The sequence below is a fragment of the Budorcas taxicolor genome, chromosome 4, assembly GCF_023091745.1.
Source record: "Budorcas taxicolor isolate Tak-1 chromosome 4, Takin1.1, whole genome shotgun sequence".
Classification (NCBI taxonomy): Eukaryota; Metazoa; Chordata; class Mammalia; order Artiodactyla; family Bovidae; genus Budorcas; species Budorcas taxicolor.
In genome coordinates, this window is record NC_068913.1 from 70,720,739 (window position 1) to 70,787,982 (window position 67,244).

Genomic DNA, 67,244 nt, shown 5'->3' on the forward strand with positions numbered 1-67,244 from the left:
CAGACTGCAAAACTGAGGAGCCCAGCTGCCCAGGTGTCCATCTGCCCAGCCAGATGCAGTGTGTTCTCACCGCATCTGTGTTGTAGAGCCGTTGCACCTTGCTCCATCTTCTTCTCCTTGCCCAGACTGCCTCATTTCTATGGAGAACCTGGTGCCTTTCAGGACCCTGGGAGAATAAACCCCACTATGAGTGCCGTCTATTACATTAGCTCTCCCAGCTGCACCAGTACCTCTCCCTAACGTGGAGGTGGGCAGAAAGACAGGAAGATTCTGGGCAGGCCTCCTCCTCAGAGATGCCAATTACAGCTTCTCTGTTGGCAGTTTCACCTGTTTAAAGCAAGGTCTTCTCCTCGGTCCCTCATGGCTGACTGCTTTAGCTGGATCTAAGTTTTCCCTTCTGCTCGACTGATTGTGGCACACATCATCTGAGAATTACTAGGGAGGAGGACCAGCCTCAGGATACTTTCCAATGAGACAGAAGGACAAAGCTTGTGTAGGTGTCACATTTCTATGTGTGAATCCTGGGACTTCCTGGATCCACTCTTAGACGTTCCAGGCGCTCTGGGGTGGGGTCTGAGGGGACAGTGATGATGCTGAGAGTTGCCCTTGATAGGAAGACCCTGTCTTATGCTCATTCCAGGGCTGTCAGAAATGGCCTCCTCCCTCCTTTTGCCTGCCAGGTTGCCTTCTCCAAACTCAGCTATGTCCAACTCTTTGTGACCCCATGGACTATACAGTCCATGGAATTCTCCAGGCCAGAATACTGGAGTGGGTAGCCTTTTCCCTTCTCCCGGGGATCTTCTCAACCCAGGGATCAAACCCAGGTCTCCTATATTGCAGGCGGATTCTTTACCAGCTGAGCCACAAGGGAAGCTCAAGAATACTGGAGTGGGTAGCCTATCCCTTCTCCAGCCAATCTTCCTGACCCAGGGATCAAACCAGGGTCTCCTGCATTGCAGGCAGATTTTTTATCAACTGAGCTATCAGGGAAGCCCAGCTTACTATACTCCAGGGTTTAAACACTTTCTGATTCTCACAGGAGGGTTTAGGGAACCCTGTTCTTTGGCTTTGTGTTACCCTACCCCCCCCCTCAAAAAAAATGAAAGTAACTAGAAACAGTGGATGATACCATCATAGGCAAATGCTTTGAAGCCCTTTACCAAGGTGTTAGCCAGCCCTGTCACACACTGAAGTGCATCTTCTTCCCTGAAGTGCAGCCCCAAAGGAGTATAAGAGGTATGGTTCTTTCTGCCTTCTCTTCATACCTCTTAGCTGGGTGTATCTTATTCCTGAGGTAGACAATCCCTTAGGTTTTATTGAAACGGATACAGACCATTAGAGCAGCAGTGAGTGGAGTGAGGTTTAGGGAGAAGGACTGCTGCTGATATAACCAGCCTTAACTTTAGGGAATGAAAAACTGAGTCTTGGATCCCGTAGAAAATGAACTTAGGATCCAAGGGCCTGAAACAATCTGGGTCCCATGCAAGCTCTACCAGCTGATGTGTGTGCTTGGAACAGAGCTGACCCTTCACTCCCCTGCACCTACATGAACAATTCAGACAGCCCCCCTCCCAGCCCACTTGGCTAAGTCAGCACTAGACCCATGGCTGGATCCCACAGCCCCAGCTAGCCCGGTTTGCTCTGCTCCCAGCTCAGACCTGCGGGGATGTCTATTCCTCTGGGTGACAAATGAGTCTGTTTGCTCTCAGTGACATCAAATTACTTTGCACCAGCCAAGGGTCCCATGACCCGACATAACCCCACATTAGGTCCTAGAAATGTAAAGAAATATGGCCTTTTTAAAAGTGACTGAGAGCACGTAATTGCTAGCAGGCTCGAGAGATTGTCCCAAGTATGGCTCAAGTCCTATGACGGGGCAGCGGAGACCAGCCAGAATTCCTTGCTTGGGCTCCCTATGGTCAGAAGGTTATGCCCACATTTAACGCTGGACTCTAATCAGTTTTAGAAAGCTCAGATTATTTTTATGAAGTTAAAGAAATTCCAGGGAGACTTGCAACCTAAGCATCTTTTCCATACCAGTGGCTAGCGAGGTGGGGTGTGTGTCGGGGGTGGGGGGGCCGGGGGTGTTGAGGGAAGTCAGGCTTCTGCAGAGAGCCGGTTTCTGTGGAGCTTTAAAAACACGGGCCTGACTTGGGCGGCCATGGCTTGGCTTTTTGATGAGAATTATGGTTTCCTTGGAGAAGGAAATGGCGATCTACTCCAGTATTCTTGCCTGGGGAATCCCATGGACAGAGTCTGAGCCTGGTGGGCTGCTGTCCGTGGGGTTGCAAAGAGTCGGACATGACTTAGCGACTGAACACACAGACACACATGGCTTCCCTACTTTTTCTTTTGCACCCTCCCATCTCCCCTTTCCTCTGTCTCCTGGCTTTGCTGCAGTATCTTTCTTCCCTTCTCCCTCTTCCTCTGAATCTTCCCATTTCCGCAGTCTCCACCCTGACCCTGGCCGGAACCTTAACCCCCATGGTGAACTCCATCCTAAAATCAGGAGACCAGGGAGCCCTGAAGGAGCTGCCCAGAGACCTGGCAGGGACTGATCTTGCTGATGACCTTCAGGCTGCAGAAAAGGGACTCAATGCCAGGGTCCCCAGGGGCTTCTGCTAGCTGTAGTTGGGGTTGTCAGAAAGGTATATAAAAATCTGTGCACATAATTTCTTCTCTTGTTTAATTCACACATCCCTAATGAGTTTAGCCAAATAGTTCTTTTCTCATATAATAAGGAGTTGTTTTAGCATACATTAACATTTTAGCATCTATTATTAGCATAAAAATATCCCCGAGTAAAAGTGTCCCAGATATTTAACAACCCCTAAAAAACACTAAGGAGCCATAAACACTCCAAATGCAAAATAACCCAATACTCTGCCACAGAAAGAGTGACTGATATCCACTGAGACAAGCAGGATTAGAATTTATTAAGTAACTGGTTGGTGCAGGATTTTCAGATTCAACAGTTTGCTAGTTTCCATTTTTACCTTCTTGCTTTTTAAAATTGCCAACTCTTTAGATTAAATCATGTTTCAGAGGAGGATCATGTGCATTGTCAATTAGACCACCAAATTAAAACAAACCAAGCTACGACACCATTAGCACTTCTTTTAAAAAAATATTTTACTGTTGAGATTTTTTAAAAATACACAGAATTGAATTTCTTCTTGAAAACTGTGGTTACTGCGATGATATATCAACCCAGAAAACCTTTCCCTTAATCATTAGAAATCGTTCTTTGCTTTCTAGAAGGGGAGGAGGTGTGTTGAAATGAGAAATGGTTATTTGCCCAATGAGAAGGAAATATACGTCAATTTAGGACATAGAAAGGACAGAGGCATGGTTTTCATCTCTCCCCCAAATCCTGATGCAGCAGTAGAAATCTTCAATTAAAGGATGACATGCTTATGGAAAAGGGTAACATAAGTGTCTACATACGTATTTTTGATGAAGAGACATAAAAATTCAGGCGAGATGCCCCACAAGCCACACTCCTTCTTTATCTAAATTTTTCTCTGGTGGACCCTCAAGTTCTTTCTAGATTGTAATCAGAACAATTCAAGTTCAAACACACTGACCTCTTACCCTCAGACATAGGAAGGATTCCTTTTGTTAAGTAATTTTGTTGAACCTTGAAATTTATTTTCAGAATCCTATGTTGGGAGTGGAATGATGTGATGTCAGGGATTTACTTTAAAATACTCCAGGAAAAAGAAAAGAGTGGAAGTGAACAGTGAAACATGAAAGGCAAAATGATAATAGGGGTTGAAACTAAGAGTTGGGTATATAGGGGTTCATTGTACTTTTCTCTGTGTTTGGAAAATTCCATACTAAAAAGGTTTTTTTTTGATGTGTTAGGCAAAGGTGGAAAAATTATCCCTGCCAGGGGGCTCAAATAAAAACGTAGTCCACCGGGTAGCACCTGGAGTTATCCTTTTAATCTTCGTTTTTCAAGAATGGTAAACGACCTTGCTCCCTTTTTCATTTCTCCGGAATCAGCCGGCCATCCCCACGCTTTCTTTCCGGCAATCTCCCTTTCTCAACCCATAAACTGAGTATCCAAAGCCGAGGTTTGGGGCTGATTAATGGAGCTTCCGTACTCAGCTCCTCTGAACAGAGTGTAAATACCCATAAAAACTAATATCAAAAGTTTTTATTGAGCTGCTTCGTTTCCCTGAGCGTTGGGCCGAGCGGGGCCAGAGCGACGGGACAAAGGAGCGGTGGCTGAGCCACAAGAAATGTCGGCGTTTTTGGTTGGCTTGGCGCGGCCCCCAGAGCCTGCCGGAGTTTCTGGGGAGAACATCCAAACCAGGTAAATGCCAATCGGGGGTTTGCCTTCCCCTGGGGACAGGTGTATTTGGAAAACGGCGGCGGGTAAAGGAATGGTGAGGGGATGGAAAAATCAGCAAGGGTAGGGAGACGCCAGCCACCCCGAAATATGTCACCAGACTGGTCGGACAGGGTGAACTATTCTTCCTCAGGACTTGGTAGGATACCTGCGTTTCACCCACAGGACATTGGATGTCCGTGTTCACTGATGCGTGAATCTGTGAGTGCCTTATGAGGCACACGCATCCTTATGATTACAGCATATACCTTGTCTGTAAAAGTCTGATCACACCTCTCTGTTCTGAGTTCCCCTTTCTCGTGGCTGTGCTAGTGAGTTTCATCCCTTAGTTGCTCGATGCGTTAAGAATTTGCATCCCGGGTCGGGGACCTGGGAGTCTTTGGGGAGAAGCGAACTCCCGCGGGCCCAGGCCGCGTGGCCGCTGGTCGTCTGCACCGGTTTCTCGGCGAGAAAGCTGGGGGCTCCGTGGGGCCAGGTTTACTGTCCAAGCCCCTGTTTCCTTCAAACGTTCGAATGTCTTCAGTGTATTTGTTGACATAATGAATCCACAGCCCCCCACCCCCCCGCGAGAGCCGATTTCCTGTTTTGTTGTGGGGCCTGAGTGAGCTTCGAGCGATGAAGGGGGTGGGGGTCGGCGGGTGGGACTTCTCTTGGGCTGTGTTAAGGCCGTACGGACAGCGTCGGGACGGAGATCTCTCGCCTTTCACTCCCGCCGCAACCTCCCGGGATTCCTCGGCCGTTCTGCGCTCTCCCAGCGGCCCGGCGGGGTGACGGCGAGCTCACTCCCCTGGTGGCGTGGGTCCCGGAGTCCGCCAGCTAGCTGAGGACGGCGCGAAGACGCTTCCTGCCTGCGAGGAGCGCTTCTCCGGGTTCCCTCTGCTTCTAGAGCAGGCTTCGGTCCTTTAAGGGGAGGCTGAGTTTCCAGGTCCAGTCAAGAGCCGGGCAGCGGCGGCAGCGTCGGGGGCAGGCAGCACTCAACCTCATCGTCACCCAGGCCACCGCCACTGGGCGGAATCACCCATCCATCCTGAGCCCGAAGGCGGCCGGTCTCAGAGGCGGGAACTCCACTTTCACTCCCAAGTTTGCACCAAACTTGCAGAGTCTGGGCGCCGCTGGCTGGCTGGCGCTGTGCAGAGGGTCCTCAAGGGAGCCTGGGAGACTTGGGACTAATTGTTCTAAAACGGGGATGGCGCCCCTCTCCCTGCTCAGGGACTTTCTGTGAGAACTAGAAAGGGCAGTGCGGGAAGTGGGGTCCTTCCTGACGCTCTGGGCACTGGTGGCCTTGAAGGTCTGGTTCCGGAAAGAACCCACCAGGCACAGCTGCTGCCTCCAAACCCTTACTTCCCTCAAAATTCACAGGATGAGGTTATTTTTCAAGACAAAGTAGGGGTCTTTGTGGATCTTCTTAGACCTTGCACACCCTCCCATTTTCACCATGTTAGCGTTTGGTCACCACAATGCCAAGTGACTTCCCACAGCCAGACACTGTTCCTATCACCTTGGGCCTTGTGCTGCCTTATTCATGTGTCAAATACAAAACACACACACACACACACACACACACACACAAAAACCTAAAGCTTGAGCAAGTGACTCAGGACATGCCATTTCTCTGCCTACTGGCCAGCATTGGCCCAAATTTCTTGAAAACCCACACTTTCTCCTTAAGGAAGAGTTCAGCTTCCACAAAACCCACCATGAACAAAGCTGTCCCTCACCTGCATCCGAAAAAGTCCAGTTGACTACAGTTTTGGAAGTGCTGTCCTGTTCAAGTGTTTTTCCTTTTCTCTGTCTCTCTCTTAGCTAGCCTCAGCTCCTCAGCCCTTTCCCCTTCTCTGGGTCTTTCTTCCTTTGCCATTATCTCTAAGCCCCTATCCCTTGTGCCCTGGGAGAGAGAGGGTTAAGATCTTCTGCAAATGCAGCTCGTAAAGCTGCTTGGATACATTAGAAACACATGAATATCCTGAAATACAAAGTGTCTTTAAAACCAACCCAGGAATGTTTATCCTAATGCTGGATGGATGCAGAGAAATAGTGCCAGAGAGCAGTGCTGACAGGCTCCTCGGAGTTAAAGTGAGAGCAGGTAAATTTCATTTGCTAGTGAAAATCAAACTCTATTAATACCTGGGTTTCCCTTTGTCCTCTTCTCTTCCAACCCTGGGAACCCAGGGCTTCATGGCCCAGGCTGGCAGCGAGTCCCCCCCACCCCCATCACCCCATCACACCTCCCCCAGAATAACACCCAGCCAAGGTATTTTTCTTCAGCTCCAGAGCAACCAAAATCCCTCAGGGCACCCCAGCCTGCCCTAGAAGGTCTGAAGCCATGTCTGCCAAGGGGCTGGTAAGAGAAAGGATATGGCAACTTCTGGAACAAAAGCTGCTGGCCTCTGATCTTGCCATTGCTGCCCACTGAGGGCCCCTCTAAAGGAAACCAGGGAGCACGGGGCAAAACCCACCTCCACTCTACCGCCTTCTTGCTCAATGGGCCATGAATCTGCTGTTTCCAGAACCCAGTGGGTGCCTTGGCTTCCCAGCCTAGCCTACAAAGGGTCTGAGGATAAAACTGTCATTGCCAAGATTCAAGTTGAGGCATCTCCCTGCAATCCCACAGGAATTCCTGAGCCTGGTAGACCCTCCCCCGCAAAAAAAGCAGAGGGACAGTTATGAAGGTCTGGGCCAAGAGCTGGGCAGGCAAGAGAGTCTTGACCTTGCCATTGGAAAGAGTCTGTGCTTGCCTGCCAGAAGGCTCTCCAGTTCTTCACTGCCCTCCGACCTTTCCTCTTCCAGCAAGCTGGTTTGGTGGCTGCCTGGAAGACTAAGAGGCTAAGAAACAATACTGGGAACTTATAATGCATCTCTCAGGTCCCTCAGCAATGGACAAGAAGATGGAGAGAAAGAGGTTTTCTTCAAAGTAAGGAGAAATTCTGGAAAACCAAAATTATTTACAGAGCTAATCCAAATTCTGTAAACCATCTCCACTAGATATAACTCAATATCTAATGGGAGCTGCAGACTTTTAAAAACAGTGAAGGCATGCCAGGACATCACTAAGTTGTCTGGTAGAAAAATCACTTCATGTAGATTGAGATCTAAGACAAGAAGGAAACAGGCAGGCTGCCTCCCCGTAAGTAATCACATCTCAAGAGTTTTCAAAAGTTGATACAGATATTTAGAAAAAAAAATATCCCCATAACCTGATCACTAAAGATCCACCTCAAAGCGCAATAAATAATTCAGGCCTGCCTGAAGCCCTTCCTTAGCGGGGTCACCAAGCTTGGGTAGCAAAACCTAATTCAAGATGCAACCCAAAGTCTTCCCCTCAGTGCCGTCCCTCCCAGACAAACCTGCTTGGGGCTCCTCAGCAGAAAAAATGAAATCCTGTCTCACCATTTTTGGTGAGGAGGGACCCAGTTGGCTTTGGCAGTCTGTGGAGCTGGGACCCTTCCTCTGCATTCAGAGCTTGGTCTCCGGCGAATTGGGGAGAGTGAGGGAAGAATGTGGAGCTGGCCTTGGCCGCGGTGTGCACCGGCAGGCAGCTGCGCCATGCCATGGCCAGAGGTGAGCTGGCACAGGCGCCGGCTGGTGGGGGCTCTCAGAGCAGTGTTTCCGTTTTTCTGGGTCTGGCTAGAAGACAGAAGAGGCACGAAGCTCCGGCCAAGAGCAGGGCGGAGGCAGAGAAGAAGAGTCTGTAAACACTGCCCCCAAAACTACGAGAAGGCAGTTTAAAAAAAAAAAAAAAAAACCTGGGTAACTAAACGGAACCAGAAACAGGAGGAATTCTAAAGGAAAAAGGAATCAAGAGTGAGAGGAGGTGGGCGGTATTCCTTTAGAAGCTGCCGGAGTCTCCAGGCTTGCAGGGCAGTTCTCACCATGGCTAGACTGCAACTTTCAACTTGACCTTGGCCTCCAGCCGTGTCTGACCTGTATGTAAAACAGCCCTCAAGTCCTTGGGAACTGGGGCCTCAAACCCTACCCTGTCTCTTAGTCATCAAGAGTTTTACAATGCCACTTGGAGGAAGGAAGGGGGGTGAACGGCCCAGAAAGTAACACAAAAATCAAGTCCCTACAGGGGCTGGTTCTTTAGGCTGCAAATGGCCAAGTCAGGGAGGAGGTAAACTGGGGGCAAATCAATATTTACCCGGAGCTACTAAAAAGGCAGGAGGGAAAGGGCACACTGGGTATGTATATGGCAGGGGGGGGGCGTCATAGAAGGTTTTATTGGGCAACACTTACATTGGTCCGGACAAACCCAGGATCAGGGTGGATAAAAGCCGGAGCTCAGCCTCCTTGGTTCGGACACTTCAGGAAGACCAGAAACTTTAGAGAACAGGCTGGAGTGGGGACGTTCACAGTGCCTTGAGCTTAGGGCTGAGTCTGCAAGCTGAAACAGGAGGCAGGTCCAAGCCTGGCTGTTCACCAGTCTGCCTGGGATGGGAGTCCAGCACTCTTCCCAACCCTCATGTCCGGATAGAATGCACCCACTTTCACTTTGAATGCAAGTCCCCTTTCTGGGCATCTGAGCAACTCACAACATTCACAATCGGAGATGGAAGTATATGATCCCGAAGGCACAGGACCCCAGAATTCCTCACCAAAATGTGGTGGCCGCTTGGCTCTTCCAGCATCAACACCCAACCGTGCTCTCAGGAAAGGGCTGCATTCCCCAGGCACAGAGGGCAAAAGGCTTCTTCAGCTGGGTCATGGACAGAGGAGGGCCAGGCATCCTCTCTGCCGGCTGGAGACAGGGCTCTTCCCCAGTCCTACCTGGGGAAGGTGGGGAGGGAGGTGTGAAATGGCCCCTAAGAGTCTCTTTCTCTTGTCCCAAAACAGAGTGTGATATAGAGAGTGCCCAGGTGCCTGGAGAGTCAGCTCCGGCCCAGGCTCTGTGAAGCCTCATTAAACCCCAGAAGAGAGTCCCAACTCAGCACCCAGCTGGGGCTTGTTCCTCTTAAACTCCTTCCGAGACAGGCCAGACTGGCCGGAGACAAGGGAGCACGGAAAAACGATGCTCAGAAATCGGTCTCTCCATCTCAAAGCTTCTGGAGGAAGAAGAGTTGCTACTGGGACAAAGTGAGGAACAAAGTCTGTATATAAATGTGTGAGTGTGACACCAAAGTACACTTGGTTGTGTATGCGCTTATGTCCGTGTGTCATTGTGATGGGTCATCCGGAGCCTGTGGGCCTAAAGGCGAGTCTAGGAGATTGCCCACCAACACTGTGGACAGAGAAGGGGAGAAAGCTTCTACATGCAGTCCGAGCTTTCCAGTGGAATGTCCTGGGACTCATGAGCCAGGCGCATCCGCAAACGCCCCGCCACGGCTCCCCGGAAAGAGCCAAATCGCGACGCTGTCGAAGCCGACAGCCGAAAGCGCAAGTGTCGGTGCAGGCGTCTCGCTGCAGAAAGGGGCGCGGATACCTGTAAAGAAAACGGCGCAACAGGCCCCAGGAAACACCCAGCCTGGTCTGCGCCGCGCTACTTAACCGTCCCCAGATGCCCGCAGATTTACCTGACCTGTCCCCACCGCCTCTGGTTGTCACCCAACATCTCGCCCCGTCTCCTCCCCACCATACGCCGCTCCGAGCCCCACTGGGAGAGGGGAAGGGAAAGCGAACTGCGAGGAAGTCGCCGATGCCTCTCCTCCCCGCCCGCCATGTCCTCCGCCCCCACCCTACCGCACCCCCCGCCTCTCCCCGGGTGAATGGTGCGCGGCCGCGCGGCGGGCGCTGGCGCTGGGGACGGCGCGGGCGGCGGTGGGGACGGCGAGTGTACAGGGCAGAGCCGGGCTTGGAGCCGCCCGCTTTGCATACGCCGTGGGCGGAGCGGGAGGAAGGGGGGGGGGCCGGGCCAATGGGCGGCCGCCTGGCGCGACCCCGCGGGGCGCGATCCGCCCCCCTCGCTCGGGCCCCGGCCCCGCGCCGCGCGCTCTTCACTTCTTGGGGGCTTTTTAAAACAGCGCCACTGGGGTCTTCTCCATGCGGCTCGTGCTATGACAGCCTCCGTGCTCCTCCACCCCCGCTGGATCGAGCCCACCGTCATGTTTCTCTACGACAACGGCGGCGGCCTGGTGGCCGACGAGCTCAACAAGAACATGGAAGGGGCGGCGGCGGCGGCGGCGGCGGCGGCAGCGGCGGCGGCGGCTGGGGCCGGGGGCGGGGGCTTCCCCCACCCGGCGGCTGCGGCCGCGGGGGGCAACTTCTCGGTGGCGGCGGCGGCCGCGGCGGCGGCGGCGGCCGCGGCCAACCAGTGCCGCAACCTGATGGCGCACCCGGCGCCCCTGGCGCCCGGCGCCGCGGCCGCCTACAGCAGCGCGCCCGGGGAGGCGCCCCCGTCGGCCGCCGCCGCCGCTGCCGCCGCCGCCGCCGCTGCAGCGGCGGCGGCGGCGGCGTCGTCCTCAGGAGGACCGGGCCCCGCGGGCCCAGCAGGCGCCGAGGCCGCCAAGCAGTGCAGTCCCTGCTCGGCGGCGGCGCAGAGCTCGTCGGGGCCCGCAGCGCTGCCCTACGGCTATTTCGGCAGCGGCTACTATCCTTGCGCGCGCATGGGCCCGCACCCCAACGCCATCAAGTCGTGCGCGCAGCCCGCCTCGGCCGCCGCCGCCGCTGCCTTCGCGGACAAGTACATGGACACCGCCGGCCCCGCGGCCGAGGAGTTCAGCTCCCGCGCTAAGGAGTTCGCCTTCTACCACCAGGGCTACGCACCCGGGCCTTACCACCACCACCAGCCCGTGCCTGGCTACCTGGATATGCCGGTGGTGCCGGGCCTCGGGGGCCCCGGCGAGTCGCGCCACGAGCCCCTGGGTCTTCCCATGGAAAGCTACCAGCCCTGGGCGCTGCCCAACGGCTGGAACGGCCAAATGTACTGCCCCAAAGAGCAGGCGCAGCCTCCCCACCTCTGGAAGTCCACTCTGCCCGGTAAATGGCGCCCCCTTCTCAGCCCCGGTCCTCCGGTTCCGCCCCAGCTTCTCCTCCGCTCGCTCCTGGGTCACCCTCGTGCCCCTCTGCTCTCTCCCTGGCCTGTCCTAGTGGTGCTGCACCCCTAGGAGCCCGACCCTGGCAGGCTGGCTCTGCCCTCACTGCCCTGGAGTTGGGCTGGTCCTGGCTCTCCCTGGGTGAGGGATGGCTGGGAAGAAGCTCGTGCGGACCCTCGCTGGCTTCCTTCGCCTTGTGCGCTCCGCCCTCGCCAGCCCCTGACATGGACTTTAAGGATGGGAAATTGACCTGGAAATGGTTTATCAAATTGCCCGTATTCATTCTCTCAAAAGTGTCTTCAGTGTAGAAGCATCAAGTGTTGGGGCTTTGGCGATATAGAAAGGAATCAGGAATGGAAGTATTGTCCCCTTAGCCTGGAGGCTAAGATTTGAGCCGCTGGGCCAGGAGATCAAGCGAAGCCCCGCCGCTGTGCGGGCAGAGTGGCCCAGGCTGGGGTAGTAATTGGATCTCGGCGATTTCATTTCAGTACAGAACTTCCCACCCTCCCCACTGACCCTCCAGGTTTTGGCAGAAGGGCTGGATTGTACAGCGGGTGGCAAAGGGCAGCCGGGCACTGCAAGGCGGTGGCTCAGAGAGAGCTGTCGCCTGTGTCCTGGCCTGGATCCGATGCCTCTTTAACTTGCCTTCTTCCCTATCTTCCAGACGTGGTCTCGCATCCCTCAGACGCCAGCTCCTACAGGCGGGGGAGGAAGAAGCGCGTCCCTTACACCAAAGTGCAATTAAAAGAACTCGAACGGGAATACGCTACAAACAAATTCATTACCAAGGACAAACGGAGGCGGATATCAGCCACGACGAATCTCTCGGAGCGACAGGTTACAATCTGGTTCCAGAATAGGAGGGTCAAAGAGAAAAAAGTTATCAACAAACTCAAGACCACTAGTTAATGGATTAAAAGTGGAGCTAGAGAGCAACTTGAAGAAATTCTTCAGAACTCGTTGCTTTGCCCAGATAATGGTTATAATGCTAATAATAATTGAAGAACGGGAAAGAGAAAGAGAGAGACACTGGCATTTTGCTTTTCTAAGGGGGATCTCTTTCTCCTGTGGAATCTACAACTCTTTTAAAACTTAAAGAAATGGTAAAGACTGCCAGTTCTCCCACCAACTCCGACAGACCATTAAATGACAAACTCTAGAGTCAAACATCAGCCCCCCAAATACGCAATTTCAGATAAGTTTACCCTTTTACTGAAATCTTGTAAGTATTTATGTGACCGTTCTATTTTAGGACACTATGTTATGTGATAATGATCAATGATCGGAAAGTTGGTTACAAATGCAAGAGGCTGTTGTAAACATCTGCTTGTCTTCTGGGTCACCATTACCATCCCCTTTGCATGTTAAGTGACTGCTCAGGTAAATCTTAGTGAAATTCCTACCGTTGTTGTATATTCTGCAAAACACGTCATGTATAGATTTAGAAAGGAAAGGAGAAGAAGGTACTGAAATAATGATCTTGGACTATTTACTATGAAGGGGCAAAGGGAGAGAAAGCTCTTCCGAGGATCGTTTGTCTTGGGAGTAAATACAACCATCGGAGTGAGCCTTTGAGGCCATAGGAGAACCCCGGGTTGGGAATGTCCTTCTGATAATAATTTTTAATTGCTTATGACAAGGTTTTTTTTTGTGGCATTTGGACAATATTTTCTGCCCCAATATAATCTACTTTTCAAAGGATTTGATACGTTTAAAAATATTTAAAGCATCAGATAATTCACATAATTCACTTTATGTCAGATCTTCTGAGAGGTCCCACCCTAACATGGTGGCCTTTGGTTTGAATACAATTAATTTTTCACGTAAATTGATATTTCCCAATATTTACAAACATTGGCTAGAGAAATATTTTGTTTTTATTTTTAGAAAACTCAAAACGGAAATCCATTCCCCCTGAAACATTTAGATGTTTACATTCTATATTCTTGATCTGTTAAGGGATTAGTATTTTTTCCTTGTTTATTGTGTTATGAGACTGCATTAGAAACTTTAGGGGTTCATCTTCACAGCACATTTTTAATCAAACAGTTATTTCAACCAGCACATTCATTTTGTTCATATTCACTATAAAATGCTATCTTGTAAATAAAGACATTCAGCACACTGTGAAAATGTATTTGTGCACCTGCTTTTCAAATATTTCTACTAAAAATAATAGTTTTTAAAAAGCCTTAGACCTGTAGATAGTTGATATAGTGGTATTAATTATGTTAATAAAATAGACACTGTCATTAAAATCTGAAGAAAATAGTCATTATTTTTCTATGCTAAACATGCACTTCACAGAAAGAAAAGGAGCCGGTGGTTTGTCCTATACAAACCAAGGACCATTCTTTTCTATTATTATTCAGCTTTTTTTTTGCTACAAATTTTTTAAGCAAAGGGAGAAATCCCTCACAACTAAAATCCTCAAAATTTAGATAAGTGCTCTAAGAAGGTTAAAGTGTCAGGTATTCTGTAAAGAAGAGAAAAGAAAGGAGGAGGACATAGTATAAATCCCCAGGCTCCCTGTGGAAAATGAAAACCAGTTGTTTAGTATCAGTGATGCCCAGGCTGTCGTATTTTAAAATCTGCTGTTGGGTCTGCATGTGTCTGAAAGGGCAGGTTATGATATTTGTTGAAATGACAGGACTAGGAAAGGCCTTAAACCTTGACCTTGATGAAAAAAGACAATTTGTGACCTTGACTTTTGACAGCTCATGAATTGGCCTCAGCTGGATTAGTAGATCAAGGGCGCCACCTTGCGTTGACAAGCTTCCTTGTAATTCTTCAGCTTCAAGGGAATCAAAAGGTCTTACCTCCTTGACTCCTTGTTTTAGAGATTTAGTATTCATTTCTTTGGCACCAGATGGAGCAAATTTGAATATATGTAAGTTATACATGTGCCTGTATATATGTGAATATATATCATATGTGTATACATGTATACATTTGCATATTACTGCTTGTGTGTGCTTGTATATATATTTGTAGAATCTGTACAGAGTATCATTAATTACTGATGACCTAAGATGGTGTAATTTAAGGTGATTTGAGTGTTGAGGTCCAAAATGTACCTTACATGATGAAGTTTTGCTCCTTTTCTTTAATGGCCAAGTTTGATTTGTATTCATAGCAGCTTCCCCTGCATCAGGTTTCTGCAGATCTGCTTTAAAGCTGTCCATTTTTGTTACAGTCTAAGAGGTGTTCTTAAATAACCTTTCTTTCTTGGCCCTCAGCCTCCAAGGTGGTCTACCATCCTAACTAGAGCTGTAAGGGATCTATACAGTAAATAAAAAGTTTCAGATGCCTTGCTAACTCTAGAGCTCTAGAGTTACATCTCAGAAATTCAAAGAAACTCACCTCTTAAGAGGTCAGTATGGAGAGCTTAAAGATCTCATATCTATAAAATGACCATAATATGGATGCAGAAGGAGAGTTATCCTGGATAGCTCTGAGTCGAGTGCTGTGCCTGGGTGGTGTGCAATCTTATAGTGATGTTTTCTAAGCTGCCATTTGATTTATGGAAGAAATATATACATTTAATATTAACAACCACCATCAAAACTATACTGGCAATAACAATCATATGTACTACTTATTGACCCCTAATGACACATTGGATGATGTGTTTAGAGTCATAACTAATACATATGTATGTTTCTATATTTAATATACACATAAGGTGATGTTTTTGTCAAAAACATGCTATGCTGTGCATATATGCATTGAAATGTTGGTGGAACCAAGATCTTTAGGATGCAAAATTTTGAAATGAGGTGAATTTTATCTTTATGTTAAGACGAAAGTAATTGTGAACCGAGTAATCTTATTCATCATTTTATGGAAAATAATATCAGTTGATAACAAACTAGGCTGACGCTGACAGAAACTTCTCCAACCTGAAGACTTAGAACTCCTTTATAGATGGAAAATTATAGAAAGAATCTCTAAAGCTGTCTAAAAACAGCATGGTCTTGAAACATACACATGGAATGGTCTTGTGAAGTGCAATCAAGTTTTGCTGCCCTGAGGATTTTCACTCCACTTGTGGAAACAAATGAAAATGGTGCTTCAAATCAACCTCCCCACATCTTGTTCTACAGCACTCCATTTCTAAATGAGCTGCCACCAAGCCAGAGTAACAACTTTCTCCCAAAATGTTTAAAGTGGTGGAAAATCCCCTCAAAGCTGGATCAAACTGTGTGTTTACGAACAGCTCCAAAGGGGACTCTTCTGTTGATGGGGGATATTTTTCTTTAGATCTAAGAAATATTCTGAGCCTCAGGCCTAGGAAGAAGGCCAACAGCAGCTCTGCAGCAGGAATACCACCCTTTTCACAAGCCATCGCCACTGCAGGAACTCTGGGTAAAGTAGTTTTCTTTTTTTTTCCTCCCTTCAGTTTTTGAAATTAATGACAGAAGATATTTCAGAGGTTGTTTTTCTCTTTCTCTCTCTTCTGAAACAGTTATTGATAATGTTGATTTTACCTTTTATTTAAAATTCTCATGGATCTACCAGATAACCTGAAGTAAGCATGGAGTGTGATGGTTCCCTAATACCCAAATACCAGTTAATCTAAACCTTTAGAAAATAGACATCCAGGAGGATGCCAGCCGCCATATAGGAATAATGCCAGACACTGGGATAGCGTTGTTGAATCCCTGATTCAAGCATATTTTTTTTCCCCAAAAGGGATACACTTTCAGAGTAAGAAATTATAATATGGAAACAACTAGACACCATTTCCATCTATCAAATTAACAATGATTTTTAATCCTGTAATGGACTGTCATGTTACCATTTTTTAAAATTGTAAATATGGGACTTTAAAAAACTACTCTTTCCATCTGCTCTTAATACTGTCAAATTTATTAAGGTATTTTAAGTGGATGATTGTAAAATGCCACTTTGCATTTCACTACTATTTATGCCTGATACAGAGCTTAAGCCATCTATTTAAACTGGTGGGGGTTTTTTGTTTTTTGTTTTTAACAGAAAACTAAAATTTTCAAGAAAGGGTGAGAAAATTATTCTTTTTAAAAATTCAACCTATTTGAGATATTTTCTTAAAACTTCGCGAGGCAGCGAAATTCAGCTGAGGAGGATAACATATGTGTGCAGGTAGCTAATGACACATTTCACCGTATATGTGCGGATTACATCCTGCTGAGTGTGTTTGGAGGGTTTGGTGAGGATGCGGGTTCTCGCTCCCCTCTGCGAATTCCCGAGTTTCTTTCGTTGCGGAGACGGAGACTGCCCGGGACTGCTAAGCGCCAGACCGGGTGGGTTCAGAGGCGCCCTTCCGGATTTGCGAACTTCTATGGAGGAGACGCTAGGGGCTCGCTGATTTATGCGCATTCCTTTAAAGTTGATCGAATGCGTGTCAGTAGCCCAAGACCTGGAGAATCAGAGAAATGTGCAGCGAGTTGCTCACATCCCATTTTTCATAAGCAGAGATGTAACGTTATCCAAGAGGCCTGGGGAGATTTATGCTTCGGTTTAGGGCACGCACACAATAATTAAGTTCTCATCGGCCAGGCCGCCGTGTAAATAACAGCCGGCTTCATTCTTTATGAAAATACCCACTTACTGATCGGCTGTTTCAATCCTAGCGCATCTACCTAGCTCCCGACCAATGTCTGAAAGGTGTTTGCTATTTTTAATTTGATTTTCAAGGGAAGGAAAAAAAAAGAGGCTGGCACAGAAAAACTCCGTGGAAGCAGCCAAGGCCTCGCCACAGCTGATTTCATTTCTGCCTGGCTCCGTCGCGCCGCCGAAGAGCTGGATCCACCGGGAAGCGGTCATCACGGCGAGGCCTTGGGGATGTGCGAACCTTGGCGGGCAGTCGCGCAGCGGCGCGGGGGGCCGCCCCCTACCCCTCCCTCGGTGCAGGGACCGAGGACTCGCGGGAGAGGCGCCGCAGCGGACCCGGGAAGCCACCCGATGCCGCGCCCCTCGTGGGCCGAGGAGGCTCAGAATCCTCCGCGCGTCGCTAAGAACACTCTCCTCAAAATGGAGGCGCAAAGCTTCAGAGAGCCTGCCTCGCCCGGACGGCCAGTGGCCGGAGGGGGCGTGCAGTGGGACGCTAGCCGAGGTCAAGGCCCAGGTCCCCCAGCCCCGCGCGGCGCCCCGCAGCTGCAGGCTGACGTCACCGCCGCCCGCGCGGGCCTTCGCGGGTCTCGCTGGGCGTTATTTGATGCGGACAAACCGAGTCCAACGAAAGTCTTGGTGCGGGTCCCTCTTCTCCGCTCCCGCCCCTCCCTCCCCACGAGAATAATCGGGTATTTAATCTCTCCCGGTCTTAATTCTTGGCAGCGTGGAAGGTGGTTTGCAACGGGAAATAAAACTTGACAGGAGCATTTGCTCTAAAAGGGGTTCTGAGACGGGCTTAAAAGAAACCGTGTTTTTCTCCACCAAATACTTCCGCTTTCTGAGCCCCGGCCTGATGGGTGGGGTGGGATCCGAGGGAGCCCAGAGCGAGCCGGGCACGTTGCGGACCCAGGCGGCCTAATTCGGGTCTCCGGCCCCGGGGCCGGAAAGCAAGCTCGGCCTCGCTGCGCCCCGTGCCTCGGCCGCGCTGGACTCGGCTGTAGGTCCTAGGTCCGGGGCTGCCCGCAGTCCGAGGCCAGGACGGGGCAAATGGGAGGTTGGCACGCGCAGGGGCCCGGCTGGCATGCAGAGTAGTACCCTGGCTCTGGCTGAGGGCGGCTGGGGCTAAGGGAAAGAAGACGGCGCTGGGGTGGGAGGCGGGGGGTGGGTGGGGGGGTTGGACTTAGATCGCTCGACTTAAGCTCCGAGCCTTTTGGCCCAGGGGAGATAGGGACAAGAGCTCGCTAAGGCGATGGAGAGACCACTGCTGGGGGCTTTGTTCTGGCTGCGGGTCTGCGGACAATGCACAAAACGGAGGGGGAAACCGGGTTGAGGGGCATGCGTGGGTGTCTGGGCTGCTATTGGGTGGGAGAAGTTGGAAACCTTAGAACCCCCCTCCTGGCAGCTTAGAGAGCGCTCTCCTCTCGCGCCAGAAAGGTCAGGTCCTCTGCGCCACCGCCGTCTCCACGGCCAGGGTTGGTTGCCGCGAGAAGGCGCAGGACACGCAACCGGCCGGCTGCAAGCGGGTTCTGATAACCGGAGATCGCGGACTGGAGGCAGCCCTTTCCTGGTGACCAACTCCTTCGCCTCCAGCCATATTGAAGCGGAGTTCGCGCAGCCAGAGATGGCCCAGGCTCTGTTCCCGTCGAGTCCCAAAGAACTGAGCCCGCGGAGGCCTAGCCGGGGTGAGAGGCAAAACCTGCAAGCTCAGTCGAGTGGATGCGGCTGGATCTGAGTTCTGACCTCTGGGAGAGACAGGGAACCTGGCAGGGGCCTGCAGGCCCGGTGGGCGGAGAATAGGATGGGGAAGCAAGGAGCCTGCTGGGAGCCTCTCCTGAGGCCCCCCGAGTCCAGGTCTGCCCCCTCAGTACATGGCAGGCCTTTGGTGAGAACTTGCATGTGCCTCTTCTCCTGCCTAAAATATGGGCCACGGAGTGAGGTGCACTCTGCCAAAGGTAAAACTCTCTGACTCCCAGCCACACCCCCACAATCCCTTCATTGTGCTGAAGAGAGGTGGGGGGTCCCTTCCCTCTGCCTGCAGCAGGTCATGACTTCAGGCCTAGCGGTCAGTCGCTTAAATCTGGTCCCCCTCTGAGCTTATTGCTCCAGATGAATCAAAGAGGCCCTGTAAATGACTGATTTTGTCTTTTTTTCACAGCATATAGAAAAGCAGAGCTTTATCCCTAGGGCTGCAAGTGTGGAGCAGGGTCTTCAGGGGACAGTAGGCAGAAGGATTGTGCGTGAATAGGTACCATCACGGAACTATTAGGGCCCATGGGGGAGACTCCTAGGGCAGGGTTTGAGGAGTCAGGGGTTAGCTCTTCTCCAGCCTGGAATATGAGCCATGGATTCAGGCTGAGTAGAACCAGAGGAGCCTGGGGGAACTGCCCTCAGTGGTAGCTGAAGCTTGGGGTATAGGAGCTTCCTGTGAGCCACAGCGATCAAGACTAAGACATGCTCCAACCCCCACCCCAGGACCAGAGCTGGCCTTTGGGTTGAGCTGCCCTCTGCCTTTCGTCCTCTTTATTACAGATATACTTGGCTGGGGAAACCCCGTTTGGGGCAAAGTTGCAGGGAGAATGGAAGGCAGACACTGAGAACCAGGGCTTTGCCCTTCAGCCCCCACCCCCTCATCTGTTCCCACTCAGTAGGGGAAAAAAAATCTTTAATGAGTCCACAACAATAAAATAAAAATAGTTCTTCTCAAAGGAGGTAACTCTCTTTCTCCCATCACTTTGGGACACACTAAACTAAATAGTAACCAGATTGCTTGGTTGTCTGAGACCCCATGCTAAACCTGATGCCTCAGTAGCCACGGGAAGGATGTGGACTTCTTCAGATGTTTAAGGACCTTGGAGATTTAAACTGTGAGTCAAAAAAAGAGTCAACTGTAAGTTCAAGTTCAAGGCATTACCTGTTCCTGTGCTTTAGGGAAGGGAGGAATAGCTTGGGGGAGGGGGGAACAGGTGTCTCTCCCAGCCAAGGAGATAAATTAACCCCCGCATCCTTAGTGACAGAAGGAGGTCTCTTGATATTTTATTGAAGCCTCAGTGTCTCCTCTAGAGAGTGTCTTGAAATGTGATAAGTTGGCCATAATCTGCCAATAGACCATTTCCTAAGAACAAATTCTAGGAGATCTCCTGGGCTTTACCAAGGAAGACAGATAGATGTGCCTCCAGGGTATCTCCCACTGGGACACAGAAAGCCCTCAAATGGGGACCTGGCCTCCAACCCTGTGAAGGGCTTGATAGCCATTTTCATCCTGGGTCCTCCAGCTGGTTCTTGCACCTGTGTGCACTGTGCAAGCATTGCCACAATCTTTGCTATGGTTTTCTAGAAACAGGTGTGACATTTGGGAACAGAGGATGGTAGGGGCTCAGATCAGAATTTAAAAAAAAAAAAAAAAAGGTACCTTATGTGATCCACAAACCACCAGAGATCTTTGGGAGTGAATTTTGGTGTGTCAGGTGGGCCTTGCCCCCTCCCAGGCCAGCTGCCATCCAAGATTGCCAGGCCTAGAAAATCAGGAGTTGAGTTCCAAGAAGAGAAGAAGGGACTGTTGATGAGAGACGGAGGGAGAGAAAAAGAGCCTGGTAAGGCCTTGGAATAGAATGTTCAGAAGAAGGAGGTGAGAGGTCCAATTCAGACCCCTGGTGGAAGCGTGAACTGGGAGAAGAATCAGGAACCTAACCAGCTTCCAGAGAAACTGTGTTTTCCGAACCGAGTGCCCTCCAGTGGCACATCAGCTCTGGCTCAGCGTAGGGGAAGTATCAGAAGAGGCAAGAGGCCATGAAAGGGAGACTTAGCTGGAAAGGGGCAGAGCGGGTGACTGGCAAGCAGGAGCCGAAGGGAGATAGAAGATACAGACAGACAATGGTTAGAGAGGAAATGGAGTGAGCGGGCAGCCGGCTGCTGGCATTCATGTTAAGGGTTATGCACTGAGCAGTCTGAGGGCATTCTCAGATTCAGGGACAATGAGCCGCTGCCAGAGTCCAAATCAGCCCCAAAGAGAGAAGAAGGCAGCGTAGGAGCATGATCAGTTAGGGATGAGAAGCCCAGAGTCTGGAGGCACTCCCTGCCCCCCAGTTCTATCCTCCCTTGGAGTGAACAGTTGTTAGGCTGCCTATCAAGTGACGGTCCTTTCTGCTCATCTCCCTTGAATGACTATGCTGGAAATGACTCTCTGCCCTCTCCCCACCACCAACACACATGCACACACAGGATAACTCTGGTGAAAAGGCTCACTTTGCCCTGGTGCGCACTGACCATGCCAAGGTTACCCAGCCTGGGCACTGCCAGCAGGCACCTTCCGGCTGCTTCCCAGACCCCTCGGCTGCAAGAAGAAGGGGAGGCGGCAGTGCTGGGTAGATGCACCTGGACACACTTTATTCCCATATCCCGCCTGGGAAGAGGCGTGGAGTGGAGTGCAGAGCTCAAGAATCTCCGGCAAGACGCACTCAGCCCGCCTGCCGAGGAAGGTCTGGGAGGCGTTGCAGAATCTCCCAATCCCTGACTTTTAGGGCCAAATCAAATGAAGTTTGGAAAGACTTGGTCTGCTCTGCTGAGCAAATCGCCTCGTTAGCCGTTTCCGCCTGACGAGGCTGGCTGGGGCACCAGCCTTCTCCTGTCCGGGTGGCCATCTCCAAACGCTGCACTGGGAGCGACGGGCTGGCCCTGCTAGGGCTGCCTAGACCTTGAAGTTTGGAAAAACAAGAAGAGATTTGAAATGGCTCCCTCCCTTCTCCGCAGACACACACGCACCGTCAGGCTGCCGCCACTTCCTGCCTTTGTTTTTCTTGCTCCAAAACATTTTTGGCCTCTCACATTAGCTGCCATGGGGCTCCGGGTTGACGATAAAAGGAAATACACGCTAAAGAGTGTTTTCTGGAGATGGTCCTGCACAGTGGAGCTTCTGAGAAAGAACAGCTCGTGGGAAATCAGTCTCCAGGGCCAATGTCATAGCCGTGCCCATCTTGGACTCCTCAAAAAAAAAAAAAAAAAATACAACTCGCACTTGGCCTTCCAGGGCGGACTTATACCCCATCGGGTGTTCTCTCCAGCCGGGTGAGCTCAACTTGGCTGTTGGGCCTCCTGCAAAGTGGAAGAGTCAATTAGGCTCAGAGCAAAGTTAAAACCAAGGACCCAAAGCTCTGCCTCCCCAAGGTTTGGTCTGATCCTCAGAGCTGCTCCCACCTCTGAACACCGAACACCTCCCCCCAAAAAAACATTCACAGCATGAGTATATTCCAGGCCAGAGCGGGAGAAGCAGGCAAAGCTGGGAACTGTGGCAGCACTGGGGATCTGAGCAGCCCCTCCTGTCCTTGCTGAAGAACTAAAAAGCATTCACAGCTCCAGGCAGTTTCCCTTCTTCTGGCATCAAAAGCTTTTATTCTCTACTATCCTCACAGCAGCGCCCCCATTTGCCCCCTTCCAGGCTGCAAGACCCTACCTGCACCCCGTTTCAGTTCTGCCAGTGGCTCCCAGAGCACCTTCCCTACCCCCCGCCTCTCCTCGGGAATTTGCCTTTGTCTCTTGCAGACACCCATGGGATCCAGACTGACCAGCACCCTCTCAGCTTGGCTCTCAAGAAAGTGGGAGGCACTGGTTCCGTGGAAGAGAAGGTCCCTATACCGACCTTTCTGCGGTGAGCCCCCCTCTCCCTGGCATCAAGGGGAAAACTGATCTAATTGGGAGAGGGGCTGTGTGCAGCCAGGGTTGATAGCCTGGCGTCCCCCGCAGCCACCGCAGCCGGTCTGCTCAGGCACAAGCTGAAGTTGACTGCCAACACTGCTATAAAACCCCAGGTCTGTCTAGAACTGTTTTCGGTTCTCCTAGACGCCCCCGGGCTCAATTATAGTCTTAAAAGCCCTAATACAAGTGCAAGAATTTGTTTGCCTTCACCCAGGGGCGGGGCAAGCTCCGCAGTGGTGGCGCCTTTGTTATGGCAAAGTCACTGAAACCCCTCAAGCATTCCTTTTGTTCGAGGGTCGGGGTGGCGGGGACTGGGTGGGCTGCTGGGAGAGAGTTGGAAAGAGCCAAAATCAGCCTGGGAATGACTTAAATACGGCTATTTGAAAACCTCGCCTTCTCCCTTTTATATTCAGTCTTCAAGAAAGAAATGCTGTAGAGAAATAAATATTTTGCCTTGTTGGTCGCTGATGGAAATAGAAGTGTTTTTTTTTTTTTTTTTTTTTGCTGCAGGGCAGTCCTGCAACTGTGATTCCCAGCTTTAGGAGGTCTCAAGCTACCCTTCCCAAACGACCTTCTTTCCCACCAGACCTTCTCACTCACACCGATACTGCCCTCTGCACAAGCCATTGTGGACAGATATGTCAAGCTGAAGATGCACAAATAATTTTAAGTTCAGCTCATGGATTCAAGGGGCATGGAAGTTCTTGCAGCAAATCCTGAATAAAGAGTTCATTAAACCAATGTGTCCCAGTAGTTTGATTTGTGATACCCAACCCCTGTAAAGGAGAGGGGTAGGAGCCACATAAACATGAATGCTAATAAATTAGTTCACTACAGAGTAATTACCCGATATTATTGATATTTACAGCGGGTATTCAAATGCAATGGTGGGCCATCATTTGGAGAAAATACATAATGAGAAATTTCTTTTCCAGTGCAATACATGATTAGATTTGTTATTGAGTCAGTTACAGTCAGCTCAGCAATAAATAAATAAATCGATGTTGACACTTAAATACCAAAGATCTTAGAATTTATACTCTAAATCTCCCCAAGATGTATAAATACCTTCAGCTATTTCCTGGATGGGGAAAGGGAAAAGGTTATCCTTTTTCATTTTTCAACTTTCCTTCAGCCGCATCCAGCTCCTTCCAAGAAGATAGGTGTGGGGAGGCCTCAGAGCCCGGCCCCTCCCAGCTCCTGGCCCTGCCTGGCTGCGCTATGCCCTCTTCTTCTGCTTCTCCCGAATATTGTTCATTCAGTCCTGAAGGATGGCAAGCAGTTTTCACCATCTCAAGTTTCTGTCTTTCCTCTTCCCAAGAAAATCTAGACTCATCCTAGCCGCCATGACCTCTGTATCTTTAGTTCAGACCTAGCCTTTTCAAAGCGTTCTTTTCATCCAAGGTGCTGGGAGTTTCGGAAGGACATCTCTTTTCTTTGGCATTGTGTCCCTTCCGTGGGATAAGTAGCAGGAAAGGCCTCGGTCCTTTTGAGTTTCTGCCCTGCACATCCCTGGCCCTCAAGCTTTGCAGAGGAAAGGAGCCGGGTTACCTCTTTCTCGGCCACGGCTCCCGGGCCCTCGCCCCCTGCTCATTTCCCCCCACTCTCCCTGCAGGTCTTGAGCTCAGATGTGGGCTCCGGGAAGCTGCAGCATACCCAGGAGTAGTCTCCTCGGATGTCAGCGCCTGTGAAGCCGCCCAAGGCTCGCCTCAACCGCATGGTTTCCCGAGTCCTCAGCTCCGGAAGACCCGGCGGGCGGATCAGTGCGCAGCGGCGCAGCCCCCGCGTCTCTGGCTCTGTTGAGTCCCTCCGAACCCCGGCAGACAGCGAGAAGGAGCGGGTTTCTCCAAGGGCAGGGCGTGGGGGTGAGGAGGCCGGCAGGGAGAATGAAAGGGAGGTGGATCCCGGGTGAGACGAAGGCCCTTCCGGGACCTGCGGATCCCTGACAAACCGCGGGGGAAGCCGCCCTGGTTGTTGGTGGTTTAGGGACGGAAGGCACTAAAGCGCTTCGGAAGTGACCATGAATGCGAGCGTGTAATCAAGTCACCGTGCAAATCGGGCAAGCCACGAGGCAGTCACATCCACGGCTGCGAACCCTGGCCCCGAAGGGGGTCCAGCCAAGATCGGAGGCAGAGGTGGTTTCCAGAGCAAGCCTGTGGGAGGGGGACAGCGCAGAAGGAGGTGCGAACACGAGCCTCCAGGTGGATAGATTCCAAGACCACGCACGGGCCACGCAGCGACGAGCTCCCACCCGGCCACCCCCAGCCTGTGGCATCCCTCACCCGGGGAGAGGTGGGTGGCAGTTGAGCTCTCTCACCGCCCTCGGCGCACTCAAGGGCCAGCACCGTGCAGCTGAGCACAAGCAATTGGCACGGGGTAGCACCCAGCCTCGCCGCGCGCCGGGAGGCCCCCCAGCCAACATGAGTTACACCGGCGATTACGTGCTTTCGGTGAGAACACCGAGTGACGATCTGTTGCTTCCCCTGAGGTGGCTACAAAGAAAGGAAGCCGGGGAGGGAGGGGGGAAAAAAGGAAAGGAAAAAAAAAAAAAAAAGGACTCGCTCGCAGCTTGTCAATTTCAACATCGGGTCACATGACCAGCACCTCCCTGCTAAGGATGGGGATAGATTTCCACGTCAGCTTACGTCTCCAAATTTCTACTTCACGGATCCGCTTCAAAGAGGCAGCTGCAGTGGAGAATCATGTTAAGCTCGGCTACTGCGGAGAGCCCAAGGTAGCCCAATGATGGATTTTGATGAGCGTGGTCCCTGCTCCTCTAACATGTATTTGCCAAGTTGTACTTACTACGTCTCGGGTCCAGATTTCTCCAGCCTCCCTTCTTTTCTACCCCAGACCCCGTCTTCGCGCCCAATGACATACTCCTACTCTTCCAACCTGCCCCAGGTCCAACCCGTGCGCGAAGTGACCTTCAGAGAATACGCCATTGAGCCCGCCACTAAATGGCACCCCCGCGGCAATCTGGCCCACTGCTACTCCGCGGAGGAGCTCGTGCACAGAGACTGCCTGCAGGCGCCCAGCGCGGCCGGCGTGCCTGGCGACGTGCTGGCCAAGAGCTCGGCCAACGTCTACCACCACCCCACCCCCGCTGTCTCGTCCAATTTCTATAGCACCGTGGGCAGGAACGGCGTCCTGCCGCAGGCTTTCGACCAGTTTTTCGAGACGGCCTACGGCACCCCGGAAAACCTCGCCTCCTCCGACTACCCCGGGGACAAGAGCGCCGAGAAGGGGCCCCCGGCGGCCGCGGCGACCTCCGCGGCGGCGGCGGCGGCGGCGGCGGCGGCAGCGGCCACGGGCACGCCGGCAACTTCAAGTTCGGACAGCGGCGCCGGCGGCTGCCGGGAGGCGGCGGCGGCGGCGGCGGAGGAAAAGGAGCGGCGGCGGCGCCCCGAGAGCAGCAGCAGCCCCGAGTCGTCTTCCGGCCACACTGAGGACAAGGCCGGCGGCTCCAGTACGTATAAAAGGCAGCGCGCCCTGCGCTTTATGAAAGGGGAGTTGGAAATCTAGCGCAGCACCGCTGTTAAATTTTTATATGCTGTTTTATAAGCATATAAGGTTTATGAAGGGCCTTTAGGTTTCCCCCCAACAAAACTTTGTTATAAAAGGCGGGATCACGTGGCGAGTGCTGAAATTGGCCGTGAAATACCCACCGGCCAAGGCATGCCTGCAAAAAAAAAAAAAAGAAAGAAAAGAAAACACAAAAAACCTCCCTTTTCCCCTTTTTTTCCCTTCTCGGCTCCCAAGCCTAGCAGCTCGACCCCGCTCGGGGCCAGCTCGGGGCTGGGGAGCCGGAGGTGGGCGCCTGTAAATTCTCCTTGCAAGGGTTCGGGAGCCTTTGATAGCGAGGTAATCCGGAGATTTTTATAAAAGCCATGTGTTGCGCCGGGACTCCAGTCCCGGCCGGGATTCAAAGGCATCGCTGTTTAACGATGGCGCTAGGAGCGTGTTTAACAGATAAAATAGCCCGCTTAGCTCGAGCAATATATTAAAAGAAACAAATTAACCCAAAGTTGGCCTTTTTGTCCAAAGGAAGCCATTTTCCTTGGGCGCAGTGGCAATTACGTGTGCTGCCTTCTGTCCGACTGCATGTTACAATTGTTATTCAATCTGTCAAAAGCGGGTTTTTTCTTTACTTCTGGTGGCGTTTTATTGAAAGGGGTGCAAGTCGAGCCTGCCCGTAGCTCTGGGAAACCCCTCTGTCCTCCAGCCTATCGGGGACAGCACCCCAGCCCTGCCAGAGCACCAGGATGGCTGGGTGGCCTTGGTCCTTAGGGAAGGCCCGGGGTAGGGGGCTTCCGCTACCCCCTCCCCAACCCGCGGAAGCCAGGGGCCTGGCCGGGGAGGCAGGAGCTGATGGCCAGGACTTAAGCTGACAAAGACCCGGCAGCTGCCCCCAGATGTTAACGAGGGCCGAATCCCGCCGTAGCCGGTAAAGTCTGGGGCTGGGGCCGCCTTTACTGCCTCGGGACTCGGCCGCCCAGGTGCTGGAAGGTGAAATGGTCGTGGGCGGCTGTTTGTTTAGTCTGGCCGGGCTGGAGGCAGCCGGCACCCCCCACTCGCTGCTTTGAAAGCGGTTTCCGCGGCACTAACTCGCCTGTTGCGGTGAGGAACCCTCCTTTCTGCTCCGGAGCAGAGTAAGCAGCTTCCCTGGGGGCCTATCTAAGGAGCTCGCTTTTATCCGGAGCTGAGCCTCCTCCCGCAGCCTTTCCCCCAGCCGGCAGTAAGAGCCTGAAGGCAGGGACCTAGTGGGGGGACCTTGCTTGGGCTTGGGGCAGGGCTTCCATTCCCTGAGGCCAGCCCTTTCCCTTCACTTGGAGCTCTGGGATGGATTGCAACCGTCACACCTGGCTCACTCCCTGCCTCTTTCGGCCTTCACAGGTGGCCAGCGAACCCGAAAGAAGCGCTGCCCCTACACCAAGTACCAGATCCGGGAGCTAGAGCGCGAGTTCTTCTTCAGTGTGTACATCAACAAAGAGAAACGTCTTCAACTATCCCGCATGCTCAACCTCACTGACCGCCAGGTCAAAATCTGGTTTCAGAACAGAAGAATGAAGGAAAAAAAAATTAACAGAGACCGTTTACAGTACTACTCGGCCAATCCGCTTCTCTAAAGGCTCCAGCCAGCTGGACCTGGGTGGGGGGCTTCATACACAGGAGATTATATGCAGATTTTGCCCTTGACAAGGTCAAGGCACGTGGTGACTTTTCAAGAAAGGAGATGTGCAAGAGAGGAAAGGCAATACACGGAGACAGCCTGGAAGGAGGCCGCCCGGTGGTGGTTAAGATTTCTAATGATAGTTGGATTCAGAGAGTTGTGGCACCAACAACGAGAATGAATGGTTTGGGGCCTCTGGTGGTTCACCTTTGGAGAGTGCTAGAGCTATGGGCTGGGTGTGGTCTCCATCAGGGACTGGGCCCCCTTCCCAGCCCCCCAGGGAAAATGATCCCAACCCAGGACCCTCCACATGGAGCCTGGTCACCTCTAGGACCCCTGTGTCAAGATCGCCAAAGCCAATTCAGTTTGGGAAAAGGAGAAGAAGGAAAGGGGAGGATTCCTAGATGTCTGGATTGGGGCTGCTTTCCAAAGCTAATGTGAAAGATGACTGGATTAAGAGGTCGATGCAAGGTGGGAGAGAGCTGTTGATCCTTGAGGGGAAAACTAATCTACCATCCCAGGTGGCATCACGGGCTCTCTACTCTTCCTAGCCACTCACCGAACTGTCCTAGGCCTGAGCTTCTAGCAGTTGACTGCCTTCTGCAACCCACCTAGTTTTTCCTACCGACGAGGGTCTTCGTCTGGCCTGCCACTTTAGGCCTAAAGCCTGGTGGCAGAGCAGACCATTCCCTGAGGTAGAAGACATCAAAAAACCTAGAGGCTGCACCCAGGCCGCTGGCCCCCGGATCCCTGCAGGAAATGCCTGTGGAGTGCGGCAATTTGGCAAAGTCTATGCCACACTTAATTCAAGCTTGGATTTGCTCAGTGAAGCAGTGGGCCTGGCCAACAGTCCACATCTATAAGGGGCTTGAGTCTCCCAAACACCCAGTTTCCATGCCGCACTCTGCCCTTCGCCACCCCAGAACTGAGCTTGGAAGCTTTCGGTGACCTTCCAAGAGCTCAAGAGTGATTTGGAATTATTTTAAAAGATAAATATTATATTATATATATATATTTCCCTGCAAGAACCAAAGTGAATTTTAAAAGATGCAATGTAGAGGGGGGAAAAAAGATGATGAAGAGAATATTTAAAGGCTCTATCTGTTTACAGTGTTCCACAGTTAAACTCACTCACTGCTAAAAATATTTGAATGTATGCTTCATACAGGGATGGTGTTCAAAAGACTTGTAAATAAAGGAACCATAACCTATTTTGTTTGAATACTTTTTTTTTTTTTTTTTTTGCCATTAGTTGATTGCCTTTGGGGTATTGGAGGGGATGGGAAGGGTGTTGGGAATGGTCTTTTTAATTTTTTGCAATATTTGAAAAGCATTAGGGAGATACTCTGAGGTAGTTCAGCCAGTCAGGGTCTGGGGACCTCAGCTGAGAAAGGTAGACACCCTCCCATTAAATCTCCTCTGCCTCCCCATGTGAAGGAGCGTCTGGTGGCTCTGCATGTAAAGGGAGTAATGCCCTGTCCTCCGTTCTAGCCCACTGCGTAAGTCGCACCATGTATATAGGCGATGGGGCACAAGGAAAATAAAGACTGTGGAAACTTGAGTATTGGGTCCTGGTGTGACATTCCTCTCCCTACTCGCCTTTTACTGCCAAATGTTACCCCCACCCCCCCACCCCCAGCACCACTATCTCCTTAGGAAAGAGGCAAGTTACGAGGCCCCTGAGGAGGTGGGGAGGTGGCTTATTCAGGGTTTAACTCCATTAGAAGCCAGGCTTAGGAAGTCAAGGTGAATGGCCAGGTCCTTTGGGGAAGTGGGGGTCTCAAGAATGAATGGGGTATCCCAGGGCCTGGAATATGGGGCTTCATCCCCTCAGACTGACCTAGCCCTGAGAGAAAGCCTTGGGACTTGAGGTGGCCAATGGGTCTGATCCCAGGCTGGGCTCACTCATCTCCAGACTAGAAGGTCTGAAGTGGAAACACTCTAGGGTGCCCTGGGGAGCCCTTCAGCAAGGGGGAGACTGGTCTGGGTACAAAGAGCAGACTCACAGGAGTATCTAAGGGCGCTTTCTCCCCAGCTCTCAGTTGAGGCTGCCTTTTCCCTTTGGGGAAAGAAAGATGCTGGTTTTCTTTGTTTCCTGCCTTTGAACTTCTGCCTTAAATTTGGACATCACCCATAACCTTGAGGGGCAGGGTGAAAGGCCAGTGCCTTTTGTTTGTCCACCCCACCCCCACCCCCACCCCCCACCCCCCACCCCCCACCCCCCACCCTCCATCCTCCACCCTCCACCCTCCACCCCACCCATCCCCACTGCCCCCCACCCCCCACCCCCACCCCACCCCACCCCACCCCACCCATCCCCACTGCCCCCCACCCCACCCCACCCCACCCCACCCCACCCTATCCCATTCTCTCTCCCTAGCCACCCAGGCAGCATCAGAGAGAGCAGCAGAGGGGATGGAATTTGGAGAGAGGCCCCAGACCCCAGACCCCAGACCCCCGCTTTGTTTATTTGTTTGTGTGTTTGTCTAACTGGCGCGACTGGGGAAATCAAGCTCAAAGGGAAATGGGACAGACCCCCGAGATGAATGTCTAGGTTGATAGACACACAGAGGTGAACAAGGACTCTCCTGCGGGGCAGGGAGGGAGCGGACAGGGAAGCCCAGGATTTAAGGAGAGACTTCCTTTGGGACGGTTAAAGATTAACCAAAGTCTCACAAGTTGCTAGGGAGAGTCTAGCCAGGAGGACTGTTCGAAGGCGGGCGGCGGCGAGCGGGCGCGGGTTTGATTTTTGAGCCCTATAAAAGCCCATCCTCCGATGGCTGTGACAATGTGGTCGTAAACCCGTCCGGGGCCGGCCAATTTGCATATTTGGAATGCGCCGCTATAAACCCGGCTGGGGTTTTGCAGCAATTTCTTAGATGTAAAAATGAGATCTCTTTAGCAGCGGGCTGGGCACATTCTCTCGTTCTTGTCTCTGCCTTGAGCCTGCTCTCCTCTCCCGGCTGCGGGCTGGAGTTCGGGCCGGGTCTAGGCGCTCGGCCGCCACGAGATGGCGCACTTCCGATCAATGTCAAAGCCGCCGGGGAGCGGGGAACCCCAGCGCGATTCTTGGCCTTTGTTTGCTTCTGATACTAAGAGCAGCACGTTACCTTATTTCACTTGTCCCGCTCTCCTCCGTATCAAAAAAAAGGGGGCTCACCTTCAAGAAGTGGTTGGTGTTGTAATTTAAAGCAACGCGCCTTCTCTAGGCCTCGCAGGCGTCGCGGCGCGGAGAAGCCAGCTGTCCCTTGGCAGTGATTTCGGAAATGTGTCAAGGTAAGAGGCCCCAAGTTTAGCAATTTCAATCCGGCTGGGGCGGGAGCGGGGCCGGGGCCGGGTGTCTGAGCAGGGCTGGGGAAAGTGGCTGGGTGTGTGAGCTCGGGGGTGACGCTATAGGCGCTCAACCCACCCCACCCCCCTTCTCCCAACGCTCCCTAAGGTTGGAAAGCAGGGGAGGCCCCACTGGAGAAGCTGACGGTTTTAACTCTCTGCGCCAGCATTTCACCTGAGGCGATCTTTAGATTTTGTAGAAATACTCAGAACGGGATGTACCAGGGATGGGGAACATCTTCCTGGCTGTGCTGGCATACCGGCTTATGGTGGTTTAAAAAAAAAAAAAAGGAGATGGCGGGACTGGGGAAAGCAGAGTTTCTCCTCTAAACAATGAAGTGGTCAGCGACTGTGGTCACTGGGGCGGGCTTATTCCCTGGGGCAGAAGTCAGGGAAGTAGCTGATTTCCTACTAGGTGCGTTCTCTAGGTTTGCCCAACAGACTGGAGGTAACCTTTGTTTCAAAAAAGGCCAATTAGGAGAAGTCGCATTATATTTTTGAGGCTGCCAGAGAAACCTGTGTTGCTTATTTGGATTGTACCGCTATAAACCTGGCTGGAGGTTTGCAGCAATTTTCTTAGATGTAAAAATGAGATATTTTGCATATTTTGCGAATGTGCAAAAATTGTATTGGTAAATACATTTTCCCAAGGCTGGAAGTGGGAATAAACTCTGATCAAACAATCTCTCCATCAGAGTTGTCATAAAACAAGTTTAAAATAATCATGTCACTTACATTTCGGAAGCCAAACTCAAATTCCCTCTTTTTCTATATTTAAATTTTTTATTCCAGTGTGTTTTCATTAGTTTCTTGAAATGGTTATTTTCTTTTTACAAATATACCATGCATGGGTTAGTGGGGTGGGAGGAATCTCAGAGAAAGTAGATGCTGCCGTGTATGAGTGTATAATTTTGCCGATCACAGTCACCAGTCTTTGTTGAGTATGGTCTCTCAAACTCTGCCAGAATAAAGCAAGGAGTGGGCGCCCACACAGTGCTCTTTGCAGCCTGAGCCTTGCCTAATATCGTTTCCAGGCCAGAGGCAGTTTATGATGGACAAAACTGAGGATACTGCAATTGAGGGGTGTATGTGAGGCATGTAGGAAAAAAGTCTCCAACACTTCCCCCATCAGGAGAGAAGGGCCAGTTCAGTGGTTGGATTTAGAAAAAACTTTTAAGCAGGTTGTTTAGGGATAAGTTGTTTAGGGATAGGTTGTTTAGGGATAGGTTTTTGATTCTAAGAAGACACATCAAATACTGTATCCCTGAAAATGCTGACATTCTTAAAGACGAATGGGAGAATCAGGTCTTTGCTCCTTCCAAAATTTAAACTATGCAGTAAATACATGAATTGAAAAAGTCCAGAATTTTTGTTAAAGCCGAATATGTCAAAGTAGCATTTATTTTCCCTCTCCGGGGCTGCATCTCCACTCCACAGCTGATCAGATAACACTGCGCCCAGAAAGCGCTGAGAGCAACCTCCAGATACGAATTGTTTACTGGCTATCTCAATCTCAGTACCTGGTATTCTTTGTAAGATTTTTTTAAATAATATCAGTTTATTATTTCTCGTAGTTTGCAAGGGCCTACTCAGGAGAGGGAATGCACTTTCTGTAAACTGCAGGGTAATTCTCAACAGAGGGCTTATTTCACTAGCCTGGCATTTACTTCAGCTCCATAGCTGAATGGGGTGTAATCAACCAGGTAGAAATGAGCAATATTTACTCCTAAATAAAATGTGGGCCCCGGGCAACTGCACAGGCCTGGTTGAAGCAGGCAGACACTAGAGAGTTTTAGGTCAAAGGCATTCTGACCACCAAGAGAGAAATTTGGCAGCTGGGAAAGAGGAGGAAAGAGAGAAAAAGGAGGCAAATGGACGAGAGGGAGAGAATATCCAGAGGCCGACCATTGAATTGCTTTTCTTAATTTCTTGGGGGTGGGGAACCCTGGGAAAGCTGAGATGATCAATAAATGGAATATTTTATTGAGGAAGGTAACACCTCGGTGTTACAGTCTGGGGAGTGTGGAGCCTTGGGGGCAGTCGGGGATGCTGGGAGCTCCGAGACTAACTGAGAAGGCAGCAGGCATTTGACCTGAGCTTCTGCTGTGTGGATATCTTCTTGTCCAAATCAGCGGGGTAAGCCAATCTGTGTCCCAAGTGCACCCATAGGCTCTCCATTCACTCTCGCTCTCGGCTCAGCAGTAGAGGCAGAGTGGCCGACCTGGGCCAGAGAGAAGATCCCACACTGGCTTACTTATTGTTTTGTTTTGTTTTTTTTCCCCCCAAGCAAGAAACAGCACAACTCAACATCCCATTTGGCTTATTAGAAGCGGGGAAAAGATGCTAGGGAGAAACATCCAACTCTCCCCAAAGGTCAGTGAAGACTCAAGTGCCAATGCCATGGTCTGTGAGCTCACAGCCGGCTTTCCGCCTTCTCTGCTCTTCAGCTGCGGTGGCCTTCTCATAAGACAGGACACCAAAATGATTATTTGTAACCTTGGTTGGAGTGTGCATGCTCTTGGATCCCATTCAGCCTAGAAGGCCATTTGGCCACCCTACAGAGCTCTGACTAGACAGGGCCCGAGCGCCTAGCCGGGAACCCAGCTTGTCTTACAAGTCAAACTAGCAGGGCTACTGAATTCCCACAAGGAAAAGGCTTTGGTGGTGGGGAGGGGGATGTCTGTGAATTCCCTGGAAATGACTGGGTCAAATTGTGGGAATGCACAGATTTGCATTTTTCACAGGGTAAGAGTCGAAACATGGCCTTAGATTTACCAAAGGGGGTCCAACTTTCAAAAATATTAAGAAAGACAAGTTTAGATCATTGTCTTTCACTTTATTTTATTTAGCCTCCACTATCTCAAGCATTTTTCTCCTGTGGCCACTGGCCCTTCTGAACCTGTGGCCTGGGAAGATGCTTTTTGCATAATTTTAACTGAAAAGCACCCAGTCCTGGCCCACTTGCCTGCTGGGGCTCATTCTTCTCTAGGGACCCTCTCCGATGCTCAGAACCTACTTCCCCCTGGGCAGAAATTTCCTGATAGGCATGAACTGTACTAAAGGGCAAAGCCCCCTTCTCAGCCAGTCCTTGGCTTTGTGGCATTTCCCAGTAGCACTGCTGAACACAACAGTCCCAGTCAGTTTCACTCTCCTGACAAGCTGGGTAAGGACCAAGCCCATCTGGGGAAAGGTCCTAGGCTGCCTTACTCTGAAACTTCTGGTCCTCAAGTTCGTTGACCTCGTGGGCCTAGCCTGATGAAAATTTGCCTTGGCCTTGTGCGTTTGAGACGTTTGAGCAATACGGAGAGCGAAGGACATTTCTTGATCTCGGCACCGATCCCTTACTTGATTCGGCGGCGATGCTACTGCCGCCTCAAGATCCTGTCGAATTGGAGCGAGTTGGCGCTCTCCTTTCCTACCTCTCTCTCTTTCCTCTCTCTCTGTCCTCTCCTCTTTTCCTTTCTTTCTCTTTCTGTTCCTCTCTTCTCTACCCCAGAGGCCCAGTCCGCGGAGTCGGTCTCCCCGGGGCGCAGAGGTAGAAGTGGCTGGAGCGCAGCGCAAGCAGTGGCGCGGCCTCCGGGTGCTGCGCGCCGAGCGGAGCAGCCGCTGCCGGCAGAGACCGCAACTGCGTGCTTACATCTCAGAAGCCAGCGCCGGGGCTCTGCCGCCTGCTCTCCCGTACGCTCTCTCTGGGTCCTCTCAGGCTCGGCTTCTTCCTCCGACTGGGTTCATACTGGGAAGAACAAGGCTAAGTGCCTGGCAAATCACTCGGGATGCAAGGGTCTTTCCCCGCCGCCGCCCGCCGAGGCCTGAGCGGTCTGCTTCCCGGGATGCCGGCGTCAAGCCCGCTGCAGGGGCCGGAGCTGGCGGAGCGGGCAGGCCTGGGGCATCCTGGAGAGCTCTAGCCCTAGCCCGCAGGCCCGGGACAAGGCAGCGACCTCCTGGGCTCCCTGGATCCGGCCGGAAAAGGCCGCGTTTCCTGAGACAAGTATGAGGCCCACACTTGAGGGGTAGCGCCCTGAGCCGGCCCTTTCCAGTTCACCAAGAGCGCGTTCCCTACGACCAGGGAAGGAGGAGGCCTGGGTGTCTGTTGAGCAAAGGGCCTGGCCTCCGAACGTGCCTATAACTGGGCCACAAGCCCAACAAGGCCTCACAGGGAACGGATTTCCTCACCGCGGGCCTCGTTAAAATGCTCACACCAGGGGCGTGAGGGCTGCCCCATCCGTGGGTTTGGAGGGGAGGGGGGAAGAGGGGAGGGGACAGAGGCAGGAGTGTGGTGACACTGGTTCTTGTAGCCTCCGCGTGCGAATGCCAAGGCTAAAGGGAGAATTCGAGAATTGGGTGGCAGAGGTGTTCGTTGGCCTACCCCACCCAAGTTTCCCCCTCCAGGTCTTCCCCTCTGGGTAAGCCAAAGACCCTCAAGATCAACACTGCTTTCACTTCCCCCCAAAAGGCGTATGAGCTTGGAGGCTGCAAGGGTGATGTGGCTGTGGGGTGCCTGGACCTGGCTCTGGCCTTGGAGTAAGGGTGGGGAAGTCTTTCAGCCAAAGCTGTCAGTCGCCTCGACCCCCCCACTGATGCCAGCCCACCAAGGTTCACCAGCAGGAGCTGCAGAGAAGGCAAGCCAGGTGAGCACACCATAGGCAAAGATCCTAACTGGATCAACCCACTGGCGGAGGAGTGGAGCGGGTTTGGGGCTGAGAGGCCAGGGCACTGCATTTTGGGGAAAGTTCGGTGAGCGATGCTAGAAAGAAGTGGCTATTGCCAGCTTCCAATCTCCTCTGGATTTCGGAAACTTTGAAAATCCTGGTGATTTTAGGACTATGTCCCCCACATTGGGATAGAGCTCCGGGTCTGGGGCTGAATGGGAAGAACTTGGGGCACTGAGGCCCCCCTTAGTGTTTTGAGAGTGCACCCAAGTCTGGTGGCTGATTCGAAAAATTTAAACAGGGAGCCCCCAAAGAGGGCCGGGGTGCGCACCATAAACACCCCACTTGTTAACTGCATGGGGCCCAGGGGCCCTTCAAACAGACCCCAAAGGAGGGCGCGCGTCCGGGCATGGGCGGAGCGAGCCCAGGGGCCAGGCCCCCCACCAGCCACGTTGGGGCAGCCCCCGTCGCTTCTGGCCTTTGGGTTGAGGTATCGGGTGTGCGTCTTGCGGCCCATCAATACAGATTACATATTTATATCAATCGCGGGCTTGGAGGGCGCCCTCGGAGAGCGGCCCCGCGCCTACGAAACCAAACTGGGAGTGGTCGCGCGGAAACTCTGGCTCAGGATTGGCTGCGGGCGCCCGCCGCGGTGCGGGGGGATTGCTAATCGTATTCAGCATGTTTTGCACAAGAAATGTCAGCCAGAAAGGGCTATCTGCTCCCTTCGCCAAATTATCCCACAACAATGTCATGCTCGGAGAGCCCCGCCGCGAACTCTTTTTTGGTCGACTCGCTCATCAGCTCCGGCAGAGGCGAGGCTGGCGGTGGTGGCAGCGGCGCTGGGGGTGGCGGCGGCGGCGGCGGCGGCGGCTACTACGCCCACGGCGGGGTCTACCTGCCGTCCGCCGCCGACCTGCCCTATGGGCTGCAGAGCTGCGGGATCTTCCCGGCTCTGGGAGGCAAGCGCAATGAGGCGGCGTCGCCGGGCGGCGGTGGTGGCAGCGGGGGCCTGGGTCCCGGGGCGCACGGCTATGCGCCGGCGCCTATAGACCTGTGGCTGGAAGCGCCCAGGTCGTGCCGTATGGAGCAGCCCGAAGGGCCGCCGCCGCAGCAGCAGCCCCAGCCGCCGCCCCCACCGCAACCACCCCAGCCCCCGCCGCAGGCCACCTCGTGCTCTTTCGCGCAGAACATCAAAGAGGAGAGCTCCTACTGCCTCTACGACTCGGCTGACAAATGCCCCAAAGGCTCGTCCGCCGCTGCCGAGCTGGCCCCCTTCCCGCGGGGCCCGCCGCCCGACGGCTGCACCCTGGGTACCTCCAGCGGGGTGCCAGTGCCCGGCTACTTCCGCCTCTCTCAGGCCTATGGCACCGCCAAGGGCTACGGCGGCGGCGGTGGCGGCGCGCCGCAGCTCGGCGCCGGCCCGTTCCCCGCTCAGCCCCCGGGGCGCGGCTTCGACCCGCCACCCGCGCTCGCCTCCAGTTCGGTGGATGCAGCCCGGAAGGAGCGAGCCCTCGATTCGCCGCCGCCCCCCACGCTGGCTTGCGGTGGCGGCGGCGGCGGGGGCTCGCAGGGCGACGAGGAGGCGCACGCGTCGTCCTCGGCCGCGGAGGAGCTCTCCCCGGCCCCTTCCGAGAGCAGCAAAGCCTCGCCCGAGAAGGACTCCCTGGGTAAGCAGGGCGCGCTGAAGGGCTCCGCAGTCAGGCGGGCTGGCAGACAGGCAGACCCAGAGCAGGGAAGGAGCAGAGAGCCAGGAGTCCGCACAGCAGCCGGCCGGCCTTGGCCCGAGCTTCAGGCAGGCTGACCTTGTGAACTTGCTTTTTTAATATTTGGGCGTGGGGGCTCAGTAAAAAATTCATGTCCCGGCTTAGCGCCCCACACTCAGACGTTCTTTGCTCTCGCCTCCCCTCACTCCGACTGGAGCCGAGGACACCGGCGAGCAACTCCCCGCTTGTGCATGCCCTTCTCCGTGCCCCGGGGCACCCAAAACCGAGTCTGGGCCCAGCCTGCGAGGCGCGGCCCACGCGGGGGGGAGGGGGAGGGAGGGAAAGTGGCTCGCCCGCAGATAGCGCGGATGTTTGTAAGGCATCCAAAATAAGCAGCCGCCAGCACCAATAAATAAGCCCATTAAGCGGCGAAGTTCGAGTTTACGATCCCCCTTGCTTTTTTCAAACTTGCTTGAGGGGCGGGAATCCTCGTTGCGGGGAGAAGAAAAGACAGATCCGTCCCGGACGCCTGGGCCCTGATCTGAGAGTCAGAGAGGGGTCATTTCTCTTCCCCTGGAACTCGAAACCGCCCAGACTGCACGTCCCTGGCTCCTGGAGAGACGTGAGGGAGGGCCCTTGACCCCAATCAGTTTTTTGTGCCTTCTCTAGCTCCCAGCTATGCCCTTCTCCTCTCCTCAACAGGCCTTGGGTAACCACGGGGCTGGAGTGAGACACAGCCACGTTGCCCGCCCCCCCTTCCAAGTGGGCACCCCTGTCCCCCTAGCCTGGGGGTTGCAGGAAATGCTTGTCTGCCTTGGGGCGAGAGGCAAAAAAAAGGCGTAAAGTTCAAGATATACAGCCTGCCCTCCCAGTCCGTTCCTTCTGCAAGCACATGGCAGCTTTGTGCTAAAACAGGTGTTTGGGGGGAAAAGTGGAGGAAAATGTAAGAGAGTAGGTGTAGATGGGAGGCCCACTCGATTTTACACATGACTTTTGGAGGAACTGCTCTCCCTCGGCAAACTAAAAGGGGCGGAGGGGGGAGGGATAACTCTCTCTGGGTGACTTAGGGCATCCCTCATACTGTAGAGACGACCCGAATTCCCCCTTGCGTGCACCCCGCATGGCCTCGATTTAACCTTCCCCTCTTTATTCTCTCAAATGCCAGGCAATTCCAAAGGCGAAAACGCAGCCAACTGGCTCACTGCAAAGAGCGGCCGGAAGAAGCGCTGCCCCTACACCAAGCACCAGACGCTGGAGCTGGAGAAGGAGTTTCTGTTCAACATGTACCTTACTCGAGAGCGGCGCCTAGAGATCAGCCGCAGCGTCCACCTCACGGACAGACAAGTTAAAATCTGGTTTCAGAACCGCAGGATGAAACTGAAGAAAATGAACCGAGAAAACCGGATCCGGGAGCTCACAGCCAACTTTAATTTTTCCTGATGAAGCTCCAGGCAATGTGGTTCTTTTCGCGTCCAGAGACCCGTTCTCCTCCCTCTTGTCTTCGGCTCTGCCCAGGAACTCGCACCTGTGCCGGAGTCCCCCATTCTTCCCTCCCACACTCGCCATCTCGCTGGCCGTTACATCTGTGCAGGGCTGGTTTGTTCTGACTTTTTGTTTCTTTGTCTGCTTGGTGCTGGTTTATTTGTTGTTTTCTGGGGGAAAAAGCCATATCGCGCTAAAATTCTATAGAGAGATGCTGTCTTAAGTGTCAAGTGGTGACGGGGATGGTGTGCTGTCTCGGGGTTCCACTGCTTGAAATGGCCTCTGTCCTCCGAGTGCAGCTGGTTTCCTGCGGGGCCAGCGACCTAGCCGGAAGGCGGAGGTCCCATTGTAGGCAGCTGAGGTGTCTGGCCTGAGGTCAATGGTGCAAGGAGCCGCCACCGGGCTTGCCTGCCTGGAGTGCAGGGCTGTGTTTAATCAGGGGGCACAGGCCCTTGGCTTTCTTTTCTCTTTTTTTCCTTGGCAAAGAGAAGGGCTTGCAGAAATGTACATGCAGGTTGGCAAAAGGGTTTGACTTTGGCTGATTGGTAAAATTGAGAAAGATTCATTTTTCCTTCCCCTGTAAGATAGCTCAGCTTTAAAATAAGAAGAAATGACCAGGAGAAGGAAACGTCTCTTCCAGTTTGTGTAAGGTCTTGCATTGAGGGACTAAATTATTTCAGTTACTTTGAATTTCCATGTCCTTCTGGCTGTAGATAAATAATAGAATGTAGTTTTGTTTATACATGCAGATTTAGTGCATTTTTTGTCATTAAATAATTGTTACCACTGGTAACATAAGACAAGCACACCATGATTCTCCCTCCTCTGCAGAGGTTTCCCCCGCCCCGTTCCCCCACTTTTCTTTCCAAAATTCACAGAAGCCGAGGAGGGCTGGAGCAAGCGGAATAGACTAGAGAAGGGAGACATTGCTGGGTTTCCTTTATACTGTGAAGTTACATGCATAAAAGGGTCAAACCTGTAGGTGCAGAAAAAGAAAAAACTATAAAATACAAATCTGTATAAATGTCTATTATGAAAAATTGCCAATCTTGTTTTATGCAAATGCATTCTATCATTATTATAAATGTTAGTTCTAGCTCTATTTACTTCTAATCTTAAATCAGAATAAATTAATATTGTAATGCTGCTGTGCGTGGAAAAAAAGATGATGTTTATGTTCTTATAGAAGAATAAAAGCTGTGGAATGAAGCTTTTTAACTTTACCTCTTTTTTTGACTTCTTATCTTCACCTTCCACTTTATCCCGTCCACCGTTTTTACAACAGGAGGACTAGCCCGCGCCCCCTGCAATTACTTTAGGCATCTATTTAAATATTACCTAGACGGTCGTAATTTGTCTGGGCCCTATAGCCCTGGTGCCGTAAGGTTTGTCGGCTTTTGTTCAGTTTTATGACTTGCTAGTATATCTGGATTGTGGCTGTCTTGGACCAGTGGTTTCAGTTGAGAGGGGAGCTGCATAGACAGAGGAAGCCAAACAGGATTTGTTTCGGGAGCCCCCTGGGAGGTTCGCAGAGGCTGGCTATTTCGTGGGTCTCTTGGTCCTCGATGACCCCCAGCCTCGGATTCCGGGGAGCAGGATGGGCCCACAGCGGGTCACTAGCGTCCGAGGCAGCGGTTAGGTAGACCGCGGTGGGGCTGCATGGGTCCTCCCGCCCCCAGCACGGCCTCCCCCACCTGGTCGCCCTCGGCGGGGCCACGCGTTTCCTGCTCGCGGGAGGCGGGGGGTGGGGGGGCGCGACAGCAGGGGGGAGGGGGCGCGGGAGCGCGCGCCCCGGCTGGCTGGCTGGCGGGGAGGGAGAGAGGGGGAGAGCGAGTGGCGGGGAGCGAGCGCGGGAAGCCGAGGCCAGACAGGGAGCCGAGCTCCGAGCTGTCCCTGGCGCATGCGAATCGCCCTGGGCTGCCGCCGCTCGGCGCCGCGCCGCCTCGCTGAGCTGCAAGATTTGGGAAACAAGCGCGCACGCTGCTCGTTCCCTCCTCTCTTCTGGCTTTCTCTCCTTTTTCCGTTTTCCTCTCTCCTTTACCTTCCTTCTCCCAGGTTTACCTTACCGGGGCCGGTGGCTTCTTCCTCCGCGATGCCTTAACGGCAGCCCCGGGGACACTCAGCGGCAGCGGCGGGCGCAGGTTGGCGAGGGGCCAGGCCCGATCGCAGGGTTCTCACTTGGCGGCGGTGGTGGCGGCGGCAGTAACGGCGGCGGCGGCGGCGGGCGAGGCAGCTCCAAGCGGGCAGCAACAGAACTGGTCGGTGATTTAGGTAGTTTCCTGTTGTTGGGATCCACCTTTCTCTCGACAGCATGACACTGCCTTCATTACTTCAGTTGAAATCGTCTCCAGGTACCTGTGCGCGCGGAGGCCGGGCCGGTCCGGGCGGGGCATCCAACCCCTGGTCGTGCCAGGCCTGCGGTGGCAACCTCGGCTTATCCCGCATAGGAGTCTGGATCCTGCCTCCTCAACGCTCTGCCAGGCTGCCGGCCTCATCCCCCTCCCACCCCGCTACCTGGCCTGGAGCAGGTACGGTCAGGTTACCTGCTCCTTCGCAGACGCCAGGGGCGTGGTAGGAATTCTGAGCCCCGGGCCATTCAAGGTCAGGGGCGCACGCTTCTGTCCTGGGCCTCTCCAGCTGCCGGCCTGCGCCTGGCCAGGGACTCTGCCATTCTCCTGCCATTCACCTCCAGCCCACTCTGGGGTACCAGATGAGGAAAGATCGTTTTGCCAGTGGAGATTCAGCCTAAACTAGGAAGCGGACAGGGCTGACAGGGGCTGGGATACTGGCCTTGTCACTTACCCTTCTCTCTGTAAACCTCTGTCTACTCCCAAGAGCTGCCTTTGACTCTTTCCTCCTTCTTTCCTTCCCTCCTTCCTTCCTCTGTTTTTCTTGTTTACTCCTTCCTTTTTTCTTCCGTTCCAGTTTTCTTTCTTTTTGTCTCCTCCCCAACTATTCCTTTGGGAGGAACCCGGGGGAGAGATACAGGGCTTGTTTGGGGAGAGCGGGGTGGGGGGTGTCTTATTTTTCCATGCGCGTTCAAGCAGAGGTGGGAATCTGCTGAGGAAGAGCTGGAGGGGCGCAGCTGTCTAGGGCTGTGGATCTCGGCCTGGTGTGCCGTGGCCCAGGCAAGGCCTCGGTTATGATCACGACCGGATGGCGGCGGCCTGGCGTTCCTACTCCGCGGGTCCTGAACGGCAGCCTAGGCGATCTGATTGGGGGGAATTCACGTCGTTTTGTGTGCCCATTCCGAGGGCAAGAAGGCCTTCGCTGACTTCATTGGGGAGATGAGGCTGAGTCCTGGGCACAGCCAGGCTCGGTGGAACGACACGCAGGGAACTGCCACAAAGCTTCCTCTGAATTCCCGGCCTGCTGGTCCAGGCTCCGGCGTTAATCGCGATAAGGGAGCCCCGGTAGGGCAAAGATTGGTTGTTTGCTTGTCAGTAGTTTCTATTAGGGTCAGAGGATGTTAGATATGACATCCTTGTGGGGACAGTACTAGAGAAGGGAACCGTTCCAGTGCCAGTGTGTTTCATATAATAGGGGAAAGGTGGCCTAAATTCTAGACGCTGTGTCTGCATTCCAAGTTGTAGTCCACGGTTTGAAGCCAGTGAGGCCATTCTCATTACCGGGAACTGAAAACAATTTCCACCCCTGGGAATCCAACACGCCTAGGGGCCTTCAGGCGCAAGCACACGGAACAGTGCTTCCCTTCCCAGCTCCAGCAGCCCAGAAACTATTTTCACTGCCCAGCCTGCCCTCCTGTTATCGGAGAGGCTGTCACAGGATATTCTCCTCAATTCCTCTCTGCCATTTTTCAGGACTTGAGTAGTGGATTCGTTTTGGAGGCCAAGGTTTTGGAACTCTCAGGCTAGAAAAGGCAGTTTGTAATTACACCCATTTATTGTTTCTTTATGCACACATAATCTCTTTCACCTCCAAAATAAAAGCAAACACAAAAGCCTGAATATTCTCTCCCCAAACCTGTAGGCTAAATAGGAATAATATTTAGTTTTGTGATTTCCCCCTTTTCCTGGCACCAGTAAGGACTGTTTAATTCTCAACACCGGATAATTATTTAGAAGCCATTCTATTTGGAAAGTCTAAGGTTATTTAAAGAAACATAGCCTGTTTTATTTTAAACATATTTTAGTAACAATAATTGGTGTCTTCTCTGGTTACCAAAAAAAAAAAAAAAGGAAAAGGCAACCAGGCGTGTCCAGCCTGTTTGCATACAATTACAATTAGGAGTGAAGGTTTCCTCCAGAGTTAATTTTTCTTAATGAAAATCTAAGGGGTCGATATTTAGGACACCCTGGGCTGCGGTGGGGGTGGGGATACGGCGGAGGAATTTACAAGGAAAGGAAAATATTAGGGAGGAGGGGGCTGAGGCGGCCTGGACCGGCCACGTCGGAGTTCATTGTGTCGGCCACTTCCCTCTTCCGGCGCGAGCAAAGGAAGGGGCACCCAGTGGCTCTCTGCGCGGCTCCGCAGCCTCATTCTCTGGGAGAGCCTGGCATTTGCGGGTTTTCGCCTGGGACAGGGATGTATCCGGGTTTGGGGGATTACTGGAACTGTTGGGGAGGATGAAGGAAAAACAGAAGATGGAAGCGACCGATGCCGCCGGCGCGCCCTCCCCGCCAGGGAAGAGGGCTAATGAGAAACACACTCTTGCAGGCACAATGTTCACACGTGAATTTAATTACCCCTTTTTAGGAGTCGCCTCTTTCTGTTCAGATTGGGGGTAGGTTTTGTTTTGTTTTGTTCCCCAATTAACATACAGGCCGAGGTCTTTTACCTCTGGAAGACGCTAAGGAGTAAGAAATACCTTCCTCAATTTGGCCAAGCTAAGAAATAGAATTAAAAGTCAATGCCCTGTGCCCCTCCCTGTTTTAATTTCTAGCCCTGGACTTGATCTGCAGCCTGAGTTTTGGGCCTTGTAACTGCCGAGCCGTGGGTCGGGTGGGTAACCTAGGCGGGTCCGGGATAGTCGTCAGAAAGGAAGGAGCCCAGGACTCATACGGGGGCCCAGAGGCTAACCGCTCCGGTGACGGCTTCCCAGCTACTAGAGCCAAGGGGTCTCTTAGGCGGAGCTGCTTTTTCGCCAGCAAACTCGCCTTTCATTGATCCTGCTTCGTGTTTTTTCGCAGTTCGGGTTCAGGGAATGCGACGAGGCTTGCAGAGCTCAGCATTAGGGCCTCCAAGGTCGGCACACACAGCTGGGACGCCTATTGGGTCCGTCCGGGGTGTGGATAGCGATTCCGGCGGACCGCGAGCGGGGCGCGCTGGTCATGCGTGTACGCGGGGATGGAGCCGAGCGCGCGGCGCGGCACAATCAGGTCCTCAAATCCGTGGCCCCAGGGTAGACTGGCCACTCTCTCCCTGGCCGCTCCTTGGTGGGGCCCTCGCTGGAAGCTCAGCAGCGATTTGGGGAGCTGCCCGGGCGCCCTGCGCTCCAGTCGGGCAGATGCCGGAGGGGAGTTCACAATTGGTGCTGGCTTCTCGGTGGCCTGTCCCTGTCCAGCGCGCTCCGGCAGAGGTGGTGGTGGCTCAGTCTGGGATGGATACTGCGTTGAATTTGACTTCTCTCGACCAGCCCCGGGTAAACTCGCATCTCTAGGGACCGCAAGGATTATTTACAGGGAGCTCGCCAACCAAACACAACAGTCTAATTTAACCTTTCCAAGTCCTCGTAAATTTTTACAGCTGCGAGTCACGAGGAGCCAAACGAATCTGTTGGTCGTTCCCAACTTCCCACCAGCCTGTGTGGCTTCTGAACAATAACTCCTTATGAAATATCATAAATATAGATTTAAATACAGTAGAGCGAGAATGCGATTTGGCTGCCTTTTTATGGCTTCAATTATTGTCTAATTTTATGTGAGGGGCTCTGCTGGCCGCACTCGCGCGCGGGACCCGCGTCTTGCTGATGGCGTGATTAATTGTGATATAAAATAGTCCGCTTAAGAAGTGTGTGTCTGGAGGTGGCGGGGTGGGGGGGAGGGAGTACAGAGGCAAGGCCAGATTTGATCTTTTAATCTTCGTTGGCCACAATTAAAACAAACCCGATCGCGGAGCGCCACGATCCCTTTGCATAAAAACATATGGCTTTTGCTATAAAAATTATGACTGCAAAACACCGGGCCATTAATAGCGTGCGGAGTGATTTACGCGTTATTGTTCTGCTGGGCGGGCACGTGATGCGCGCGGCCAATGGGGGCGCGGGCGCCGGCAACTTATTAGGTGACTGTACTCCCCCCCTCTGGTGCCACCAAGTTGTTACATGAAATCTGCAGTTTCATAATTTCCGCGGGTCGGGCCTGGCCGGCCAGGCGCGGGGCACGGAGATGGCCACCACCGGGGCCCTTGGCAACTACTACGTGGACTCATTTCTGCTGGGCGCCGATGCCGCGGATGAGCTGGGCGCGGGCCGCTACGCGCCGGGAGCCTTGGGCCAGCCCCCCAGGCAGGCCGCGGCGCTGGCCGAGCACCCCGACTTCAGCCCTTGCAGCTTCCAGTCCAAGGCGGCTGTGTTTGGCGCCTCGTGGAACCCGGTGCACGCGGCGGGCGCCAACACGGTGCCCGCGGCCGTGTATCATCACCACCACCACCACCCCTACGTGCACCCCCAGGCGCCCGTGGCGGCGGCGGCGCCGGACGGCAGGTACATGCGCTCCTGGCTGGAGCCCACGCCCGGCGCGCTCTCCTTCGCGGGCTTGCCCTCCAGCCGGCCTTATGGCATTAAACCTGAACCGCTGTCGGCCAGAAGGGGTGACTGTCCCACGCTTGACACTCACACTTTGTCCCTGACTGACTATGCTTGTGGTTCTCCTCCAGTTGATAGAGAAAAACAGCCCAGCGAAGGCGCCTTCTCCGAAAACAATCCTGAGAATGAGAGCGGCGGAGACAAGCCCCCCATCGATCCCAGTAAGTGTCTCCTCCTTCCAGGCCGGCCACCGCCTCCACGCCGGCCACCCGGATCTGCCGGCCCTCCAGCTTTCTCCGGAGCCTGAATTCGCCTTCGCTGGGAGCCTCCTGAGCAAAGGCCGGGAGCCAGAAGTTGCTGTTTGGGAAGCCTCCTCGGATGGGGCCCCCCAAGTCCAGAAAGCAGTGACAAGTCGGCCTGCCGGGCTTCGGGGGAGGGGAGGCGGCGGCTGCCTAGAGAGGGGGCGGGGCAGGCGCTGCGGGACGAGCCGAGACCTGGTGACCCTCTCCTTGGCTTGCCCGGGACCAAGACAGAGATACTCTGGGCGAGATTCTTCGAAAGCGACGCGTCAGAGAAAGCCTTTTGTGCGGCTAGATTGTCCGGGACCGGCGGTAGCAACTGCAGCCCGGACAGCCTGACCCGGGACTCTGGGGAAGACGGCCGATTCTCTCCACTTCTTGCTTCAGCCAGTGGCGGCGTAAACCCTGCCTAAGATGCGGCTGCAGGCTACCGGGACGCGAGAGTCCCCGTGCCAGATTTTTCAAATAAACTGGAGAAGTGATCTACGGCCTTGGGGTGCCTAGGGGCGCCATACCGGCCTGGCCAGCTCCCACAGCCTTCCAGGGAGGTCAAAATAAGGAATGGGGAGAGTAGATGGAAAGGTGGGAAGGAAAGAGAATCAGTGAGAGGGAGAATAGAATATTAAGCTTGCTAAGGAACACATGGCAGCGTGGTTTCCTCCTGTGTGGCAAGAAAGAGATCTGTTTGCAAATTTCACTTCTTACACAACGTGTGGAGAGTGGGAGGAAACAGAGGAGGGGAAAGGAGGACAGAGGAGGAGAAAGAAGGGTCTGGGTGGGATGGGGGGTGGTGGGAGCCGAGGTTTACCCGCGTGCAATTGTAAGTGACCGTCCCTGCGTCTGTCTGCCAGGGTTCCATTGTATCCGAGGCTCGGCTGCCTTCCCTAACCAGTTCAGCAGCGTCCTGCACTTTTGGCTGAAGACCCCAGGACTTTTCCTAGCCCCCAGCGGAGGGGGGTGGGTGTGCTTATTCACCTCCTAAATCCCCCAATCTCTGTCCCCCACCCGCAGGTAACCCGGCTGCCAACTGGCTCCACGCTCGCTCCACGCGGAAGAAACGCTGCCCCTATACAAAACACCAAACGCTGGAACTGGAGAAGGAATTTCTGTTCAACATGTACCTCACCCGGGACCGCAGGTACGAGGTGGCCCGACTGCTCAACCTTACGGAGAGGCAGGTCAAGATCTGGTTCCAGAACCGCAGGATGAAAATGAAGAAAATCAACAAGGACCGAGCGAAAGACGAGTGATGCGACTCGAGTTCATTTAGAAAAGAGAGAGTGAGCTAGAGAGAAAGAATTGCCCATCCCCTTCTCCTACCCCCATCCCACCCCACCCCACCCCAGCCTCCACCTAGGCCTCCAACAAGGCGGTTGGATACTCCAGGCCTCATGTCCTAGGCAAACCCTGTTCAGGCTGGTTCCTTGGCCTGCCACTTTGATGGAGGAGGTATTGTAAGCTTTCCATTTTCTATAAGATTAAAAAAAAAAAAAAAGGCGGGGGCATTAGCACTGATGGTTCTATGTGCTAGCTTGTATATATTAAAAAAAAAAAATCTACCTGTTCCTGACTTACACAAAAAAAACTACCTTTTTATAATGCACAACTATTGACGGCGGGCTGTATAGTTTTTAGACTGTGTGTAGTTAATTTAATTTGCTCTTTGTGCGGCAGAGCGATCTGCTCAGATACTTGAATACTGTGTTTTATTGTGGTAATTATGTTTTGTGACTCAAACTTCTGTGATGGGTGATGCACCCGTTGTGATTGTGAAAGCTAGAATTCGATTTGAACTCAGGTTGTTTATGAGGGGAGAAAGCAGTTGCATAGAGTATAGCTCTGTAGTGGAATATGTCTTCTGTGTAACTAGGCTGTTAACCTTTGATTGTAAACTAGCTGTAAGGATTTCCCAGACATAAAATTTTAAAACAAAAAAGCATTCTCCGGGATGCATAGAGTCATGGTTTTCTCCATTTTTGAAATGCGGACATTTTAGTTTCTACATGCTCTCTAGATCTATCTTGTCCATTGTATATATATAATCCACATATTAAAGAAAAAGTAAACAAGCTTGAATATTGTTTTTGCACCAAACAGTGAGGAAATTTGGAGCTATACTACGTATGTGCAGATGGTTACTACCTATGGTTTACATTTAATTTTAATTGGGGGAAAAATGAATGCTTATTGTAATGGAGTTAATTTTATTGATAATAAATTATACACTATGAAACCGCCATTGGGCTACTGTAGATTTGTATCCTTGATGAATCTGGGGTTTCCATCAGGCTGAACGCACACTGTATATTTTGCAATAGTTACCTCAAGGCCTACTGACCAAATTGTTGTGTTGAAATGATATTTAACTTTTTGCCAATAAAATATATTGATTCTTTTCTAATTTTTGCGGGTCAGCTCTTTGCACCTTCTTCTCCGGGGCAGGGGAGCCTGGATAGTCTGGGGGGTGGCAGGCCGGCTGAAAGGAAGGACAGAGCTCACTTGTGTCCCTGGCTTGGGAGCATGAACCTGCAGCAGCCAGACCCAGGCGGCCCTCCGCTCTGCCTCCCCCGCCGGCTGCCTGGCGACTGCAGGCTGCGAGCAGAGGAACAGTGGACAAGGGGCGGAGAGGCCCTGCTCCCGGCTTTGTGTCCGGTTGCGGGACTGCGGGGAGGCTTCAGAGAAGTTGGCTGGGCTGGGATGTCGCTTACGGCTGTCCAGTGCCTGGGAATGACCATTCTTTCGTCTTGGCGCCCCAAGAATTTCCCCAAAACCGGGTCCACCGCGACTGGAGGGGGCCCTGGATCTTCCCTGGTGGGGTGGGTAGGGGAAGCTGGGAAGGCAGTGGCAGGACTGAGAGCTGCCTCCTAAGGCCTCTACCAGGAGGGAATCTGAAGCCCGGCCGCCCGAACGTGGCCGCGGGCACGGACAGTGGCGGCTCCCAGGGGACTGGATTTTGCCTGCGCCCCCGCACCCCGCCCCCCGCATCCTGCCAGGCTGGCCCGCCCCGAACACCTCTCCCAAGCACAAGTCCTGACAGAGGCAGAGCCCGGGCAACCGACCAGCCCCAAGCACCATAAAAGAAAATGAGGGCTGTTACCGTTTATGGGGTGTAAAGGGCTGCGGGGGGAACGGCCACAACTTGGAGGCCCGAGCGCCTTCTAGATGTGGCGGAGGGTTCAGCCTCCTACCCCACTTTTCTTTTCTTGCCTCCCCGCCCCCCTGCCCTCGATTTCTGCAAAGTTATCTGTGTTTGGGCGCGGAAAAGGGGAACAGGGACAACGGAGGATGGGGCGTCCGCTCACCCCCACCCCCACCCTGCCGCCAGGTTGGGACGCCCTCTGTTGCTGCAGACAGAGGAAACTTCAAAGAATGGGCAGTGAGGGTGTGCCATAAAGGCCGGGTCTGCGAACTGTCTGGAATTCGGCCCTTAATTGGTTTACAACTGTCCAGCCCCAATTAAGATTTTCCACCAAAGCCCTTTCATTTGTTGGCTCTGTCTGCCGCCGATAAACCGGCTGCGGAAACAGCCCATTTTTTTTTATGGGCACTGCCCTCTCGGCACTGTAGATTCCGGGCTCCGTGCAGACCCCCTGGGGATGGGCCCTTGCCCGGCTTGGAAAGTGGTACCCCGGACCCGCGGAGGCTGCTGACGAAGTTCAGGCCAGGCGGCTGGGCTGCAGTGTCAAGGCGCGGCCAGCAGATGGCAGTATGGCTCCACGCAAGAGGCACCGGCGCCGCCATCTCCCGCCGGTGCGACCCTGGCAAGTTCCTAAGATGTCGACTTGATGCAAGCTCTTCTGGAATGGGAGGCCCAGATTTGAGCGAACGGCGGTCGTATATTTTCGGTGCCGCTCACGCCTGGCTACAAGCCTCGCTGGGAACAAAAAAAGCAAGCGGCGGGGTCTCGCCTGACCTGCACAAGTTGCGCCCTCTTCGCTCCGCTCCCCATCCTGGGCAGGGGGCCTAGCGCTGCGGTGCTGCCGCTATCCCGAGGCTGCGGGGCGGTAGCTCCAATCGCGGGGACCGATCTAGGGTGACCGTTCCCACCCTGGGACAAGCCTCGGGGCCTCACGACACTCGGAGAACGCGACCGACCGGCGGACAGACACCAGGACTAAGGCCTACAGCCCGTGGACCTGGTGACCCTCCAGAGGGCGCGCAGAGGGCATACACAGTGGCCAAGGGTCCTGCGGCGACCCGAGAGACCCCCCCGAAGGCTGCGTCCCGGTGCAGGGAGAGTCAGCACTCGCAGGCGAGCCAGGACCCCGGGACTCGGCCGCCTTAAAAACGTCACGGTACAATCAGGCGGCTGAGAATTGGGCGCAAAGGCATTCTTGGTAATTGTCTAGTGTGGGTCTGGAAGGATGGGGAATCCTGGGACCCGGACCAGGAACTGCTTTGGTTATTCTAAAATACATGATATTTAAAATAGTTATATTTACATCCCAGCTCCAGGACAGGAGTTCACGTGGTGAAAGCCGCCCTTGCTATTTCCTGGGTAGTGGAGGCACCAAGGCTACTCTGGCGTCCGTCCCCAGCTTAAGAGGCGAAGAGCGGGAGGGAGGGAACTCCAATCCCCTTCGAGCCTACCCTCGACCCTGGACGAGGGTATATGCCTCAGACCCTAACAGGAGGAGGCCGGGTGCGTTTCTGCGTTTGCGAGGATCAGCCCCGGGTGCAGAATGGTTTCAGAAGGAAAATGCGAAAGCAAGCAGGGAACCGCTCCGAAGCACTCCTGAGCCCTGTGAATACGCCACGCAGTGCGTTTATTTGGGTTGTAATAATCTCCGCCAAGCCCACAAAATGTTTACAACCTACGTCTCGGCGCTGTACACGCTGTAAAACCCGGTACTGCGTTTTTTTGTCTCCTGGGCGTCACTATCCGTGTGTCTCTCTCCCCTCCCTTTTCTGTTTATACACACACGTTGGTATTACAAACACACGCCTTCATTATATTTCCTTACTTAATACCTAAGATTTTACAGCCTTTGGTGAAAGAGGTTTTATAGCTTCCCCAAGAGTCGCCCGTGGCCGTGTCTCCAAGCCGCAGATACAAAGCTCGGTTTATGTAACTTTAAATAAACGGCGAAGGAGCAGATCGGTGGTTACCGGTCACGGAGGGCTCAGGTAGGTGCAAGCCTGTCCGGAACTCGGAGGCCTCGTGGATTGCCCGGGGTAAGGCCTCTCTTGCCCTTGGCCGGCGGGTGTCCGGGAGGCGCGCAGACGGGACCCCGCGTCCTCCGGAGCGCCTCTGCACTCGTCAGGGATGAGTCGCTGTCCGGGCTGCGATGGAAGACTGCGCATTGGGTGCATAAGAGGCGCGCAACCCGAGCGCGGGGTGCGTGTGGCAACCTTTATAGAAGCAAATCTTCAGCCGCCCAACTCCTGGCAGGCTCCACTCACCGCCCCAGAGCTGAGTTTACCTTCTTAGCTGGATTTCAATAATGAGGACTGTTTGGTAAAGAGAAGCAAGGGAAACACTTTGCTAGGTAGGTAGGACCCCAGCTCCAGGAGAGCCCTAGGAAAATGTCTTTATCTAAAGACCACTCGACTAATAAGAAACCCGCCTTCACGTGGCCTGCTTCAGGTTGAGCGTCAACCAGTATTTGTGTGAATATTATCATATTTAATCCAGCGCATGTGTCTGTTCGGCCAAATAAATAGAAGGCCGGAGGCTCAAGAACACGCATTTAAAGAGGCCACATTGAAAGCCTGGTGTTGTCTGGCTTTTCCGTTTTAAAACGCCGCTGCAGAAGGCAAGAGAGGAGAGAGAAGCTCAGAAACGAAAGGGAGGTTTCAGCACCCGTGGGGCTCGGCCGGGTTGGCTGACTTGGGCCCAGAAAGACTGAGGCCTTGCTGGCAGTATCTGGATCCTCTTTGGCCCAGGAGGAGGATCAGTGCGTTCTGCCAGGACGGCTTGGACCTGCTCCCAACAAAACTCGGGCAGGGATGAGCTTGTGGCACGGGCTCCCAGACCCCTTGGCTGGGAACCCTTTCCTGCGCTCCCAGAAATTGCTCCCCCTCGGTCTGTCCGGTCGCCCCACTAGGGCAGGTTCTACTACAAACGCCATAGCTGTTGGCTGCTCCAGCCCCCGGAGTCTAGACAGACAGCGGCGGCGGAGCCGGTCTTTCTCTTTGCATCTTCCTCTGTGTCACCCGAGGAACAATTTATTGGTCTAAAGCTGTCTAATTCCGCTTCTTTGATCTCTTAGCTTTTTGTTTGTTTGGTCTTTCTTTAATTTTCTTAGGTTTTTATTTCCTGCCAGAAAGTAATGCTATTTGGAATATTTGATTTTTTCATTCCTACCAGTCTTACCCCCTCCATTCCTCAACGGGGACACACTGTCACCCTAGTCCTCCATAAAGGGCATCCCTGGATATTGCCACACCATGGCCCCTGTGCCCCCAGGGGGAACCACCAGGCACCCACCTGCTCAGACAGCCCCCACTTCCCCACCTATGCCTCAGGCAGTCCACTAGGCCAGAGCTGGGACTCCATTTTCATCCAAGCGTGAACCCTCCTGTCACCTTTTGTGCTTCTGGGACCCCCTGAAAGTGTGCGGTGAACGGGACGGCCTGAACCCTCTGAAAGTGATGGGAAGTGCTTTGTACACAAGGAATCAAACTCTATAACTCAGAGGAGAATTTCCGGGGCAATTCCATTGTGAGGTCGGGTTTATGGTATGCAATCGAGCTGAGCAGTAAAAGGGGTACTGACCGGGCCGCTGGGCTTCCATCGAAGTCTGGGCAGTTTATGAGGCATATAGGGGAAGGGTCGCCCCACCACCCTCTAGGGTGCTCCAACCCTGCGCCAGAGATTGGAGGCTTGGGAAAGTAAGGTCTTAGAGTGGGGGACCTGGGTGGGAGTGAGTGAGACTACTTTGTGCTTCAGTTTTGGAAAAGTAAAGCCAGTCCTTGGAAAGGTGAAGCTGCCAGAGCTGGGTGGCCTTTTGGAAAAGGTCTGAAAGGGGAGGGGGTCTCCTCTTTTGTTTGGGGGTCTCCAAAAGAAATGGAGAAACATAGGGGTTGTGGTCCCCAGGCCCCTAGGGCCTCTCTTCTCTTCAAATTGGCTCTATAGCATGTTTGGCTCCCAGGCATCCGGGCCCAAGAGAAGGTAGCCGAGGCCCAGGGATGTCCCCAGTGAAGACTACCAGAAACCTTATAGTAACATTGGCACCTGGAAAGGTGTGAGCCTGAGGTCCCAACAGGCTGGGCGAAAGAGATTTGGTTCCCTCTGAGCGAAAAGGAACCAAGAGTTGCCGGAGGACAAAAGAGTGTCCGCGCATGTCTTCGGCTGCCAGAGGCCAGCCAGGTGCCCAGGAGAGAACGCACAGAGCCTGACGGGCCAGCGGTGTTCGGGAGGACGGAGGGAAACCTCACGTTAATAAATCTACTGGCAAATGAGGCTCATTAATAGATAAATATTTCACTGTTTCCTTTAGGCGGATAAACAGTGCGCCGCCGATTAAGGAAAGGAAGCTGGGAGAACTTGACTTTATTCCAACCACACGGTTCCAGTCAGCGGTGGCCTTCTTGCGGCAGCTGAAAGCGACGCTGCGCCGGCCCCATCTGGATCGGAGTCTAATTCGGCCTCTGGCCCACTGGACTTGGGACGGGGAACGTAAGCAGTCTATTTGCCCAGAGCTGAAACTTGTCCGCTTGGCCACCGAGTAGAGGGCCGGTACTTGGGAGCGCAGAGACCCTCCCTGGGTTGGGTGAGTGGGCAGAAAAGAGGGGCAGGGAGGACCCGCCAGCTTGGTCCAGCGTCCGGGAATAAGCAAGGAAGGGACTGCGCCCGGCCGGTTCCACGCGGCCTCTGCCGGCCAGGGGTCCGGGCTGGCGGCGCGCGGAGCCTCCACGCGGTGCCTTGGGAGTCCTTTTCCCGCGGGATGCGCCAGGCCGGCTGGGCGCGGACAGATTCGTTGGCCACCTATTTGAGCCTCTTTCCCTTCCATTCTAGGCTGCCGCGGGCCCAGCCGAGCGAGACCACCTGTGAGGGCGGCTGAGATTGGCGGAGGCGGTCATGTGGGCGGTCACGTGCTGCAGCGAGCTCCGTCCAAAAGAAAATGGGGTTTGGTGTAAATCTGGGGGTGTAATGTTATCATATATCACGCTACCTCGTAAAACCGACACTGAAAGCTGCCGGACAACAAATCACAGGTCAAAATTATGAGTTCTTCGTATTATGTGAACGCGCTTTTTAGCAAATATACGGCGGGGACTTCTCTGTTCCAAAATGCCGAGCCGACTTCTTGCTCCTTTGCGCCAAACTCGCAGAGAAGCGGCTACGGGGCGGCCGCCGGCGCCTTCCCTTCGACCGTACCGGGCTTGTACAATGTCAACAGCCCCCTCTATCAGAACCCCTTCGCGTCTGGCTACGGCCTGGGTGCCGACGCCTACGGCAACCTGCCCTGCGCCTCTTACGACCAAAACATCCCGGGGCTCTGCAGTGACCTCGCCAAAGGCGCCTGCGACAAGGCAGACGAAGGCGCGCTGCACGGCTCGGCCGAGGCCAATTTCCGCATTTACCCCTGGATGCGGTCTTCAGGTAGGCGCAGCCGCTAGGCGGGCCGGGTGGGCGGGCGGACTGGGAGCTGGGAGCTCCGGGCTGGGGGCGCGGAGCGCGGAACGAGGCGGCTGCGAGCCGCCGGCCCCGTGACTCCTGGCGGCGCTGCCTTTCTGGTTTTAATTAGAGCCGAGGCGCCATAGCATGGAGAGCTCCTAGCATTGTATGTAAATGAGGCTCATAAAACTTTTTATGGCCCAATTAATGGGTTCGATCCTCGTAAATTTATTTAACTCCATTTGCCTTGGAATCTCAACATTAAGTTGGTTTGTTCGCTATTCTCGTATCTTCTCTCTTTCTCCCTCCCTTTCTTCTCTTTCCCTCCTCCTTTTCCTTTCAGCCTGGCTTTTCTTCTCAAAAGCAGGGAGAGCCAAACCCTTTTGGGTCCCTCACGCGCCCCTGTGCCAGGGGCCATTTAAAGGCAGGGAGGGACGGATGGGTGGGAGTGGAGGCAGAGAGCCCAGTGCCCTAAGAAGGTCTGGGGATGGGGGCGCGGGCTGCTGGGGAGGAAAGGCGCCCTTGAAGTGAGGGCCGCCGGAGAGGGTCTCCCACTTGCCTAGCTAGGCGGGGAAGCGGCTGGCTCGCCTTTGAATGGCAAAAGCGCCCCGTCTCCCACTTGCCCACACTCTATATTTACAATTTCCCTTTGTCAGGGGGAAGCAGGACATTGTGGAAGCCTAGCCGGCTGGAAAGAGCGGTTGTAAAGTTGGGATTCTGCGCCTTCCCCCCTCACAGAGCTGCCTGAGCGTCTGGCCCCGCAGTCGGGGTCTTCCGCTAACACTCCCGCTCCTCCCCCAGCTCAGGTTGGGGGCGCAGGGTGGAGGGGGACTCGGACCTGGGTCAGGGCCCGGATTGAGGTGCGCGCTTCTGAATGGCAGCCGGGTTGATGCCCTGGCCTGTGTCCCTGTCGGCTTGTCTGTCCGTGTGTCCATGTGTCCGTGTGTCTGCTCACAGGGCCGGACCGAAAGCGGGGCCGCCAGACCTACACGCGCTACCAGACGCTGGAGCTGGAGAAGGAGTTCCACTTCAACCGCTACCTGACGCGGCGCCGCCGCATCGAGATCGCCCACGCGCTCTGCCTCACCGAGCGCCAGATCAAGATCTGGTTCCAGAACCGCCGCATGAAGTGGAAGAAAGAGCATAAGGAGGAGGGTCCGGCCGCTTCCGGCGCCCCCGAGGGTGCCGCGCCCGCCGCCTCGGCAGCCGCCGCTGCCGCCGCCGCCGCGGACAAGGCCGACGACGAGGACGACGACGAGGAGGACGACGACGAGGACGAGGAGGAGGAGGAATGAGGCCCGGCTGCCCCAGGCAGTCTGGAAAGCGTCTTTAGAGACTGATTTTATTTACAAAAGTGAAAAAAAATAATAAGAAAATGTTAAAAAAAAGAAAAAAACCCACTCCCCAACCTGCACCCAATCTACCCCATTACCCACTCCAGCTCCCAAAATTTTTTGGACTGAACAGTCACCAGACTGAGTCCCGTTGGGGATCCCCTCTGCCTCTGAGGACCCCCAACAGACACCCCCAACCCTAGGCCGACCAGCTTTGCGCTGGCACGGTTAAAATACTACCTAGCACAGGCCTCCTCCGGGAGAGGCACTCCCAAACTACCTATGGGCCCAGCCCCAGAGGGGCTCCACTCCCAGGAAGCCCAGAAGTGTCCCAACACTGTCAGACCCCCAGCACCTCCCCCGGTACCGGCAAGGACCTGATTCTCAGTACTACCTACTCGCCCCAAACTACCTATTTTGTGCTCGCTGGCTCGCCTGCTACCTAGTGCCGAACCCTCCCCCCTCCTCGGCCAGGCCTCTGCTGCTTCCGGCTAGTAGCCTTTGGGGTCCCTGAGGCTGCGCTGAGAAGGCGCTGGGATCCGGGGACCAGGGCATTGGCTTCTATTTAAATGGAAAAATAATATATTTATTCCAAAGCATTCTAAGTGCTACAATCTAGAATTCCTCTTTCTTTGGTCTGGGCACCTCATGTTCAGGCCCATTATCCCCTCCTTCTGGAGCATTCCCAAGCTAGCTGCCTGGGCCTCTGGGTTCGCTTCTGCTTAGTAGGACTGCAGAGATGCTCCCAGCCTCCCTGCCCCACCCCTGGCCCCTGTGTCCCACTGTCCAGCCATGTTGAATATGTGTATCCTGACTTTTCCTGCAATGGCAAATATTGTATATTTGAAAATGAATTTTTTTTTTGGTCATTTATATAGTCTTGGAGCTCATTTGTAAGGCAATGTCCTGACTTGGGAAGGATGTGTTAATGGGGTGGCTTTGTAGCATGGTGTGTTGTCTTGAGCTAACTCTATAGCTGGTGAGTGGACTGATGCCCTCGCCAGTGCCCTTCATCTCCTGTGTTGTCCTGTGTCCCCCTCATCCCTCTCAGCTCTAGCCTGGGCTTCCAGGAACGGGAAGGTACATTTTCCTACACTTCCCGTCTTGCCCAGTTAACAGTGTTTTATGTAACAGAAAAATAAAGATGCTTGATGACAAAGAACTGTGGACTGCCTTATCTGGGAGTTGCAGTGTGCTGGGGAAGAGAGGGTGAAGCATGTCTGGAGAGCAAGCCCTGGCTAGATCTGTATGGCCAAAGGGGCTTTGGGACAGCAAAAATGGAAGGATGGATAGGTTTCAAGTGCTGGGTGTCAAGTAATAGCGTATACGCCTGTTGAATCTCTTTTCGAGTGGATTGCTATGGAGATTTATATAGGTGTATGTGTACCTCTTTGTGTGTTTTTGTGAGTCCACAATTTATGTATTTCTGTGTCCATAATTGTGTGCACACATTTCCGTGTGTCCATAATTGTACATTTCTTTGGAGATTTTTGTCTGGTTTGGGTGTGTATACAAACATCTCCTAGATCCCTTGAAAGCGGAAATCTTCGATTGATACATTATAGTCTATTCTGTGAACCTCCCCCAAACTCTCCGTGGATTCCACCCTTTCCTCTAAGGTTACAGAGTGGGTTCAAAAGGTGTATCATCCTGCGACTGATTCCGAATTCCCCAGGCCCGGGAAAGGACGCAGGATTCAGGGCCTCTGATGCCGCCCCCAGCCTCACATTCAGGAAAAGCGAGGCGGCCCCAGAACCCAGCAATGAAGCTAAGGGGTAGAAAGGGCACTGGCCGCAGACCCCGCTGCGAAACCCTGGCAGGGGCCTCTGGATGCGGAAAAATGAGGGGCTGGGGAAGGGGCGAGGGGCGGTGGGGACAGCGCAGAACAGTGGCAGCTCGGCGGGCGAAGACCTCCACTCTCGTCTCCTGCTTGGGTTGGACCGGCTTCTTATTACTCTTTTAATAAACCCCTGGCACAACTGGGTCTGTAAAATCTGCGTCCCCGAGTTGGGGCCGCCTCAGTGGTAAGATGGCGCCGGTGTAGGAGCTGCCTCCTCTTAGTGATGGGGAAAGGGTCATAAATCCGTTGTTGTTTATGAAAATTTACAACTTTGCAATACAACTTTATGAGTTGTTCGGCCCTTCCATTGGCCGCTGTCGGTCATGTGGATGGGAACCGTGAACATGAACTTTTTTATAATTTCCCTTGCGAGAATAGAGCCGCATTCTTTTGCTCCGCTCCGTCCTGCCTGCTTCGGAGCTCAGCCTTCCAGCCAGGCTCAGCTGTGCTTTGTCCAGCGATGGCGAGCGAGACGAGGCCCCGGCCCGGCCCGGCCCGGCCGCTCCCGCTGGAGGTGGTGTGTGCCCAGTCCCTGGCGCCGGCGCCGCGGCGGCCGCTTTGCACCTCGCAACCTGGCTAATTTCCTGCGTCCTCTAGCACCACGAAGGACAATTCGTCTCCCCGGGCTGCCCAAGCGACAGCTGTCAGAGGGACTGGAGCTTCTGGGAACCGCCATCTGAAGGTGAGACACGTGGGGAGATAGGAGCAAAGGTGGTGAGAAGGCAGCGGGCGCCGGCGGCATTGGGAGAGGGCACCCCAGGGCGGCGCTGAAAGGGGGCAGACCTAACCCTCTCCCACCCACTCACCCTTTCACACACACACACCCCCATCACACACACACACACACACACACACACACACACACACACACCCTCCCTCTCCTTTCCCGCGCGTGCTCACCTGGCAGTCGGTGCCCTCCTTCCTTCCATGCCATAGCTTCCTGGCACGGGGCAGCAGCAGCTGAGGGTTTCTCTCTCCCCTTCCCCAGCGACCTCGCAGAGCCCCCAAAAAGAAATGACCCTGCACCCTGCGTTCCCCGCCAGCCTCCCGGGTTTGGATTTTTTTTTCATTCATGACCCAATTGGCAGGATTGAATCCCCCCAATAACTGGAGACAGTTCCCGAGGTGGGAAGATGGTAAGAGAGGAGGGCAAAGTGAATTCATCGACAGGCGTTTTTATCACAGTACCTTCTATTCCTTGGGAAGTGGTTTCTAGCGAGTAAAGGAAGAATAAACAGAAAACCGAAAAACTTACTAATTCAGCCAGAGTCCTCTGCTGAGTGCCTGCTTCGCTTCGCGTGGTTTTCCGATGAGAGGGATGTCTGGAGCGTGCGGGGAGAGGGAACAGGTTCGTGGGTGGAATTCTGTGTTGAAGGAGAGGATGGGGTTAATTGTTGGGTGTTGCTTGGCGGGAAGTTTCGGTGCAGAGGATGTCGTAGGGTTATTGTGAGTGGCAGGGGCCGCAGCTAAGGTTGAAGGAAGGACACAAATCGAATCTGGGCGATAGGGGGACACTCCCCCAACCACCTAGGCGCAGCGGGTTGACTGGCGACAGCGCTCCGCATCTCCCGAGAAAGCTGGGAGAGGACTGTGCAGCCGCCTGGGAGGAGGCGCGGAGGGTGCAGCGGGCGTGGGCTTGAACGAGCGCCGTGGCGCAAAGCTGACTTGGCTTAGGTGAACCTTGGCCAGATTTGTCCCGGTAGCTTCCTGGAACAGCGAAATGACCCTGCGGTTCTGGGCCCGAGTTCTTTTTGTTATTTGTTTGATTTTGGTGGTTATTGTTTTCCCCACCTTAAGATGATGCCTTGGTATGCATTCGATACTTGAGAAGGGTCTGTGGACGTTGGGGACTTCCACTCGCGTTGGGGGTGGGGCGGGATGCGCTGGGGCGGATAAAGCGGCGTATTTGCATGGCGGGGTCGTGGGCTGCCTGACTGCGGCTGCCGCGGGCAGATAATTTATTGCGACCGCGCCGGGCGCTCGCTGCTGCCACGCTGTGGCCGTCTCCGGAACCGACGCCAATAGCAGCCCCGCGTCGTGCAGCCTGGCGCGACTGCTGCGCGGGCCCCTCAGAGATTTCCAAGCAACCCTAGGAGAGGGGGGCGAGGGAGGACCTCAAGGGCGGCCTCCCAGGGCCTGACTGGCCGGGAACCTCCCCCGCCTTGACCGCCCTTGACGGGAACTGGACGCCTGACTAGACTCGGGTCCTGCTCCCACCCAGCAACCATGGAGACTGGTCGCACAGGCCGCCTGGCACGTCATGGCTGCTTCTCCAAACTGCGCGTTCCAAGGCGCCCCGGGGGTGCACGCTGGTTTCGGCAAACGCGCGCCCGCTTTGGGATTTAGAAATTGGAGCTATCACTCGTAGTCCTGGGGCCTGCAGGCCTGACAGGCTATGGCAAGGAAGGCGGACTTTGGCTCCACGGGAGGGCCTGTGACAGGCAGAGGCCGCACCTGTGTGCTATGGGCTCTGGCCTGGGCCAGCGAGTCCAGCGGACGCGGGGGCCCCGAAGGAGCCCGCCGCACGACAGCAGGCCTCCCTCCACACCCGCGGAGGTCGAGGAGCTCAGTGGGCAGCCCAGGGAAAGGGCGAAGTGTGAGGCTCTGCTCCCCATCCCGTCCGCCTTGAAGAGCAGCTGAAAGGTAGGTGGGTTTTCTGTGTGGCTTTGACTGAGGAAAGAGCCCTGGTGGCCATTCTCACCTTACCAGGAGAGGCTCCCTCCAGCGTCTGGGGCTTCTATTCTTGCCTGAAAGTAGCGCTCTCTCTCTCTCTCTCTCTCTCTCTCTCTCTCTCTCTATATATATATATATATATATATATATATATGCAGCTAATGCTGGTTGGAGAAATAAATTGAGCAGCTGCCAACATGATATGTACCAGCCTTGGCTAACAGCTAGAGATTTCAGTGTAATATATTTTTTCCATCTTAGTGCCTATAGAAGCAAGAAATACTCTGTTTTTGCTGTTAGCTGACAGATCAAATATTTTGTTGATTGAGACAATGATTAGATCGAGAATCCAGGTCAAACCATAACAGATACTAATAATAGTAGTCAATTGCCCCCAGCCCCAACACTATGTGGAACCTAGAGGAATAAAGCAGAAATGATAAATATAAACATTTATCAACATCTCCAAATGATTATTTCCATCTTAATAACTTGCTTGAAATCACTGTCATCTGATGGCGTTGTTTAAAGAACTCAAACATTTTCTTCTAACACAGCTTTTAAAAAATCCCTTTAAAAATTTCGACTCTCGAGTTTTAATTTTCATCTATCAGTTCCTTTTGCTAAAGAAATTTGAGGGCAAGTTAAAATTATATCCTCTCTTACTAGGCCCTTATTTGTATATTCAAAAGAGAAACTTTCCCAGGTTCAATTGATTGGGGCACAGGCAGAAGGCTTCTGGGTGCAGCCCCCATTCAGTGGGCAGCAACTGATTTCAAGGATGCACCATAGTCTCTGGGGAAGCCAATCAGAGCCCAGTCTTTTCTCAAAATTTTTTCCTTGGGGGAAGTGAGAGGAAAAAATTGAAAAGCAAGGAAGAGATTAAGGAAGTCGTTGCCAGATTCCTAGGGGACCCTTGTCAACCCCCCCCCAAGTTCTGAACCCCATCAGCCTGTATTCACCAGTTTTACAGATCTTATAAACACCCTCCGGAAATTCAGCCAAATCATATAAATAAGTCTTTCTTCAAGCTCCACAGAATTGAAGACTTTAAAGCTAATTCAAGGGTTTTACAAGCCTAACAAATACAGTTGTAAAAATGCCACTGGAATGATACCACATTTTACAAAATGAGATTGATCTATGTGCTGTAAAAGTCAACTATCTTGAAGGCACAGCTCTCAGGCAAGAGAGCACAGCCCAGGACAGGCTTTTCATGTCCTGTCTGGGGAAAGCCAGGCCTGCGACTGTGGTAAACGCAATTCAGATAATTTCTGGAGCTGGGGAGACAACTGTTTCTGGTTCTGGAGCCACAATGGGTGGCAGGTTCCCCCAAAGTCCCAGAAAAGGCAGGAAAAGGGGATATCCCAGGACAGTGCCCTTTGGACAGGTGACCCAGAAACCAATCACATTCGTTATTGCCACCGCCTTGGGCCAGCAGAGCTGCCCTCTCTGCTGGGTTGAGCCAGGCACCCTGGGTCACTAGCAACTCTGAAATGAGGGCAGAGATTCCACATCTGGATCTGTCTCATCTCTGCCACCCTGCGCGGAGCGCAAGAGGGGAGCAGGTCCTAGGGCTGGCTTTGGAACTCAGTCTCACAGCTATTCCTCTGTAGATTCCTTTCTTGTTGAAACCAGTGGTTTCCAGCCTCTGCGTTCCTGGGTTCAGAGGCAGCTAGAGCGGGGCTCACAGCTTGTGTGTGTGTGCCTGTGTGTGCGCGCACTTTGAGGCCAGGCAATCGCTGGCCATTGTAAGGAGGCCTCTCGAGACTCAAAGGAGACATGTTGTTGTGCGTGGGAGTAGGGGGCCGGCAGGGGAAGAGACTAGCCTGATCCTAGTCCTGGCTGGCTCGAGGTGAGCCTTTCCCTTTGGTGGCGAGGCCTAGGCCCTTGGTGGGAGTGAGTAAAGAGAGAAGGAGATGATGCACCGATTCCTAAGGCGTAGGAGAGAACTGGGGCGAAGGCCTGGTTTCTCGAATCCCTTCTCCATCTCAGTAACCCGCACCCACGGGGAGAGAAGTGCAGGGGGGGGGGCAAACTCAGGGCCCTGCCGGTACGGCAGGCCCGCCGGGGTACAGCCATCCTTGTCACCGCCCCTCCCGGCGCGGGGCTGTCAGGTTTCCTGTTTGGAGAGAAAAACCAGCAAAATCCAACAAGGCAAAAGGGAAGGAGGAAAGAGCGGGCCTGTTTGGGCCTTTTCGGCGGCCAGGACACCGGTGCCCCTACCACGGGCCGATCCGCACAGCCCTGCCCGGGCTGTGCCCGCCGCCGGCGTTGGGGGAGAGAGCCCGGCGGGTTGGTCGTGCGCGCCCATCAATCTGCCGGGCGGGCGGGCAGCGGGCGGGCGGACTGGGGGCTGTTTGTAACTTTGCTGCCTCGGTCGCCGCGGTCCCCGGGGAGCGGGCTCCGGCGCTCGCTCCCATTGGCCGCCGCCGCGTCAGCTGGTGCGATTTGCTGCTGTCGCTTTTGGCGTTCGGCCATCCAGAAACAAACCAGTTCGATGACTACTAATAGTTATAGCCAGATGTACTAATACACAACAAATCACAGTCCTGCAGAGGGGCGCGCAAATGAGTTCCTATTTTGTGAATCCCACTTTCCCCGGGAGCCTGCCCAGCGGCCAGGACTCCTTCTTGGGCCAGCTGCCCCTCTATCCGGCCGGCTATGACGCGCTGAGGCCCTTCCCGGCCTCGTACGGGACGTCGAGCCTCCCGGACAAGACGTACACCTCACCTTGTTTCTACCAACAGTCCAACTCGGTCCTGGCCTGCAACCGGGCATCCTACGAGTACGGGCCCTCATGTTTCTATTCTGATAAGGACCTCAGTGGCGCCTCGCCCTCGGGCAGTGGCAAACAGAGGGGCCCCGGGGACTACCTGCACTTTTCTCCCGAGCAGCAGTACAAACCCGACAGCAGCAGCGTGCCGGGCAAAGCCCTCCATGACGAAGGCACCGACCGGAAGTACACGAGCCCTGTTTACCCCTGGATGCAGCGGATGAACTCCTGCGCGGGTAAGGTGTTTCCCTGCAGCCCCTCAAAGAGTGGAGGGAGAGGGGGAAGGAGGCAGGGAAAGAAGGAAAGAGGAGACAGTAGAAAGAAGACATAGAAAGAAAGGAGGAAAGAATGAACAAAGTTTCTTTGGTTTTTAAAAAAGAGTTTTTGTTTTTTTTTTTTAATAAAAAACCCAACCCATTCCCAATGGGACAATCAAGCTGTGAAAGAGTGAAGGCAGGGCCCCAGTGCCCATGTAAGGTGACACCTTAGGGGAGCGTGGGGGGGGGGTCACTCCATGCTATGTGAGACCCAGTGACAGGGGCAATGTGAAGAGAGAGCAAGGCTGGATGGGAGAATGTGCCTGCCCACCCTGCACCCTGTAATACCCAGCTCAGTCCCCGTAGTTGTGATGGCCTTCTGCACCCGTTCTGCGAATGCCTCTTTCCCTCACTGTCTCCTCACCTTTCTGCCCTTCAGAAACCCATCTAGAAAGAGGCCCTCGCTTGGACCCTTGCAGTGCCTCCCCGAAGCCCTGGAGGGCCACATCCCCAGCATCAGGACTTTCTAGCTGTCTCCTCCCTCCCTCCTCCCCCTCCACTCAACTGCTCACTCACAGCCAACTTCTGCCTCCTTCTGAGGCCCTGAGCCTCGCACACTCAACTTGGGGGGAGTCCCCAACCCATGGGTCTTTTTGGCATCAGAATAGATAGCCCATCACAGCCCGACATTCTAGAAGCCCCAGATGGCCCATATCGCCATCTCTTTGCCCCTGATTTCCAAAAACTCCACAGGGAATTCTTGGAGGACGGAGCCTACTGCGGATTTTAAACTTACAGTCTTTTGCTTTAAAATGCATTTGTGTTTTCAAGAGCTCTGCTTTTCTCAGAAGGGCCATACAATGGGAAGGCATTTGCGAAGATCTAAGAGGGCTGACCATTTAAAAATTTCCAAAAAGTATATTGTGTCCTGAAGTGTTGACCACAGTAATAACTCCACCGAGGTCAGTGTGTGAATTCGGAGCGTGTACCCTACTCACAGGCTTCCATACCCATCATTTCCAGACACACACTTTACCCCCACAAAACAGACTTAGGTGCCCAGATTTAAGAATGCTGTTCTATTCTTTTTTCTTGTAAAATTTTTACTGAGCAGATTTTGCAAAAACAATCATTTCCCACCCTAAGTCGTTTTAGGTGGAAAATATCTCGCTTGGTATGAAATAATCTTCTCCCATCCAGTCCGCTTTTGGCCCCAGACATAGTGGGAGAGGCAGGTGGTTTCCAGCCCCAGAGGCCAGGGCGCGGGGCTCAGGGCTGACTGGTCAGGCTGCCTGGATCCTGGCTTACTGGCGTCCGGCCATTTCTGCCCGCAGGTGCTGTGTATGGGAGTCACGGGCGCCGAGGCCGCCAGACCTACACGCGGTACCAGACGCTGGAGCTGGAGAAGGAGTTCCACTTCAACCGCTACCTGACGCGGCGCCGCCGCATCGAAATAGCCAACGCGCTCTGCCTCACCGAGCGCCAGATCAAGATCTGGTTCCAGAACCGCCGCATGAAGTGGAAAAAGGAAAATAAACTCATCAATTCCACACAACCCAGCGGGGAGGACGCTGAGGCAAAGGCAGGCGAATAGACGCCTGGGCAGGGACCAGGCCCGCGCCGCGACCTCCCTTGGCTTTGCCCCCTTGCCTTCGCCTGCTCCCCAACTTTTCTTCCCGCCTGCTCTCATCCGGGGGGCTTTCGAAGCTTCAGGGGAGCCCGGCGCTTTGCTAACGCCTCAGCATTTATTTCTTACAAGGAAAAAAAAAAAAATCCCACACAGCCAATCTCAGCGGTAGAGCGAGGCGCACGGCACACACAGTCCCGATCTCCCAGGCTGCCCAAGGCGGATCCGGATCTCCGGGCCCGCCCTGAATCCGTCCCCGGCTCTTGTTTTAGCGCCTCTGCACGCCCCTGAGCTCGGGTCGCGGGGTTGCTGGAGAGGAAAGAACCCGGGGACCGAGCCCGTTTTGGTGTCTGGGCGTTTCCGCCTCAGTTCCTCGCCAAGTCCCAGAGATCTTGATCACCAAATCAACCCCGACCACTGGGAAGAGGGGCCTAAAGTCTGGGGCCCCAGCTCTGCCGTGGCCTTCCAGGCCGTCCCCAGACAGGAAGACGCGCGAGGAACAAAGGGGGACCGAGAGAGCCTTGTCTCTCAGCCCCGCGCGCAACCTTCCGTGGAAAAGAAACAGCCTCAGCCCAGCCGAGCCAACCTGGGCACGGGTGGAACTTCACAGCCCTGGAAGCGACTGGGCTCCCCGAAGGCTCTGAGCTCCGGATTCCGGCTCCCCGCCTCCGATAGCGCCGGCGCTGCCACCACGACAGCTTTCAGGACCTAAGGAGACGGCCCAGAGCCATGGGAGCAGCGAGAGTCCTGGTTTTCAAACGTGCCAGGGGCGCCTGAGATGCTTGGCCTCCAGCGGGGAGAATCCCCCGCCTCGCCTTTACGCTATATTTGTGATTTACTTTCGTCTTTCAGAACCCAGAAAGAGAACCACGGAGGTACTAGGCACTGCCACAAAATGCTTTCATTAGTGCCCTCATTTTACTCCTGGAGGTCTAAGCAGGACCCTAACAATTCGGCCTACGTATCCCCAGCCCCAAACAGCTTCTGTGGCTGTGAGGAGCCTGGGCCCACTCTCTGGGTTCACGGAGAACCCTCCGACTTGGGGCCGGCTTGGCTGGAGGAAAGGGACTGGGTGGTGAAGATTCTCTAAGCTGGATACTCAAAGCAAATTAAGTAGCAAACTAATGACAGGAGAACCATATTTACACGCAAGAAAAATCGACTCTGGTTATAAAAGTGTATGGAATTTGACCTCGCCTCGGAGAAACACTACACAAAAGCTATCTTTAATAGACGCCTGTCATTTAAGAGCGGCAGGGACACTGCCCCTCACGCGCTCGAAAAAACAGAGCCATAATTGTAACTGCTGCTGCGGGTAGGATTTATTTCTCCAATTGGCTAAATGGCCACCCCCCGCTTCCCCGAAGGTGATATCTGTATTTTCAAATTTCAGAGCTGTCGGCACGACGGGCAGAACCGACCCCTATCTCGCCACAAAAACAAGAGGGGCTACACAGCGGGGAAATAAAGTTGTTGTAAATAAAATTCAAGTCACCATCTTCCCCCAGTCCTCTGCATCCTCGCCGGGCACGCGATCAGCAGCTGACGGCCTCACAATTGGTACATCCTAATGGAACTGCGAGGGAAATGCAATAATTTTGCCATAATGGGCTGTAACCTCAATTCGACCCCGGCCCTCGCAGCCCCGGGTCGGAAGCGGAGCGATGCGCTCTGCCTCCAGCGGGTGGCGCTCGAGTCCGACTGAACGACGGCGGCGGGCGGCGGGCACGCGCCTGGGGCGCGCGCGCCACCCTTCTCGCCTCCACCCAACTCCCCCATTAGTGCACGAGTTTACCTCTAGAGGTCATCAGGCAGGATTTACGACTGGACAACAAAAGCACGTGATTCGAAGTCGTACCCCATATTTGGGTGCCTACGTAGGAGGGAACCAAGTACATGTCCCAGTCATTTCCATAATTCATCATAAATTGTGCAAGGGTGCTATAGACGCACAAACGACCGCGAGCCACAAATCAAGCACACATATCAAAAAACAAATGAGCTCTTATTTTGTAAACTCATTTTGCGGTCGCTATCCAAATGGCCCGGACTACCAGTTGCATAATTATGGAGATCATAGTTCCGTGAGCGAGCAATTCAGGGACTCGGCGAGCATGCACTCCGGCAGGTACGGCTACGGCTACAATGGCATGGATCTCAGCGTCGGCCGCTCGGGCTCCGGCCACTTTGGCTCCGGGGAGCGCGCCCGCAGCTACGCGGCCGG

The 67,244-nt window shown here is 53.6% G+C and overlaps 7 protein-coding genes and 1 long non-coding RNA gene across 9 annotated transcripts in view; 7 read left to right on the top strand and 1 right to left on the bottom strand.

The window, feature by feature from the left end:
- The first annotated feature begins 10,344 nt into the window (after positions 1–10,344).
- Positions 10,345–12,231, top strand: HOXA13 (homeobox A13). The gene is made up of 2 exons (XM_052639121.1): positions 10,345–11,266; positions 11,987–12,231. The coding sequence occupies exons 1-2, from the start codon at positions 10,345–10,347 to the stop codon at positions 12,229–12,231; spliced, it is 1,167 nt and encodes a 388-aa protein (XP_052495081.1).
- Positions 12,232–25,347: 13,116 nt separating this feature from the next.
- HOXA11 (homeobox A11) lies at positions 25,348–27,840 on the top strand. Its single transcript, XM_052639105.1, has 2 exons — positions 25,348–26,074; positions 27,502–27,840. Exons 1-2 carry the CDS (start codon positions 25,348–25,350, stop codon positions 27,732–27,734), a joined length of 960 nt encoding a protein of 319 aa, XP_052495065.1. The 3' UTR covers positions 27,735–27,840.
- Positions 27,841–36,454: 8,614 nt separating this feature from the next.
- Positions 36,455–40,154, top strand: HOXA10 (homeobox A10). Its single transcript, XM_052639057.1, has 2 exons — positions 36,455–37,427; positions 38,629–40,154. The coding sequence occupies exons 1-2, from the start codon at positions 36,455–36,457 to the stop codon at positions 38,901–38,903; spliced, it is 1,248 nt and encodes a 415-aa protein (XP_052495017.1). The 3' UTR covers positions 38,904–40,154.
- LOC128046874 (uncharacterized) lies at positions 38,869–41,812 on the bottom strand. Its single transcript, XR_008199275.1, has 2 exons — positions 41,012–41,812; positions 38,869–39,652 (listed from the first exon to the last, which is right to left on the bottom strand). It is a non-coding gene; the product is annotated as an uncharacterized LOC128046874 (long non-coding RNA).
- Positions 41,813–45,152: 3,340 nt separating this feature from the next.
- On the top strand, positions 45,153–48,318 carry HOXA9 (homeobox A9). The gene is made up of 2 exons (XM_052639061.1): positions 45,153–45,872; positions 46,962–48,318. Exons 1-2 carry the CDS (start codon positions 45,293–45,295, stop codon positions 47,198–47,200), a joined length of 819 nt encoding a protein of 272 aa, XP_052495021.1. The 5' UTR covers positions 45,153–45,292; the 3' UTR covers positions 47,201–48,318.
- Positions 48,319–53,492: 5,174 nt separating this feature from the next.
- On the top strand, positions 53,493–56,997 carry HOXA7 (homeobox A7). The gene is made up of 3 exons (XM_052639062.1): positions 53,493–53,571; positions 53,911–54,498; positions 55,471–56,997. Exons 2-3 carry the CDS (start codon positions 54,120–54,122, stop codon positions 55,806–55,808), a joined length of 717 nt encoding a protein of 238 aa, XP_052495022.1. The 5' UTR covers positions 53,493–53,571; positions 53,911–54,119; the 3' UTR covers positions 55,809–56,997.
- Positions 56,998–62,930: 5,933 nt separating this feature from the next.
- HOXA6 (homeobox A6) lies at positions 62,931–65,423 on the top strand. Its single transcript, XM_052639064.1, has 2 exons — positions 62,931–63,372; positions 64,728–65,423. The coding sequence occupies exons 1-2, from the start codon at positions 62,931–62,933 to the stop codon at positions 64,985–64,987; spliced, it is 702 nt and encodes a 233-aa protein (XP_052495024.1). The 3' UTR covers positions 64,988–65,423.
- Positions 65,424–66,416: 993 nt separating this feature from the next.
- Positions 66,417–67,244, top strand: part of HOXA5 (homeobox A5) — a 4,112-nt gene continuing 3,284 nt past the window's right edge. For both annotated transcript variants that reach the window (XR_008199274.1, XM_052639059.1), the window contains exon 1: positions 66,417–67,244. This exon is cut by the window's right edge and continues 335 nt beyond it. Coding sequence is in view for 1 of the 2 variants with exons in the window: in XM_052639059.1 (XP_052495019.1) it covers positions 66,685–67,244 (560 nt within the window). In the remaining variant the exon portion in view is untranslated.

Excerpts from the sequence above, each read along its gene's own strand:
- HOXA13 (XM_052639121.1), top strand. The coding sequence starts at position 10,345 with ATGACAGCCTCCGTGCTCCTCCACCCCCGCTGGATCGAGCCCACCGTC. Across the intron at positions 11,267-11,986 it reads CTGGAAGTCCACTCTGCCCG|ACGTGGTCTCGCATCCCTCA; the intron begins GTAAATGGCGCC and ends CCTATCTTCCAG.
- HOXA11 (XM_052639105.1), top strand. The coding sequence starts at position 25,348 with ATGATGGATTTTGATGAGCGTGGTCCCTGCTCCTCTAACATGTATTTG. Across the intron at positions 26,075-27,501 it reads GGACAAGGCCGGCGGCTCCA|GTGGCCAGCGAACCCGAAAG; the intron begins GTACGTATAAAA and ends CGGCCTTCACAG.
- HOXA10 (XM_052639057.1), top strand. The coding sequence starts at position 36,455 with ATGTCAGCCAGAAAGGGCTATCTGCTCCCTTCGCCAAATTATCCCACA. Across the intron at positions 37,428-38,628 it reads GCCCGAGAAGGACTCCCTGG|GCAATTCCAAAGGCGAAAAC; the intron begins GTAAGCAGGGCG and ends CTCAAATGCCAG.
- HOXA9 (XM_052639061.1), top strand. The coding sequence starts at position 45,293 with ATGGCCACCACCGGGGCCCTTGGCAACTACTACGTGGACTCATTTCTG. Across the intron at positions 45,873-46,961 it reads CAAGCCCCCCATCGATCCCA|GTAACCCGGCTGCCAACTGG; the intron begins GTAAGTGTCTCC and ends CCCCACCCGCAG.
- HOXA7 (XM_052639062.1), top strand. The coding sequence starts at position 54,120 with ATGAGTTCTTCGTATTATGTGAACGCGCTTTTTAGCAAATATACGGCG. Across the intron at positions 54,499-55,470 it reads CCCCTGGATGCGGTCTTCAG|GGCCGGACCGAAAGCGGGGC; the intron begins GTAGGCGCAGCC and ends GTCTGCTCACAG.
- HOXA6 (XM_052639064.1), top strand. The coding sequence starts at position 62,931 with ATGAGTTCCTATTTTGTGAATCCCACTTTCCCCGGGAGCCTGCCCAGC. Across the intron at positions 63,373-64,727 it reads GCGGATGAACTCCTGCGCGG|GTGCTGTGTATGGGAGTCAC; the intron begins GTAAGGTGTTTC and ends TTCTGCCCGCAG.